Source organism: Phaseolus vulgaris, chromosome 4 (genome assembly GCF_051622355.1).
Source record: "Phaseolus vulgaris cultivar YP4 chromosome 4, ASM5162235v1, whole genome shotgun sequence".
Taxonomy (NCBI): Eukaryota; Viridiplantae; Streptophyta; class Magnoliopsida; order Fabales; family Fabaceae; genus Phaseolus; species Phaseolus vulgaris.
The window spans coordinates 36,468,025-36,540,113 of NC_143501.1; the positions used below are offsets into that span (position 1 = coordinate 36,468,025).

Genomic DNA, 72,089 nt, shown 5'->3' on the forward strand with positions numbered 1-72,089 from the left:
CTTTAGAAGATCAATGGTTGGAAGAAGTAATATAACTGTACATAAATAAGTTAATAAAAAATAATACTATTTTTGCGTCAAGTAATGTAATTATATAAATTTATGTAGTTTTTAACATTAATTTTATGAAAATGGAAGGTTTTTTTTTTAATAATTAGTTTTAAAGATATTTTGAGTAACTATAATATAAAATAGTTATAGTAATAATGTTACCAAATTAAATTTTTATTATTTATTAATTTATTCTATACAAATTACATATAGATTAAATTTTTTTTTTAAACTCTTATTAAACATCATTATCAATTTTAACATTGCTGACATGTTGAGAATAGATTAATTTTTTATATATAAAACTAATGTTAGATATCATTATCAATTTTAACACTGTTGATATGTTAAGAATAGATTCAATTTGGTTTAAGTTTGAGAGTATCAACTATTTAAAAATGAATTATTTATCTGGTTTTGAAATGGGATCGCGTTTCATCTTTTATTTGTAGGTTAATCATACTCATAGTATTTTATTTTATGCATTGTAATATATATTTTTTATTTTTATATCAATAGAAATCGCAGTAAATAAAACATTTTTAATGTATAAATTGTATTAAAATTAAAATTAAAATTAATAATGATTATATTATATTGTATATTCAGAATGAGCAATTAAAGTTCTTATATAGAACTATTTTAACTTGATTAGTAAAAGACTATTGAATTCAACACTGGGATAGAGAAAATAAAGTAGATTAAAAAATATGATTAAGAAGAGATCAATACAAATGAAAATAAAATAAAGAAACTTTGATATAATAGAAAGAAAAGCATTTTAAGTAGTTGTGAGTGTAACATGTGAAATACAATCTTTAAAGAAAAAAAAATGTTAAGAACATCTAACTAAAATAGTAAATAGAGTGAGATTTCACTCTCTAAATTATATACTTTAATTTATAATAAAATAATAATAATAATAAATTTATGTATAATATTTAGTACGAAGGTCATAATCAGGTTTTGTTTTTAATAAAAAAGAATGAGCATAGGAATATAAAATTCATAGTAGAAACACAAGGTTTAAAATATAGATAGAACGTGCAAGAAAAACAAAGAAGACACTTTGTGTTTGGCCTCTTCCCATGTGCATTATAAAAGCTACAATGACCGAAAGCACTTTTATAAATAATATATTTTGGGAATTTCAGCTTGGCTAAACTATATAATTTATTTTATAAATCATATAAAGAACTTTTTAACCATTCATTATGTAGTGCATGGACCATCCTACTAGCTACGTAAAGCTTGTGAACTATAATTTAATTTATCAAATATTCTATTATTGTTATTTATACAATGTTGGGAAGTAATAATTTGCTATAATTATATCAGAGGAAGTTGGTCAAACTAAATTTTTATTATTATCATATTATAATAATCATTCCCCCATTTAAAACCCCTTTATGGCTTAAAAAATAGCTATAAATTGCAGCAAGTATACGAGTTGAGGTTGACGTTAAAAAATAAATTTTATAAATTGAAATATATACTTTAACAAAAAAATATCATGATTTCCATGTATTATTTTAAACATTTGCTATGAAAGCGTGTGAGATATGGTGAGAGAGAGTGAAGTTTAAGTCTTTCTCAATTTAAAACAACAATAGGCATTGACTTAGGAAGATTATAAATTTCGTTGAAGTTTTGCCTTTCAAGTGTGTTTACCAAATTATCCAAATAGACTAAAACATTAAATATATTTTACTTCTTATGAAAATCGTGTTTTGATTTTTATTCTTATAACTTTTTTAAACTTTTAGTATCTTAAAAATTAACAATTTTTTACTTTTAGTTAATTTTTTATATTAATTTCTGTAAAATGTTTTTTATTTTGCTTTTTAAAAAAATTGAAATGAATAATTTTGATTCATAATCTATTATAGGATAGAGATATAAAATACATTTTATAATCTTATTTTTTTATAAAGGCATTATTATACACATTATGTTATGTAACATCTTAGAAAATATATAGTTATCTTTTATATATATATATATATATATATATATATATATATAAAAGTTTTCATGTTAGGCATCATTATGCAACTTGACATCTCAGCTACGTTGACACCTCAAGTAACAACAATCATCTGTCATCACATGAAAAAAGTATTATTAAAAAGAAAATAAAAAAAATACAAAAATATGGGGGGACTAGACCAAAACCCACATGTTAACAAAAACGATACATAGGTAGACTATACCTATTCAAAAAGAATTCTAAGAACAGACTAGATGGAAGTCTATTATACCAATGAAATGATTCTCTATGAATGAACCCTAAATTAGCCAACTTATCCGCACATGCATTCCCCTCACGCAAAATATGAGTAACCCTAAACCTGATTGTTCCACAGTAATTAAGACAAATATTACATCGATTACGAAGCATCCACGGAACATTAGTTCTAGCAGTAAACGCAACACAAACCAAGACAGAATCACATTCAAGCCAAACATTAGTAAGTCCCATCTTTTGAGCTTCCTCCATAGCATGTATAACTCCATAAAACTTAGCAACCAAAGTAGTCTGAACTTCAAGAAACCCTGAAAAAGCACCAATAAATTCTCACATACTCCCACGGAAAATATCTCCACAAGTAGCAAGATCAGGATACCCCCTAGCAGCCCCATCCGTGTTAATTTTAACCCAGCCTGGTGAAGGAAATTCTCATCTAACAGGAAGAGGACGAAGAACTTTCCCACTACGAGTCTTAATACCAAAAAACTTAATCACGTTGAAATCCAACATATCATTCTTCATTGAAGCTTTAGAAGAATTTCCCACTAGACAAGTTAAATCTTTGATTACCGAAATAGCCTTAGAAACCTCAATCTTATCCTGAAATCTAGCACAATTCCTCATACGCCATATCATCCATATAGAAAAGGTTGTCACAGCAAGCTTAATCAATTTAACCAAAGGACTACCATCGCTCTTAATAAAAGAAAGAAGATCATCCTTATTAGAGAAATGAGAAGTAAGAAAAATCTGTCGAACCCAACTCCAAATATGTAATGCATTAGAACATTCAAAAAATAGATGTTGAATAGATTCTTCATGCTTTTCACAAAGCGTACACATAGAACATATATGCAAACCATTATTCTGAATATAACTAACCATACAAGTCTTACAAATATAATTTTTAATATACTTAATAATATACATTAAGTACTTCAAAATAAATAGATAACTAAAATAATACTTTTAATGAAATGATTGTTTTCATTAAGTACTTCAAAATAAATAGATAACTAAAATAATACTTTTAATGAAATGATTGTTTTCATTTATAACATCATATATATATATATATATATATATATATATATATATATAAAAAGGTGAAGTAATGTAAACATATTTTATTAACAACTATATCATCTCACAATATTCTATATCATTTATATCACAACACATCTGGATACAAATGAATTCATAACAACTATAAATTATACTTAGATTTATAATTACAAAAATTCTCAATTGAATCCTCGTGGCATATTAGTTGTTATAATTTGATATTTTTTTAAAAAATAAAAATAAAAAAAAAAATAAAAAAAAATATATATATATATATATATATAGACTAATACTGACTTATCATAAACATTTTTCAATTCAATTCATCTCATCACATATCTCTACTAACTGCATTTATCATTCAATCTAATCATCACGTAAATGTAATAATCTCTAATAATAATTATAATATTGATAATAATAATAATAATATAATAAAAACATAACTTATATTTTAAAAATAACAAGTATTTTTGTAACCATAAACATGTTTCTGGAACGAAACACTTTTATTTGAGAAACATGTTTTCACAAAATAAGGAGAAAAGATTAGTGATTCTCCCTCGCTCAAGCTATGAACTCACCTTGTGAACGATACATTGTTTCACTTAAGTGAATTTGCATTACTTACTTGAGTAACACAAGATTTAAAAGAGAGATAATTGATTTTTGGTTATTTATTACATCAACTTATAACTTAATGCAATTATAGTGAATTGTTTTACCAAAACAAATATGGTGACCCAATAATTTATTTTAATAACACTTAACTTATTTTTATAAACTACTTTACTTAGTTTATAAGTTATAAATTAGTAACCTTTTTTTATTTTCTATTCATTTACTAATTTATTTGAAATCAATTTTTCTTATTTATGTTATTTTATATTTATGAATAAATTCATTGATTAATCCTATCAAATATTTTTTTTTACTTTATTGATTAATTTATAAATTTTCAATTTTTAACTCCTAACTTTTAACTTCAGATAGTTTATATGTTTTGACTAATATATCTTAGGTTTATCTAACACGTATTTACAATACTATTTTAATTAAAATTAAAAAAATAATTACTCCTTAATTTTTAATATCGATATTTCAGGTATAGTTTAGTGAGGTGAAATTTTAATTTTAATTAAAAATAATTTCACAGATAATTTGGTTTATTTATTAGAAGAAAAGGGAAACGTGGGAGATATTTAAATTTAGATAAAATAAAAGTTCTGATGACAATTTATATATTGATAAAATCGAAGAAAAATCCTTTAATATAAAAAATAATATTTAAAGGAGCATTGTGAAACGTGCAGTGAAGAAAATCCCTCAAGTGATAATGAATACTTTTGAATTTTTCGAAAAATCCACAGCACCCTTGTCTGACGTAAGGATCAATTATGTATGCATAATGCAGAATAATTATAACCAACAATCTAATTTTCTACCATTGTATTTACATTTTTTTTTTAGAAACTTATATAGTTGAAGCTATTATATATAATAGTTATATTATATGTTTATTCTTTAAATTTTAGTTTAATGTTTTATCTTTTAAAAAATATTTTTCACATTTATCTTTTAAATTTGTGTTTATTTTAAAATTTACATCAGACAAAATTTTAGTCATTTTAAAATAGCTATCGTTCTCAATTTTAAAACAAAATTTTGAATTATTTTTTAACTGATTCAAGACATCTATTAGATATATCAAGAAGAAAATTATGTAACTAATGTGATATTCGAACAGGGAGCAATCATAAATAGAGTGAAATTCATGTAAAGGTTGAGTCTCTCAAATAATCGAAACAAATATTATTATATTGGATTTTTAATTTGTCGGTTGTTAGTATACTCAATTTTGACAATGTTTATGAATTTTCTTGGATTTTTTAAGGTTCTTCATGTGCTTCTTGTACATGGTAATTGGCGGTGCAGTGAAAAAAAGGATAGGAACAGGGAGCGGTGTGCGGTGGTAAAGGGGCAAAGAGAGAATAACCACAGTAATTAATCACAGAAGAAAAAAACTTTATTAAACTTCAATTGATTGATTACAAGAGAAATGTGTATATGCTAAATACACCCTGACGATGCAATCGGGACGCAATTGGGCTTGACCCATACAAAACAGAAAAAAGGCCCAGAAAGATAAAACCCCCCCTCAAGCTAGTGGGTGAATGTTCTGTACACCAAGCTTGCTAAGAAGCCTATGAAAAACTTCACTGTGTAGTGGTTTTGTGAGAAGATCTGCAGGCTGGTTTTCGGTGCTTATAGGGAGTAAGTGAAATAAGCCTTGTTGCAGTTTCTCCCTTACCACATGACAATCGATATCAAGATGTTTAGTCCTTTCATGAAAACTGTTGTTATGTGCAATGTGCCTCGCAGATTGGCTATCACAGTAGAGGCTTGCTGTTTTGTTGTTATTGATGTTCAGGTCTTCAAGCAAATATTTGAGCCATTGAATTTCACAGCATGTGGATGCAAGTGCTCGATATTCTGCTTCAGAGGAAGACCTTGATATAGTGCTCTGCTTCTTTGTTTTCCATGATACAAGAGATTCTCCAAAAAAAATGCAGTATCCAGTAGTTGACCGTCGAGTAGAAATACAAGAGGCCCAGTCAGAATCACTAAAGGCTTGAATTTGAATGTTTGTGTCTCTAGGATAGAATATACCTTGTGCTGGTGATGATTTCACATATCTTAGAATTCTCTGAGCAGCTTGATGATGTAGCTTTGTTGGTGCTTGAACAAATTGACTGAGGAACTGAACAGAGAAACTGATGTCTGGTCTAGTGTGCACCAAATAAAGTAACCTTCCGATAATTCTTCGATATGCGGTAATGTCATGCACAGGGTGGTTCTGTTTGAAAAGCTTCTCATTCTTTTTAACCATAGGAGTTGTTGTTGGCTTAGCATTTAGCATACCTGCATCTGCCAAAATCTCAAGAGCATACTTCCTTTGACATATATGGATACCTTTCTTAGTTCTAGCTATTTCTAATCCTAAGAAGAATTTAAGATTACCGAGGTCTTTGATTTCAAAGGAAGCATTTAAAGAGCTTTTCACTTTATTGATCTCATTCATATTATTTCCAGCAATAAGAATATCATCAACATATATGAGGAGAGCCATAAAGGAGGTTTCAGTTTTTTTTATAAGCATAGAACTATCAGCTTTTGAATGTACAAAATTAATGGTAAGAAGAAAGGAAGTGAGTTTATCGTACCATTGTTTGCTAGCTTGTTTCAAGCTATATAAAGCCTTGGTTAGTTGACAAACCTGATGAGATTTTTTAGTGATGACTCCAGGAGGTAATTCCATGTATACTTCTTCTTGTAGATCACCGTGTAAGAAAGCATTGTTTACGTCCAGCTGTTCTAGGTGCCAGTCCATGATAGATGCAATAGCCATAATACTTCGTATGGTAGTAAGTCTAGCTACGGGTGAATATGTTTCCATATAATCAATACCTTCACGCTGCGTATATCCTTTCGCTACAAGCCTAGCCTTGTATCTCTCGATGTCTCCATTAGCTCTTCATTTGATTTTGTATACCCATTTGCAGCCAATGGGCATTTTGTTGGGAGGAAGATCCATGATTTCCCAGGTCTTATTGACTTCTAGCGCCTTAATTTCCATCTCCATAGCTTTTACCCATTCAGGGAACTCTTTAGCTTCTTCATAGCATCGTGGCTCAGTTTGTGTTGAAATAGACAAAGTATACTTTAGTTGTCTTTCTGACAGTTTTCTATAAGAAATAACAGAACTGAGTGGATAGAGTACCTTATCATTGTTTCTGAGAGTCTTGTTACATGGTGTTGTCATGATTTGATGATGATAATCTTCCAGATACGCAGGTGTTTTTCTTTCTCTTGTAGATCGTCTCAGAATTCCATGTTCATCTTGTTCTTGACTTTGTCTCTGTTCTTCTTGTTCTGTTAAGTTTTTGTCAATTCCAATCTGCTCAGGATCATCACAGTGATACCTCATTGGATCATTGGTCTCTTCTGCAATCACCTGCTCATTCCTTTCTTTTAAATCATAAAAATAAGTCTCATAAAAAATCACATTTCTGGATACAAAGGTTTCTCTAGAATGCACATCCATAACAATGTAACCTTTTGTTCCTTGTTTGTAACCGAGAAAGATGCACTTTCGTGCTTTAGGATCAAGTTTGCTTCTGTTTTGTTCAAGAGTTGAAGCAAAGCACAAACAACCAAACACTTTGATATCAGAAAGATCGGGCACACAATTATACAAAAGCTTATAAGGACAATTATTTTGAATAACAGGTGAGGGTAAACGGTTTATTAAATGGACAGCATGCACAACAGCAAAAGACCAAAAAGCTCTAGGAAAATTAGATTGAAACATTATGCAGCGAGTAACATTAAGAACATGTTGGTGTTTTCTTTCAACAGTAGAATTTTGTTGTGGCGTTTCATTACATGAAGTTTGATGCATTATGCCATGCTTATCGTAGAAATCCTTCCAACAAAATTCTTTTCCATTATCAGTCCTAACAGTTTTAATATCTTTATTAAATTGACTTTTAGCATAAGTGACAAAACGTTGCATATGCTCTCTAGTTTCACTTTTACTTTTCATTAAGTGTATCCAAGTATATCTGCTAAAATCGTCTACTATAGTTAAAAATACTTGTGTCCGTGTATGGAGGAAACACCTAGAGGACCCCATATGTCCATGAGCACAAGATCAAAAATGCATTGACTATTAGTTTTGCTAAGGGGAAAAGGGATCTTACGCTGTTTTGCAAGATGACAAGGAGCACAAACAGTTATGTCATTAGCATGTATACTAGCATGATTCTTGGCTAAATTTTCTAAAACTTTATTTGATGGATGACCCATTCTGCAATGCCAAACGTTCAAGTTTTCAACAGCTTTAAAAGTGTTATCATTCTGAAAGAAAAAAACAAGACTGTCTTCCTTATCTGCACACAGTTGATAAAGACCATTCTTGATCTCAGCTCGACCAATCATCTTCAAAGTAGTCTTCTCCTGTACCTGACAAGCATTTTGTGAGAAAAGAAGTTAGCATCCTAAAGAGTTTGTCAGTCGCTGAACAGAGATAATATTCAACATAAAATTTGGTATATATAGAACATTATACAAAATAATGTTTTTAGCCAATATAACAGTTCCAGCACATGCAACAGTAACAGTTTGATTATTTGGAAGCTTAACTTTTACAGGTTTAATTTTATAATAGCTAGTGAAATAAGAGAGGGAGCAGGCAACATGAGCTGTAGCCCCAGTGTCAATGATCCAAGAGTGCATACCTCTCTTACCTATGTTGTTTTTGATGGCAAAAGAATCTCCTATGGTGTTGTTTATCACCTTGTCTTTGTTCTTTGAATCTTGAATCATATTTATCAGTTGTTGAAGTTGCTCCGGTCCAAAGGCTTTAAAGATTTGCTCATTGAGAGTTTCATTGTGTGCTTGTTTTTCAGTCTCAGACACCAAATCACCCTCCTTCTCAAGAGCGTTTGCAGTGTAATTCATCTTCTGCTTCATCCAAGGTGGGAACCCGTGTTTTGAATAACACTCGTCAGCAGTGTGGTTCATCTTGTGGCAGTAAGAACACTGCTTTCCATAATTTTTTCCTCTTCCTCTTCCATAACTACGCCCACCTTGACTGGTGTTGTTGCGCTTGTTGATTTTCTGATTGGCACTGTTGAACATTATCTTTGTATCTACCCCCATGCCTTCATTCAAGTGACGTTCTTGTTGAAGAACCAAAGAGAAGACACGGTTGATTCCTGGTAGAGGTTCTGTCAAAAGAATTTGCGTTTTAACAGCATTATACATTTCTCCCAATCCTTTCAAGAAACACATTACCCGTTCGGAGTCCCTATAGCTGGACATGGTCTTCATCATGTTACAACCGCACTTCACCTTACAGACACAGGTAGGTAAGGGGCGCAAGGCATCAAGTTCTTCCCACAGCGTCTTAGAGTCAATGTAATATTCTGTAATGTTTCTCTCCCCTTGTTTGATGGAATTTATTTCTTGTAGAAGATCTGAAACACGAAAATGGTTGGTTTTTGAAAACCTTTCTCTGAGATCTTCCCACAGTTCTTTCGCATTGTCTATATACACCGTGCTTTGTGCGATTTGGGTCGTGATGCTCCGTGTTATCCAAGAGATGACCATGATGTTGCATCTCTCCCATGCTTCATATTGATTGTCGCTATGGGATGGCTCTGGTAGGTCTCCATTGACGAACTTGAATTTATTCTTGGAGAGCAAAGCCCTCTTCATCGCTCTGCTCCAGGAATGGTAATTCGAACCATCCAATTGTGGCGTGACCAAGACCATCCCAGGGTTTTCTCCCGGGTGTAGATAATACGCACTAGCAGGATTTTGTTGTTCATTCTTCGAAGGATTTTCCTGGGTTTCAGCCATGGAGACAAATGCGAGAAAAAGAAAACAAGAAAGAAAAGGATAAGTAGAGAAAGGAAAACAGAATCGTTGGCAGCGGAGAGCAGAGCGGGTTACACCCGCTCTGATACCATCTTGGATTTTTGAAGGTTCTTCATGTGCTCTTGTACATGGCAATTGGCGGTGCAGTGACAAAAAGGATAGGAACAGGGAGCGGTGTGCGGTGGTAAAGGGGCAGAGAGAGAATAACCACAGTAATTAATCACAGAAGAAAAAAACTTTATTAAACTTCAATTGATTGATTACAAGAGAAATGTGTATATGCTAAATACACCCTGACGATGCAATCGGGACGCAATTGGGCTTGGCCCATACAAAACAGAAAAAAGGCCCAGAAAGATAAAAAAAATTTCTTTTAACATTAATTGTTCTATATACTTTTCATGTATGATGTAACTTTAGATTAATTAGTATTTACCATAGTAAATGATAATAACATATAAATAAATAATTAAATTCCATTTATCTAATAGATACTTATATAACCAAAATATTTCAATAAATAAATATATATATATACTTATATAATAAAATTAACTAAGATGTTATATACTCATAACTTAATATTATTTCAATATCACAAAACCAATCTATTAAGAAGAGATTCAATAATGAATAATACAATAAATCTAAAAAATCTCATTAAGATATGTTCTTATAATTAGTTTTAATACAATCTTGAAAAGTGCACCCATGTTTGTATCCGTTTATATAAATTAATTCAACTACACATTTTGTTAATGTGAAATTTTTAATATATCAGATCACGATATCAAGCATGACAATAGAGGAGTTTTAATAATGGATGAGAAGATAGTCCTTACAAACCTCACTTGTGACCTTAGAAAGTGAATTTTAAGTCTAACTCAATCATCTTCAACACACTCAAATAGAGGAGAACTAATGACGAGTAGTAGAATATGCCCAACAAATTTTACTAAGATAAACTCTAATACTATCATAAAGTAGAATAATCTAACTTAATTTCATAAAATCATTTTAGAAAGATGAGAATTGCACATCACTTATATATTATATCTCTAGTCGATGTGCGATCTTCGACACATTATATTGTCAAATAATTACACACATACAAATTGATTAGTTAAACACAAAAATACATGAACTTCACTTTCAATCCATTCATTAAATCTCATTCAACCCATATATCAATTTCATTTATACATAAACACTTCAATTGGATACAAATTATATATATATATATATATATATAGATATATCAATTATAACGTATTAAATAAAGTAAATTCATTAAATACAATATAATTCAATTGATAAATCTAAATAACAAAATAATTCATTGTTCTGGGATGAGATTCGATAAGAGAATTGTCATATATTGGACGAGGTATGAAGAACCAACAAAAACAACAAAATTCACAATATCAAACAAACAACATAAAGAATATAGATTTAACATTTCCAAAAATTTCAATGAATCAAAACACTCAACAAGCTTAGATAAAATAACTATTAATTTCAAATAATTTGTTGAATGTTGAAAACCCTCATACTAAGTGAAACACATAATTTAATATGAACAAAATAAATCGCAAGTCACAGTTAAGTTATCAGATTCACACTCTTTCAATCTTATTTATTTGTCATCTAATATTGAATTATAACATTCAAATAATACTAAAACAAAATTAAAATAACAAAAAAATATTTTTTTTCTCTTATACATTAATCAAATTACTAATAATTTCAATTCCAAAAATTTACATAAATCCTATGTGTATTTCAAATTCCAACTATATAAATTTTAATTTTATCACCAAAAAATTTCTGCCAATAATATTTTTCATATTTAATAAAAAATAATTTAACATATCAATATAAAAACTTGACAATTTCAATATTAATAACATTCGACAGTCGTTTTATAGTTAAAACCAAATAATTTAAATTTAAAATACTGTGTTTTTACTTAAGGATTATTTGTTCCTTAAACAATAAGTAAACAGAGTTAATAATACACCAAATTTTCTAGAGACTAAATAAAATATCACAAAATAAATTGAAACATAAATAAAAAGATAAAAAATAATTAAGAAAACAACATTTCTTAATTATAAGAATCATAAGAGAAATTATTAAATATACCAATAAAATAAAAAATAAAACATAGAAAGATTTTAAAATTATATATAATGTTTGAAATTTTATTACATGTTGAGTCCGCGAGATAGGATTTCTTAACAAAATTTTGTGGACGTGATAATGCCACATATTTTTAAACACCAGTCAATAAGATTCCATCCAACGAAACACTAGCTCCCTTTGCAGCACCACTGTGACAGAACCTTAATTCCTTAACCAAGAAGCACTAACTCAAGCACACATTGAAGTTTTTGAGAAAGCCTTTCAAAAACTATAAAAATTTCAAACAAACACTTGAAAGCTCTTTAAACAGTCTCAACAAATGTTTAATATGGAATAAACCTATCCCTTTATAGCTTTCCGTTTTAAATCAGAATTTCAAAAACACTTAAAAGTTGTTATCAAAATAACATATTGAAGTCTAAATGAACAAATTGTTTTTTTGAAAATATTGCTGGTAGTTATATAACCACTTCCAGATCAGTTTATAATTGTAACAATGAGCCAATCTGATTTTGGTCCCAAAACATAATTTTGAAAAAGGTTTATCAGATTTGCACCAGTACAAAAAGAATATATTGTTTTATAAAATAACATATATAATGTTTTGCAAAAGACATATTTAAACAACCTCTAACCTAATAGGAACCATGAATACAATACACCATTCTTCAAAAAGATTTTTTTCATCAAACACACTCTTTTGTCAAGTTGAGTTGAGACTCCAGCTATCTTCAACAAAAACATGCAATTGAAAGTAATCAAAATAGTATAATTAAAACTAATGAAAGTGTACATATATGTAGAAAGTTACAAATCATGATATGTTTTGATTCCCAATTTGTAAAAAATATTTGGACCATTATTGACGGATTTGTTCAAGAGTTTGTGTGCTTAGTGGTTGATGACTTTTTACGGCAAGTGCACCGCTTTGTCAGAAGTAATAATTTGTCCTTAAGGATGAATATCGATCCCATAAGGAACAATTAACTATTCAAGTACAATATTGCGCTAAATATAAAATTGAACAATAAAAAGTTGGTTTGAAGATTTTTATAATGACAAAAATTAACAAGAAAACAAATCAAAGACTAATTGCTTCAATTGAAATGTTTCATCTGTCTCACTCTTATGTATTTTGATTAGCATGCCAATATTAAGTTCTTTGATTGAAATTGATGCTCGTAGAAAATTCATTTATATCGATTTCTCGCATATAAAATTCTTAAGAATGTTTTCTAAATATCAATTTCTCGCATACTTATAAAAAAAACTTAGAATCACACTTAAACGTTAATGGCAATTAACAATTGAAGTCTATTTCTAGCACTCAAAATGGGAATTATGTTTCATCTGTCTCACTCTTATTTATTTTGATTAGCATGTCAATATTAAGTTCTTTGATTGAAATTGATGCTCGTAGAAAATTCATTTATATCGATTTCTCGCATATAAAATTCTTAAGAATGTTTTCTAAATATCAATTTCTCGCATACTTATAAAAAAAACTTAGAATCACACTTAAACGTTAATGGCAATTAACAATTGAAGTCTATTTCTAGCACTCAAATTTTGTTTAGGTCAGAACCCTAAAAATACCTTTCGGTCAGATTTAAGATTATCAAACTGTCAGAACGATTTAGAAGTAAAACAACAATATTAATAATCAATCAAGAACAAAATATTAAATAATTAAATATCACCTCAATACATAAGAGTTCAAATAGATTATCAAGAGTAAAATTAGCCACGCACACAAATCAATTTTTTAACATGATTATTTTTTGGCTAATGTTAGGTAAGTTTTTTTATTGACAATAATGAAACTGTTTTTCAAACAATGTAGAAGTCAACTTTAATACGTATTATTTTTTGGTTGACACTATTAGGATTGTTATTAAGAGAAAATTATTTATTGATCAACATTAATCAATATTTTTCAGTCATGTCAACAAAGTTATTTTTCCATAAATGTTAGTTAGAAATTTTGCATTTACATCGTTTATGATTATATTTTTGTTGATCTATTATGATTATTTATCCATCAACATCACCAATTTTTTTTTTTCGAAGTTGGACATGTTTTCTTTTAAAATATCAATATGAGAAATTTTTTACCAAACATAATTATAATTGATTTGATCAATATGAATCGAAATATTTTTTAGTGACATTGATTGAAAAGTCATAAAATATTCTTAACCAACAATATCATAATTTTTTTATAAATATTAATTGAAATAATTATAATTAACATTTGAAAAATAATCTTAACCGCGAACGTTATTTGATAAAAAAACCTTGTCAATCTTATCTAAAAAAATCTTGCAAACTTAAAAATAACTTTAATTAACATTAACTGAAAATTACTATTAACTAATATTTTAAATTATTAAGTATTATTTAATATTAATATTTTTATATTTTGTGATGATTGAAATGATCCATTAAAATAAAATACTTTAAAATTTGAATAATTTGGAATGAAAAGAAAAATCAAATTCACTAAATTTAAATGCTTGAAGGTAATAAAACCCCTGTACAGACACGTCATTAAGCATTTGCTTCCTTGTTCATCTGAATTTTCAGGACCTGTGAGATAAACAGTAAGATTTTTTTTTTAATTCTATACAATATAACTTGAAAAAAAGTATATCCATAATTTGTTAAGCTTATATATTTTATTCCCCAACAATCTTTTGGTTGAAAATGAGGTGCTTAAGGCTTATCATTTGTGGAACATGGGTAGAAAATCAGGTGTTACACGTAGTGAGGATGAAAGTGTTATCTTAAAACGTGAGGAGTCTTGGGTGGTATCAAGGGGAAATCAAGTGAATAAATTTTTCAAAATAAGAAGATCTACTTCTTTGTCTTCAAGAAATGAAAAAGAAAAATAAAGAGGTAAGTTTTTGTCAATAATTATAGGCTGATCTTGTGGACGGCAAAGCATTCAAAAGTGAACTTTGTAGAGGGCTACTTTACACATGGGTAATGAGGTATGTGAGTTATCATTGGAACTTTTTTGGAGGTGGATATTTAGGTTTTGAAGGGACTTGGAAGAACAAAGGAAAAAAATGTTGTTATTGTATATCTTCATTTTGCCAATATGAAGAAAATGTGAGGATGTGACAGGAGCTGAAGGAAAAAAATGAGTGTAGCACTTTTAGTTTATCATGTGTTATTGGGAACTTTAACCATGGGAGAGAGAGAAAAGAAGTAATACAAAGGATTATGGAGAACACCTATGATGAATTTAATGAATTTATTAGTTATATGAGAATGGAAGATATGATGGGGGAGAACTTTAACTTAGTATAAAACCAATGGGAAAGTGAAAACTAAAATTGATAAGATGTTTGTATATATAGAATTGATGAATTTTCTAATGGAGGATGAATAATGAGGTTTGGGACTTAAACTTTTTAGGATATTATATTGTTTGTTAGAGAAAATTTTTTAAAAAATTATGAACAAAGGATGGGAAGGAACTGGGGACAACGATGTATGTGTTTTAAATTGAAAGGGTTAGACAAAAATAAAAGGGGATACAAAGTTTGAATGAGGAAGTATGAACTAAAAGGAATCTAAACAAGTAGTTATGGGATGTCACAAAATACAATAGTCTATTTGGAGGTAAAATGCTAGAATTAGAAGGCTTAAAGAAAGGAACAATAATACCAAATTCTTTCATTCAACTCTAAATTGGAAAATAAAATAAGAATATGTTGAGAGGAATATATGTACAAGGAAGGTTTGAACAAGAACCTTTAAAGGTAAAATAAAGAAGTTTTAAAATATTTCAAGGATAAATTTAACAAAGATTCTTAGAACATACAATGAAAGTAAGGAGGTAGTTTGAGAATGTGGATAAAGTAAAAATCCTAACCTAGATAACTACAACTTTCAGATTATAGAAGGATATTTTATGAGATTTTGGATAAAGATTTTAATAATGATTTTTTTTAAAGAGGAGGTACTCTTTCTTTCGTCACATTAGTGGCTAAGGTTGATAAATTTGTTACAAAGTATCTTAGCGAAAAATTTGCTAGTGGATGAGGGTATGATATTGAAGAAAGGTTATTTGGTATTCAAATCTTACCATGAAAAATCTTATGATTCTTTGAATTGGGAGTTTCCTTTCTATATGCTTAGAAAATGTTAGGTTCTATAAAAAAAAATGGATACATTGAATAAGAAGGGCCTTTAATGTAATTTTGTTTCCATTCTTATGAAAAAAAACTTTAAAATGACAAAATGATTGATACAAAGAGATTCACTATTGTCTTTCATATTTACAATTGTAGGTGAAAGATTAAATGAGCTTATGAAAGGAAAATACAAATAAATTATTTTCAGGGTATAAGGTGGAAAAGATGGTGAAAGTTAATATTCTTCAATTTGTTGATGAAACAATATTTTAGGAAAGATATAAGAGACAACATAAAGGTATTATGAGAAACTTTAAGCTGATATTGAACATAAGATGAATCACTTTAAAAGTAGGTTGAGAGATTTTGGGTTGGAGGAAAGAACAACAAAAACTTTTGTTGATATGTTGAACTTTTCTATCCCATTTTCCTTTGAATTATTTAGGGATACATATTAGGGTTAATCTTAGAAGATTGGAAATTTGGAAACTAGTGATCCATACTTTCAATACAAAACTAGCATCGTGGGAACATAAAATGATTTCATGTGTAGTAAACTCAATGCTGACATCTCTTACTCTTTTCTATGCGTCATTCTTTAAAATACTGAAAGAGGTAGTGAGAAATTTAACATACTTGCAAAATAGTTTTGTATCGTTGAGAGTGAATAAAAAAAAAGGAGAATTTATTAGGTGAGGTGGGATAAAGTATGTTGTCTAAATAAACATGGAGGATTAGATGGTTAAAGAAATAAGTACATTCAATGAGGATTTATTGGATAAATGAAGGTACACTCAAAGGAATTCTTTGTTGAATAAGATCATATCACTAGTGCAAATAACATTGTTTACAACGACATAATAGGTCGGTTAAATGAGAACCGATGTAAACAAAAATACGGTGACATTTTATAAATATTTGACACATATTACACCGGTTGGGCTATTCAATGTAATATGTCTTACTCAGAGCAAAAAAAAAAGTTTTAAAATTTTTTATATTTGGGATTACATATAACACCGATTGGATAGAGGAATTGGTGTTATATGTTACTCCTAGATTAAAAAAAAAATAAAAGTTTTTAAAAATGACTTATAACACTAGTTATATGCCATTCCAAAAGTTTTTAAAAAAATTTGAAAAATTTAACTCTTGGCACTACATATAACACTGGTTGGATAGAGGAATCGGTGTTATATGTAATTTCCAGATTAAAAAAAGTTTTATATGTTATTTCGAAGTAAAAAAAGGTTTAAGTTATGTTTTTACCATATTTTCTTGTCTCGTGCCCTCACTCTTCATTCACCCTATTATAAGTTTTCTTACTCTAGGGTTCATTTTTCTTCTACCAACATTGCTACCACCGTCGCTGCCTCCACCGCTCCCGTGCCACTTCTCTCTTATTTCGTTTTCTTCATCATGAGAGCATTCACATTGAACGAGATTCTTCCATTCACACTTTGCTATTTTGTTTCTACTCTTGTCGTCGCTCTTGTCGCCACTATCTCCGCCTCTATCGCCGTCACATTGCCGTCAAAGCTCCCTTCACGTTCATGCTCCAAGTTAGTTTTTTATTTTTAAATATTTTAATTTTAATTTTAATTATTATTTGGTTTATAATTATTTATATAGATAATTAGTTTTGGTATATTGTATTTGGAATATAATGTATTATGCTTTAAATTGGGTAATTGTTATATGTTGAACGTCTTTGTATTGGATCTGGGGGTCATCAACCCTCGGCAACGTTGAATGCTTTGGTATTGGGTTTGGGATTTAATATGTGACTCGGGAGCACATATAACACCGGTTGGGAGCCACAATCGGTGTTATATGTGCCTTTTGGATAACATATTTTTGAATAATTTATTCAGATTTTGGGATATATTACACCAGTTTTTACAATCAGTGTTATATGTAATTGACATTTTACATCGCTAAGATCTCTATCGGTGATGGAACCGGTGTTATATGACTCCTAGAACTGGTGTTATATGCCTTTTCTGCACTAGTGTAGGTTTGAAGTGTAAGAATTGAAGAAATATGACAATAAAGGGATGTATATAAAAATAACTTAGTTTGGTGGAAGAAGATGTAAAATGTGTGTGAAAATGATAATCAAATATGATACCATATTACGAAGTGGACTTTAAGCCTAACTCAACCCCATAAAATCGGCTCATAGGGTTGAGGTTTGCACCCACTTATATATAATGAAAGGCTCTAATCTCTAGTCAATGTGAAATTTCCAACAGATATGTCTAGGAAGCTAGAGGATGGAAACAAAGTGAAGATTTGGATTGATTTGGCTTTGGACAACAACAAAATATTGAATGAAGATATAATATGTTATATATTGTATTTGAACATAAAGAAGAAAAGAGGGGTAAGATGAGAACTTGGAATGGAGATACATAAGAATGAGTTTTTCAATGGAATTATTGTTTGAATGCAAAAAGAATTATTATTAAATCTGATGGAAAAATTAGAAAGGGATAAGATGGAGAGGTCTATCAAGCTAAATAAGTTTGGAAGGAGAAACATAATGATATATAGTCATTCAAATATGCATATAAAATCATTCATAAAATAAAAGGAGGCAACTAGCCTATCAATATGAAATTTTTTAGAGTTATGTGGTAGAAGAGAATCCCTTCAAAAGCAACTTTTGTCAATTGGAAACCATTTAATAAGAGATTGTCAACAGAATATCTACAAAGAAAGAGGAGCATGGTCAAAATAAATAATGATTTAAGATTTTTTATGGTAGAATTGAAATATACCCCATATTTTTTTCTCATATAGTAAAGTAGAATTGGTTTGGAAACAAGGTTATGGGTGAGTGAATCTCAGCACAAATACTATCAAAATGGCCATAAACACATTTTTCGTTAGGATGGATTATTCATGAAACAATTGTGGAATATTTTGTGATGCACGATAGTACGGAGATTAGGAAAAGAAAAAAAAACTGTGTTTTCAAAGGAAAAAAAGTTCATGAAGATGTTATACATGTCAAATTATTAAGTTGCCACATAAGAGAATAAATAATTTGAGTTGTTATTCTTTTGCTAAATGAAGATATTTTTAGATTTTAAATTTCTAAACAAGTAGTTTCAATCTTATAATTATAAATAGGTAGTTTCAATATTTGAGAAGACAAAAAGAATTGAAAAAAATAATAATAGCCAATTTTTTAGGCTCGGTGTCAATTCAGAGTTATATGCAACTACCCAAAAATAAAGAAAATTATTGATATTTAAAATAATTTTTATTAATAATAAAATTTATAAATAAATTTATAAATTAATATTTAATTAGATAATAAAGTTTTAGCTATCAACTTTAAAATTTAAAATAAGTAATTATTATGTAACTAATTAAATACTAATTTAAAAATTAACTTATAAATTTTATAAAAACTGTTTTAAATATCAATAATTTGTTTAATTTTTAAAATAGTATCTAATTTAGTCAATATAATAATTAACTATTTTTCTAAAAATTAATTTTTATTTAATGATTTTTTTTTAGAAATATTAAGATTCAAATAAAAATAATAATATTATTGATTGCTAGGGTGTAGAGAAAAATTGGATGTCACCTATCAAGATTCAAATAAAAGTCATTATTCATTTAAAATTTTCTACACAATGAAATGAAGATTTATGTGGAAGCATTAATTATGAAATATATAAACGATTATATTTTAATATAATTAATTATTATTAATAATTACATTTTCATTATAATAAAATTTGCAATTAAAATAATAAATAAAATAAAATAAAATAATTTAAATTTAAATTTTGTAAATTAATTTATTTAATATATTTTTATTTCAAAATATATCTTTTTTATTTAGTAAAACTTGTTTACTTCTAGTTTTTTAGAATTATTTTTATATCAAATTATTTTAAAAATTATTTTTTAAATATATTAATATACAAAATAAAGAAATTATTCAATTATGTTCATAAAATTAAATTATAAATTTTTCATTTATTTCTTTTCATTTTCAAGCTTTTATCCACTCCAAAACAAACCATAAACAATAACATAATAAGACAAAGAAATTAAGACATGAGGTGAATGAATGAATTGAGTTTGATAATTTATGCTTGATGAACACTATAGTATACATAACAATAAATGAAGGAACACTATTTTTAGATGCCATCAATGCAACGCGAATATCATATACGAAGATTGTGTAGGATGTGTTTTAGGGTTTATGAATATCATTATAGTTTTCATTACTTGTATAAAATGTGTACATTGAGTTCCTTCAAACATCCAACCATAGATTATTTTTTTCTCCCAAACAATATTATTTATTTATTTTACTTAAATAAATTTATTTCCACTTTAATTCTTAATCTGGACCTATTCTTCAAGTTGAAAATTTAGTATTCTTAAATTCTTAAAATTCTTATTAATAGGTATAATAGACTTCCATCTAATCTGTCTTAAAATTCTTTATTAATATGTATAGTCTACCTGTATCGTTTTTGTTAATGTACCGGTAGGCACCGGACGGACACACGTGGCCGACCGACTGAATTCATAATAAATGATATTTACGCGATAACCTAAAGCGGTTAAGATACACCTTCGAAAAATAAGGAGAACGTGATTAAAGAAGATATGTTCTCCGGGTATCCCAGTACATAACTGACAAGATTTACTCATAACTGACAAGATTTACTCATAACCACCCTAAGCCCAAGGAACAGAAAGTCCACTAGGCAATCCTATAAATACTGTGCTCAGGCCAAAGAAAGGTACGTTTTTCATCCACTTACTAAACCACACTTAGAATCTCTCACTTACTTGAGTGTCGGAGTGCCTTCGCAGGTACCCTCCCCCGCCCGACCGAAGGAGACACCAAGAAGGAACGACCGATCGAAGAAGAGGAAGATCGACACATCAACAATTATACTACATCAACCGACCGTGTCTGGGCCCCATCTCTCCACTCAGGTACAATTGGCGCCCACCGTGGGGCCGAGGCAAGATTTCAATTTTTGAGGCATAATGGTTGCAACGAGGAACAACAACGACGCTATGGCAGAACAGATGACTATGATTCAAACCCTCCAAGCTCAGATGGAGGAATTGCGACAGAAGGGGATTGAAAACCGCCGCCAACACGAAGAGAATAGACGCCGTCAAGAGGAAGAAATTGCCTTATTAAGAGAGCAAAATGCACGACTCCAGCAACAGGTTGATAATCCCGAACGAGAAGGCCAATCCCATACGGCCGGCCGAACCGCTTCTCGCATACCTACACCGACTGACCCCAATCCTAGTTCCAGAACTGAAACTATTGAAAGAAAGTTAAGTAAAAGGTGTCATCCTTTTACAGACAAAATTATCACTACACCACTTCCCGACAAGTGGAGAGGCCTCACCATTAAACTCTATGACGGCTCAACCGACCCAGACGAGCATTTAAATGTTTACAAAACGCAAATGACTATGTATACCACAGACAACAATGTGTGGTGTAAAGTATTCCCCACGTCGCTCCAAGAAGAACCTCTTACTTGGTTTACAGAGCTGCCTTCGAATTCCATAGATGACTTTAACGTCTTAGCCGTAAAGTTTTCTACTCAATATGCCACCAGCCGACCGCATCACATGTCCTCCATGTCTCTCCTAGCGGTACAACAAGAGAAAGGTGAATCTCTTAGAACTTTTTTAGATAGGTTCAACAAAGCATGTATGAATATCCGAGGGCTCAAACAGGAAGTTGCATTGCACCATTTGGTTTCGGCCATCCGGCCGAGTCGTTTTACTGAAAGTCTCATCAAGAAGCCACCTCAAGACATGGAAGATCTTCGCACTCGGGCAACCAAATTCATGCAAATTGAGGAACACATTGACTATCACCAACGGTTCAAAGCCGTCAGAACCGGAGTCCTCAAGGATCAAACCCCGAGCAAAGAAAGAGAAATCGAGACAGAACGGACCGTCCGGACCACTCCGAGGTCCAACCGGAACAGAGGAGCTCGAATTCCCAGGTTCAATAGTTACACCCCTTTAACTGTTCCCAGGGGGCGAGCCTTAGATGAAGCACTACAAACGAAGTTAATTCCGACACTAAAATGATATCAAACACCACCGAATGCAGATACTCCTAAACATTGCCAGTATCACCGTAATTTCGGTCACACGACCGAGGGATGTCAAGCGTTGAAGGACAAAATCGAAGAGCTCATCCAGGCTGGCCATTTGCGGCAGTTCATCAAGAAGACAAGAAATTCAAGATCCCCACCACGAAGCACCGATCGTTCGTCCCGTGGCGACGACCGGTCATACCGCAATGACTATAAACGCTGAACTGACCATGGCTAGGTTTCACGAAAACGCAGTGAAAGCCCCGTTCGGCGTACGGGCGCCCGCAGCACCAGTCCCGACCGAAACGCCCGACCTCGCCAACGAGTTTGCGAAGTTATCAATATGATTGCCGGACCAGTTACCTTGGGTGAACCAAACCACGAAATAAACTACATAGCAGGAGGCTTTGCCGGTGGCGGATGCTCTAATTCCGCCCGAAAGAAACATCTCCGGGCCATTTAGTCCGCTCATACTACTACGAGAAGGCGTCCACACATACCTCCGATCACTTTCACTGATGACGACTTCACAGCCATAGATCCAGCCCAGGACGACCCTATGGTGATTACTGTGGAGATTGACAAGTTCGCAATTGCCAAGACTTTGGTAGACCAAGGTAGCTCAGTCGACATACTTTACTGGGAAATCTTTCAGAAAATGCGCATCTCAGAAGCAGATATTCAACCCTACAATGAACAAATTGTAGGATTCTCAGGTGAACGGGTCGACACTAAGGGGTATATAGACTTATATACAACCTTTGGCGAGGAAGACGGTCTCCATAAAACAATAAACGTACGATATCTTCTAGTTAACGCCCAAACTTCCTACAACATCCTCCTCGGTCGTCCGTCCATCAACAGGTTAAAAGCCATTGTTTCCACCCCACACTTAGCCATGAAATTCCCCTCGACAAATGACGACATTGCAACAATCCATGTCGATCAAAAAACTGCTAGAGAATGTTATGTTGCGAGTTTGAAAAGTGAGCCAACTCGGCGGCTCTGCACGGTCAATCCGGACGACTGACTCCCACAAGAGGATGATCCCCGACTCGACATTCAGGAAGGCGTATGTCCCGTCGCCATATGATAGCCCTTGTTGACCTCGATCCTCGTATGGACAATCCCCGTATGGAAGCAGGAGAAGATTTACATCCATTCCCACTCTGTGATGATCGCCATGCTACACATATTGGCACCTCACTGAAGCCGGACGACCGAAAAGCCATCGGCATGACGCTTGCGAAAAATGCTGATCTTTTCGCATGGACGACAGCTGACATGCCTGGCGTAGACCCGAAGGTCATTACTCATCGATTATCACTATATAAAGAAGCTAGGCCAATAGCTCAAAAGAAAAGAAATCTAGGAGAGGAACGACGTCAAGCCGCACGTGACGAAGCTGATAAATTGTTACAAGCTGGATTCATTCGGAAAGCCCATTACACTACATGGCTAGTCAACGTAGTTATGGTAAAGAAAGCGAATGGAAAATGGTGAATGTGCGTTGATTACACGGACCTCAATAAGGCATGCCCAAAAGACTTTTATCCTCTACCTACCATTGATCGTCTAGTTGGCGGGGCGACCGGGCATCACATTCTTAGCTTCCTCGATGCCTATTCAGGTTATAATCAAATCCAAATGCACCCGGCCGACCGAAAGAAGACGGCCTTCATGACTGATTCCGACAACTTCTACTATGAAGTTATGCCCTTCGGACTCAAAAACGTCGGGGCCACTTATCAAAGGTTAATGGATCATGTGTTCCACGACATGATCGACCGGAATGTTGAAGTCTACGTCGATGACATTGTTGTCAAATCTGACTCATGTAAGCAACATGTTGCTGACCTAAAAGAAGTTTTCCAACCTCTCCAGCAGCACCGGATGCGACTCAATCCTGACAAATGCGCGTTTGGCGTCGAGGGAGGAAAGTTCTTAGGTTTTATGCTTACTCACCGTGGCATAGAAGCTAATCCAGAAAAATGTCAAGCCATTTCCGAAATGAGGAGCCCCAACTCCATTAAAGAAATTCAGAGACTCATCGGTCGGCTCACCGCCTTGTCCAGATTTGTTCCTAAGCTTGCAGAAAAAACAAGACCCATAGTCCAATTATTGAAAAAAGCATCTCGCTTTGAGTGGTCGGCTGAATGTTAGGAAATCTTCCTCCAATTGAAAACCTTTTTGTCCTCCCCACCGGTCATCCAGAAACCGGATACCCGAGAGCCGATTATAGTATATTTAGCTATTTCTAACGAAGCTGTTAGTTCAGTCTTGGTGCAAGAGATTAATTCTGAAGAGCGTCCGGTTTATTTCGTTAGTCGCGCCCTCCATGGCGCCGAGGTCCGATACCAAATGATCGAAAAGGTGGCTATGGCTCTCATCATTACCGCCCGACGGATGCGTATGTATTTTCAAAATCATCGTATTATTGTTCGGACAAATTACCCTATTGTAAAAATTCTCACTAAACCAGATTTAGTCGGACGAATGATTGGATGGACAATAGAATTATCAGAATTCCATATTCAGTACCAACCACGAGGGGCTATCAAGTCGCAAGCCCTTGCTGACTTTGCAGCCGAACTCACTCCTTCCTCGTCCGGGATTGCACACTCATCGTGGATTTTATACGTGGACGACTCTTCCAATAAGCGGTCGTGCGGCGCTGGAGTCGTTTTGGAAGGACCCGGCGAGATTGTTATCGAGCAAGCCTTAAAATTTGAATTCAAAACTTCGAACAATCAGGCCGAATATAAGGCCATTATAGCCGGTTTACGCCTCGCTCAAGAATTGGAAATCGCTAAGTTAATTTGTAAAAGTGATTATAGGCTCGTCATCGGTTAGCTTAATGACGAGTATGAAGTCCGAGAAAGCTTTCTGCAGCGATACTATCACTTAGTCAAACAGCTGATGAGCACATTTTCAGAGATATCCATGCAACACGTTCGACGCGATCACAATACTCGCGCGAACGTCTTGTCCCGGCTGGCAACCACGAAATGTAAAGGAATACACCGGTCGGTCATCCATGTTACGCTTGCACGCCCAAGCATCGACCTACAGGAATGTCTAACGACTGACTCGGAATCTACTTGGATTACCCCAATTAAGCAATATTTACTTGATGGTACATGTGGTCCTCAAGGTGAAAAAACCATGAAGCAACAGGCTGCTCGGTTCGTCTTAATCGACGACGATCTTTATCGTCGTGGTTATACCCGACCACTCCTTAAATGTTTGACACCCGATCAAGATTCCTATGTCGTCCGGGAATTGCATGAAGGTATTTGCGGCACTCACTCAGGCGCACGAACAATGGCCGCCAAAGTATTCCGAGCCGGATACTATTGGCCGACCATCCAAGGCGACTGCACCAATTTTGTCTAGAAATGCCTTAAATGTCAAGAGTTTGGTACTTTGTCCCACCAAAAACTTGAGGAACTTCATTTTATGTTATCACCTTGGTCGTTCGTCCAATGGGGTATGGACATCATTGGCCCTTTCGCCCCCGGTAAAGGCCAATGTAAATTCTTACTGGTCGGCATTGATTACTTTACCAAGTGGATTGAAGCCAAGCCTCTGACCGCGATCACCGCTCGCAATGTCCAAAATTTCATATGGAAAAATATTGTTTGTCGTTTCGGCCTTCCACAGATCATCATCACCGATAACAGTCGGCAGTTTACCGACCGGACGTTAGCTGAATTTTACGAGAAGCTCCACATCAAACACATCGCCAGTTCGGTCGAACATCCGCAAACAAACGGCCAAGCAGAAGCTGCAAACAAGGTCATTCTGAACGAGCTGAAGAAACGTCTCGGCCCAGCCAAGGGTAACTGGACTGAAGAACTCTTAGAAGTCTTATGGGCATATCGCTGTACCCCTCGGACGACTACACAAGAAACGCCGTACAGCCTAACGTATGGCACTGAAGCCATGATCCCCGTCGAAATTGGAGAACCTTCTCTCCGTCGGCAAGCCCTTGATCTTGATCTGAACAAGGAAAGTCTCTCAGTCGGCCTAGATCTCATCAACGAACTTCGGGACAAGTGTAAAATTCGAGAGGAAGCATGCAAAATCTGGGCAGTCAGACGATACAATTCCAAGGTCAAACCGAGACTGTTCCATAAAGGTGACTTAGTATGGCGAATGCGAGGTGACGCCCGGAAGGAAGGCGGCAAGTTCTCTAGCAATTGGGAAGGACCATTCCGCATAGCAGATACAGTGGCTGGTGGAGCTTATTACTTAGAACATTTATCTGGGAAGGACATACCGAGAACGTGGAATGCCACGCATCTCAAATTTTATTACAGTTGAATTAATGAGGGTGTACTCTTTCCTCGCTCGGTCGGTTTTTCCCTAAGGAGGGTTTACGACCGAGAAGGTTTTAACGAGGCACTATAAACCAGAATCCAAGTCTCTCCTATTTCTTTTATTACTCACAATCTATGCCTCGTTCAGCATCCGAATTATCAAATTATTACTTTAACGTAATCAGAATTATCTATGCCTCGTTCGACATCCGAATTATCAAATTATTACTTTAACGTAATTAGAATTGTCTATTCTTTGTTCGGCACTCATTATTGCTTCTTGTCATTGGAATAATCTATGCCTCGTTCGGCATCCGAATTATTAAATTATTACTTGTGTAATCTGAAACAACCTATGCCTCGTTCGGCATCCGAATTATCAAATTATTACTCGTGTCAACTGAACAATCTATGCCTCGTTCGGTATCCGCATTAATAAATCATTACTTGTATAAACTAAACCATCTATTACCCAGGTTCAGAAATTATAACCCCTTCGGCCTATGCACTTCTCCTCAAAAAGTAGTTACATATACTACCCGACTGATCATAAACATACCAACTAAAATTATAAATATTCAAAATACAAGTGTATATTGCCCACATGTCGGGTCCAACAATATTTTACTGAATATTGTTCATCAATTCATCAAACGAGGCGTCTGGTTGTGGCCCAGGGGTCTCCGCCTCGGCCTCCTCATTAGGATTGTCAATGGGGTTGGTCGGCACCAGCTCTCCATCCACCACCACCTTCTCTATATCATACCGGTCGTCCTCCGCCGGTATCCCATGCAAACAAGCCGCTTGTTGGATGCCCAACCAGAAGTACTCCTCACTAATGCGAAGCATGAAGTCTTGACACTTAGCCACTTCAGCTTTTAGAACCTCCTCCCGGTCGGCCCCCTCCTTTAGCTGCGCCTCGAGGCCCCTTTTCTGCTCCTCATGCACTTTTATGGCCGCCTGTTTCTCTTCTATCTGGCCCTTCAGCTTTTCGGCCATCTCGGTCGACACCTTCGAAGCTTGGTTGGCCTCGGTTACCTCCTTCTTTAAACGAGGAACAATGACGGTCGTCACTCTCTCGAGCTCCTCGACGACCGTTCGGCTCGCTATGAGCGCTCGACTTTGTAACTCCAACGTTTCCACCATCAACTTGGTTGTGGGGATGGTAGAAAAAACTTCATTCTCCTCCGCGGTCAGTTCCACCTGCAAATGGGCCGCTACTTCCATACCGGCCGATAGCAATGTTGGCTTAGAGGTCGCTCGGGAGGGCCCGGCTCGGCCTTCTTGATTCCCTTTAGAAGGTCGTCCCCTCTTCTTGGCAGCCGCCGCGGCCGAAACACCCACAGCAGGTACCGTCGTGGCCGGCCGAACTGCCAATGCCCCGCTCGCCTCAAGCGAACCCACCTACCGATTCCTTTGTCGGCGTAAGTCGTTCATGTAAGCGTTAAGGGATGCATCCGTCCGAGTCATTATCTCTGCAAAACATACATGAATTATACACTATTAATGAAACAATCCGACCAACCAAAATTGCAAAGTAACATACCAACAAAATCCGCCCAAGGGTCAGACGACGTATATAATGAAATATTATCTCCCTCGTGGGCAACTTGTGAGGGAGCTGGTCGAATACCGCCATTTCAGCCTTGCCCAACACCGACACGGCCGTTCGGGAATTAGTAGTAAGAGAGGTTGGATTCTGCGTCCAATGAAAGGGAAACTTGGTACCACCCTCGGCCAGGTAAAAATGTTCTCGGTCGTCCGGCTCCACAACACTTTGAAATATCTTTCCTTGAAGTTCTTGTATGACGTGGTGAAAGCCGCAAAACGCACACTCCTAGGACGACTCACCAACGAAACCCAACTCACTGGGTTGGACGGATACGTGTTGTAATAAAACAAGAAAACTTCCGCTCTAGGCGTCAGGTCAAAAAGTTGACACACCATTCGGAAGGCCTGTAAGCACGCCCATGAGTTCGGGTGAAGCTGAGTAGGTGCTAGGTTGAGAAACCTTAGCACATCCGCCGTAAACTCATCAAATGGCAAGGTCACTCTTAAATCAACAAACAAAGTGTTGTAAACAAAGAAAAAAATCTACCGGGGCGTTTTCCTCCCATGACACACGCGGTCGGTGTACCCACATATCTCGGCAACTACGATGTCCGACAGTAGACCCGAACGTACGAGGGGGGCCTTTGCTATCACTTTATCCAAGTCATCAGATTTCCTAAGCGTCGTAGCGGTATTTCTAATGGCACTCTCAACCCAGTCATTCGTCGGACCCATATACCCACTAGTACTTTCGCTACTACCGGACGATGACTCCCCACTCTCGCTCGACTCTCTACTTACTATTCTATTTCAAGAAAGTTGAGACGACATAACTAACCTTTCGTTCACGAATCGATGCTCGGTCAACAATTACAGATCGTAGAGCAACACAACTCGCAATATGGACTCGGCAATCGGAGCGACTCGGATGCCGAATTCAAGGAAACGTGGTATCCCTGCAAATGGGAGCGCTATTTATAGCATTTCCTTCTCACCCTCATCCGTTAGATATGAATTCATCCTAGGACCTCTATCAGCCGGAAGACGAATCGTCACTTAACCTACACCGTAAGATCCATCTCCGTCGCCTTCGACAAAAAGCGAACGTCCAATCATACCGTTATAATTAATGTCTGACACCTCGGAAACCCCAACAATCATTACGACTCTTCGGATTTTATTCACCTCGAGCCTGGGGGGAAAGTGTACCGGTAGGCACCGGACGGACACACGTGGCCGACCGACCAAATTCATAATAAATGATATTTACGCGATAACCTAAAGCGGTTAAGATACACCTCCGAAAAATAAGGAGAACGTGATTAAAGAAGATATGTTCTCCGGGTATCCCGGTACATAACTGACAAGATTTACTCATAACCACCCTAAGCCCAAGGAACAGAAAGTCCACTAGGCAATCCTATAAATACTGTGCTCAGGCCAAAGAAAGGTACGTTTTTCATCCACTTACTAAACCACACTTAGAATCTCTCACTTATTTGAGCGTCGGAGTGCCTTCGCAGGTACCCTCCCCCGCCCGACCGAAGGAGACACCAAGAAGGAACGACCGACCGAAGAAGAGGAAGATCGACACATCAGTAATTATACTACATCAACCGACCGTGTCTGGGCCCCATCTCTCCACTCAGGTACAGTTAATATATGAGTTTTGATCTAGTTCTCCCATATTTTTGTATTTTTTTTAATAATACATTTTTCATGTGATGAAAAATGATTGTTGTGTTTTTGTTAACATATGAGTTTTGCTCTGCTTTTCCATATTTTTGTATTTTTGTTTTTGTTTTTTAATAATATTTTTTTCATGTGATGACGAATGATTGTTGTTACGGAACTGTCAGCCTAGTTGAGATGTCAAGATGAAAGTTTTTTTAAAAAAATAAAAAATAAAAATATAAAAAATTCTCAACATGAAATAGCTCACATTTTTTTTTCATTTTTATAAAGAATTAGGTTCAAATTAGGGTATTCGAGAATCAAATTCAGATCAATTTTTAGTGTGGGAGTGACTAGATTGAGAATTCGATTTCTAGGAAATTAAATTCTCAATTTACACATATCTGTACTAAAAAATAATCAAAAATTTATTCTTGAAAAGCTAAAATATAATTTGATTTTTCAAATTTCTTTTTAAAATTAGAGAGGGAAAAAGAAAAAATATATAATGACACTATTCATGGTTAAAAATTGAGTAAAATTTAATTAATTAGAAATTGAATTCTCAATATGAATAAAAAACAAAATAAAATAAATTTGGAAATTAAAGCAGAAAAAAGTTTATTTGAGGAAATTTCTTTTGAATGGGTATATTTTGAAAAAAAATAAAAATCCCAACGATATAGAAAATGGGTTTAGTGAAAATGGCAAAGCCGCAAAGTTTTATTATGATATGACCTCTGTTAAGGTGCATAGGCTTTTACAAAAGGAACGACAATTGCATGTTTACGAATGAGTCTCTTTTGTGGTGCCACCAAAATGCACTTTAGAAATAAAAAAAAATGGAGTAATTGAAAATTAATTTAAACACGTAAAATTTTACATAGTGAATAAATCATAAATATTTTCAGCTACAATTTTTTAAAGTAGCTATTATAGAAGTAATTGATTTTTCATGTATTTATATTGTCCATTAGTATTTAATCAAATCACAAGGAATGAACAATGTTAATTTATACCATTGTAATTAAAAGAGAATGTAAAATCTTTTTACATTATTAAGTTACATATTTTTTTTTTTATAAAATCTGATAAAGTTATCCTTCATCTATGATTTGATAATAAAATTGGAATGAAGTAGTTTAAAAATACCTAATATATCAAGCACTGTTTAAAAATATTGGAGTTGAAGAAGGTTTTATTAATTTAAAATAATTTAACCAAGCTGAAAATGAAGTATATACATGTTAATTTGTTGACGTTATTAGATAATAAAAAAAAATCTCATATAATATTTTAGATTTTCAGTTATTACTAACTTTTCAATTGTAAATGTTTTTATTAATTGTGACTGTTTTATCAGTTATCAATGGAAACATAGTCCGTGCATTTTTTAGTTTTTTTTTAAAATAATTATATATATATATATATATAAATTTATGTGTATTTGTATGTATGAGAGATATGTTATTGAGTTTTAAGAGATTTGAGGAAGGAGAGAGATAAACTAAGAGAGAGAAAAAATAAAAAACTGCTCAACATTCAAAACTTCTTCTGATAATCAATCTCCTGCTAGTTAAGTGACCACACATAAAATAAAATAAACTACCAATCTCTCCAACTCTCCTGCTAGTTGAGTGAGAACAAATAAAATAAAATTTTAAAATTAAAAAAATTGTTTATTTAATAAAGAAGAATATCAGTTTAAAACAGAAAAATGACCAATTTCTCCACTCTCATGCTAGTTAGGTGACTACAAAATAAAATTAACGTTTCAATCTTTTCACTCTCCTCTCAGTTAAGTAGTTAAGTGAGAACAAATAAATTAAAAATTAAAAAACTGCTTTATTAAATTTTAAAATTATAAAATGTCTAAATAACCAAAATAAATTAATAAAATAAAATATTAAGTAAGGATAAAATAGAAAAACAATTTAGAGCAGTCAGAGTCCTTTATATATAGGTATAGATAACTCAGTTATAACTACTATAACTACTCTGAGTTATATACTCAATCAGTTATAACTGTTTTATCAGCTCAATGTAAGTAAGTATAACAATTTTTTTATTAATGAAATATATTATTATCTTTTCTTCCTTTTCTTTTCTTTTTTTCATATGAAATATAAAAAAACTAATACAATTTGTTACTTATAATAATCATGAACTATTGAAATATATTTTTCTTCAATTGAAAAATGTTAAAATAATTTTATAGTAAATCACTCTATATTATTGAAATAAAATAGTTATGGTATTTTCTGATAAGTTATGTGAATTGATTTCAAGATCAATGTCTAATCTCTCAGAAAATGTGGGAGATGAATCTGATCTAACTCTTGCAGAAATCACGATCCCTTCTTAGTAAAATATGCAAAATTAGAATGTATACCATGAAAGGGTAGGTATGCAACAATTTCTTTTTTTCTCGAAATCTTCATGAATGGTCCTGACTTTAACATGCTTTTATAGAAAACAAATAAGCCAGGCACCAACCATACCGTTTCATTGCCTTTACATTTATTTATTAAGAAGAAACCAAAATGACAATGCACCAAGCAAACCAGGGACAACAAGAAATTATTAGCCAAAGCCATGATATATTAAAAAAAGCCTTTAAAAAAAGGTTTCCAAGTGGACAAATAATAAAAAATAAAAACTAATAAAACATGACAGTCTAATCTAAGTAAGAGAGAGAACCAAGATTTGGTGTTACCACCACTCACCACTATGCCAAAAAAGAAGCATGGAAAAGTAAAAATCTCAACTTTTTTTTTTCTTTTTTGAAAATTGGGTTCATGGCAAGCAATGTGTTTTAACGTCCATTAGTTGTGGCATGCTATATATAGGCATTGAGGAGGGACACACACAGAGCGAGTCATTGCCTTGTCAAAATCCTTTAGACCAACGTTGTCTTCGGAGCCTCATTTTACATAGGTTGTTAAGTTATTATCTTTGTTGTTGTTGTTGTCATCCACAATATCCGGGGTACCCGTTTCTCAGAGTCATACTTTGCTTAAAAATCTTGATACCCTTTGGTGAAAAATCGCTTCTGGGGTCTTAAAGGACCAAGCTTGGATTGAGGGTCGTGATGGAACAGAAACACGTTCTGTTGTCAGCATTGAGTGTTGGGGTTGGGTTAGGTGTGGGGCTTGGGTTGAGTTCAGGGCAGAAATGGGTTGGCGGGAATCGTGACTCTGATGAGATTTCCATGGAGCAGATTGTGCAGGAGCTCAGGAGGCTGGTGGTAGAAGGAAGGGACGGAAAGTGTACATTTGAGGAGTTTCCATATTACTTAAGGTGATTTTGAGATTTTATTGGAATATAATAATGGTATAATATGACTCAAACTTGTGTTATTGATTTCTGTGTTTTTGTTACTATTTTGACCCTTCAGATTGATATTTAAGCATTGACAGCATTTTCTGAGGGTATGTTTGAATTTATGATATAGTTGTGTATTATGATAAACTTGGGTGTCAAAGGTGTTTTAGACATGGATCTCTCATCAGTTTGACTTATAAATTTCATGGCAATCTGCTATGAATCTTCTGGTAGATATGATTTTGATACTCAATATGGGGCTTCTATGGTGGGTTTGATCTTCTTATATCTTTGAGATTTTATTGATTGTTTGTTGTTGAGTTCATCTTTGCTTCTTTGTTAAACCCAAGCTTCAAGAGATTTTCTCTTGCCATAGGTTTCTGTGGTTTTTAAAAATAAAAATTGTTGCATTTTGAGTATATGTTGGGTTTGAAACAGGGAAGCTGCTGATATAGTGATGCATTTTTTCCTGATAAATGTGTGCAGTTTCACTGAAATAGATCGAAGAATGAATCGGATAGCGTACTTTTAATTTGTACTTTTTGTAATCAAAGGATAGCTTATTTGAATATTGTACTTGGTGCTTATTATGTGCACTTGCATTGATTGTAGATTTGTTATAGGTCATATTATTTTTCTGATTAAACATGTATACTTCAGATTAACTTCATCCTCTTCTTAGATTATGGGACAATTGTCTTTTAGACTTATCTGTTTCTTGTCTACTTAATATTGGTGGTTCCACTCTGCTTCAGAACATATAAATGGTGATCACAGTAAATCTGCACACCCTAATTCAAATTATTAATACTTTTTAACATTAAAAGATCACACTTGTGTGCTCAGAAAAGCTACAGTGATTGAGACTCTAATTCAAGTTGTGATAACAACCCCTTATGTGAAAAAGTGACCAACTGCACAAGACTCTCACCATTGTGTGGCTTAGGAGGGTCAGTTGTAAACAATTTTGGAGTGTGTTCTGAGGTTTTTCTGCATCTACAAGTTATGATCTCCATGATGCAAAGGCACAATCTAACAATACCTTGATGTACTAAAAATGAAAAAAAAAATGTTATGTAATTCTATAGTCTTTGAAAATTCCTGATACAAGATGCTCATACAGTCTTTACAACAGCAACTGGGATCTTCTATATTCCTTTTCTGCTTTAATATTTTCTAGTTCATAGGTCAGTAAGTTGGTATATAACTACTACTAAGGAAAGTTTAGATATGGGAATGTCGTATTGTTTGTTGTCTACTGCAAGAAAGAAATTGAATTCCTTCTATTGTTAATTGTGGATCTTGGACTTAACTGAATTCAAGTTCTAGCTTTTTGCCTTCTGATTTTATATTCCAAGAATTACATGCTACGTTAAATGAGCCATCATATGATTCCTGCCTCTAGTTTCTAAATTAGTTTTCTATTTAGGACAAAACAGGTTTTTGTAAAAGTATTGATTCCCTAGATATTGTCTATATTTATTGTGGAGCTCATGCCCTGTTCTTGTCCCAGGTGGATTTGATCTAATCATTGAGGAATTTGATATAGTAATACCCTCTTATAGCACCATATCTTACGCATGTTTTTAATGTGACCATGCAGTGAAAGAATTCGAATTTTGTTGACAAGTGCTGCATATATTCATTTGAAACATCTTCACTTTTCCAAGCACACCAGGAACCTCTCGCCAGGAAGCAGGGCTATTTTGCTATCTGGTCCAGCAGGTATAGTGTGGTAGAATTTAATCTTGTCCTGCAGAATTTTCTTTTTTGATTTCAAGTTGGTTTGACTAACGCTATTTATTTATAAATTTTGAAGAATCTTATCAGCAAGCCCTTGCCAGAGCTTTAGCTCATTACTTTGAATCAAAGCTGCTGTTGTTAGATATTACTGACTTCTCTGTGAAGGTAATTTTTCATTGCTTCTCATTTTATTTGCTTTAGCTGGTCATGTACATATATTCTTACCCTATATGTTTTTCCCTTGAACAGTTGCAGAACAAATTTGGATGTTCCAGAAAAGAAACAGTAAGTTTACCCTGCTCAGTTCTATGTCATTGTTGACATGATGAAATTGCAACTTGCTAGCTTCATTTTATATTTACTAAAAATAGAAACATTGAGATCATGTAATTTTTGGTTTGACTTATTTGCTTCTGTTACATAGTGTTTGAAAAGGTCAATCTCGGAGGCAACCTTGGAGACAATGTCTGCTTTGTTTGGTTCCTTTTCAATGCTTTCTTCAGCAGGAGAATCAAGAGGTACTATTGAAATAAAAGTCAATGTTTAAAGTATGACTTTTTTTATTCAATAATAAATGTCAATGTTTAAATGTTGAAGACTTGAAGATATGAAAGATTTTATAATTCATGTATTGCTTTGACATCTGGTAATAGGTTTTGTTTTTTGTTAGTATAATGAACAGTGCTCAGAGTTTTGACTTTGCAAATGGTTGTAGAGACTCCATATTATCCCTTCTCATTTTTCAAGATATTGTAATCATTGATACCTGTATTGGCTGTAATATTTATGTTGCTAACTTAATATATAGAGCTATTACTTCATTGATTTTGATTGATAATTTCTTTTGAAGGAATTGTGCGTCAACAAAGCAGTGCTACTGAAAGTTCCAATCCTCCAAAGCTTAAGAGGAATGCTTCTGCTGCATCTGATATAAGTAGCACTGCTTCCCAGTGTGGTCCAACATTTCCAGGTTATACTTTATAACTATAGGTTATCTTATTAAGCAAGTATTAAGTTGCTAATCCAATCAAAGATTAATGTGAACATCTGCTTTGAATTCAGTAGTGTACGATGAAGGGTGCAGATACTATTTCCAAGGATGTTTATAGAAGTTTTGAATTAGTGTTAACAAGAACTAATCTGATACACCAAAATCCATGTTATGAATTCATGATTATTCTGCAAACTCCAGCAGGAAAATAGTCTTATCTATAAATTTATTGTTCTTCTAAACAAAGAAAAATGTCATGCAGCTAAAGGCTTGATTCATTGTTTTGTTGTCGTCACTAATGCATGAAATATGAATTTTCTCCTCCCACATTTTGCTCACTTCATTGAATTATGATTTCAGCACGTTTCAAGCGCACAAGTAGCTTGTGTTTTGATGAGAAGCTCTTTGTGCAGGCACTTTACAAGGTAATTACTGAAAGTTCATTTTAAAATTGTGTCTAGACAACCTTTGTTGGCAACTTTTACATAAGACGAGTATAATAGATCATGAAATTTCATATGGCCATCATCACATAGAGTTTTCACTCTAATAACAAGATCGTTGTAATTGTTTCAGCTTTTGGTTTCTTTCTCAGAAACTAGTTCCATCATTTTATACATAAGGGATGTTGAGAAGCTCCTTCTTCAGTCAAGGTTATATAATTTACTACAAAAAATGATAAATAAACTATCAGGCTCGGTGTTGATACTTGGGTCCCAGATATTAGATTCAGATGACGATTGCAAAGAAGTTGATGAAAGGCTCACTGCGTTATTCCCCTACAACATTGAGATCAAAGCTCCTGAAGATGAAACTCATTCTGGCAATTGGAAAGGATCACTGGAAGAGGATATGAAAGCTATTCAGTTCCAAGACAACAGAAACCACATTGCTGAAGTACTAGCAGCAAATGACATTGACTGTGATGACTTGAACTCAGTCTGCTTTTCAGATACTATCTTACTCAGCAATTATATTGAAGAAATTGTAGTATCTGCAATATCTTACCATTTGATGAAAACCAAGGATCCAGAATACCGAAATGGAAAGCTAGTTATATCAGCCAATAGGTAAATATCTAGTCCGATGACTGTAAGCAATTGATTACATGAAAATATTTTGCAGTTACTGATTTTGTTTGTGGACAGTTTGTCCCATGGATTGAGTCTGTTCCAGGAAGGCAAGAGTAGTGGGAATCTGAAGACTAATGAATCTAACAAGGTATGCTTGTTTACAGTTTATTTATTACTGCAGGAGTATCAAGAAAATCTAAGGAAAAAATAATGATAAATAGTGAGTATCATTGTATGTGTTCAGTTTTTATTTATTGATGTATTTCTCTGTAACATTAGGAAAATGCTGGGGAAGATATTTCTGGTGCAAAGAATGAAGTTAAGTCTGACAATCAAGCACCCGAAAACAAGAATGAGACAGAGAAATCCATCCCGGTAACAAAGAAAGATGGCGAAAATCCTGCACCTTCCAAAGCGGTAAGATCATCTTTCTTAGCACCTTAGGCAGAAAAAAAAAACTTCTCACCTTGTCAAATTCTACCCATGTAATAGAAAAAAAGAACAACAAATGAATAGGATCCTTATATATACTTCAATCACATTACAAATTTGATGCTTTCAATTTTGGAAAATTGGTACACTATAATTAACAATTTACCAGTCATCTATCTAGACGGAGCTGGGTGATCTAACGTCTAAAGTAGTATCTTCTTCAAGTCTATTTTGTTTTACTCACTATCCCATTTTGTGTTCTTATAATTGCTTGTTTGCAGGAAGTTCCTGACAACGAGTTTGAGAAGCGCATAAGACCTGAGGTTATCCCTGCAAATGAGATAGGGGTTACATTTGCAGATATTGGTGCATTGGATGAGATCAAAGAGTCACTTCAAGAGCTGGTAATGCTTCCCCTTAGAAGGCCTGACCTCTTCAAAGGTGGGCTTCTAAAGCCGTGTAGAGGTATATTGCTTTTTGGGCCTCCTGGTACTGGAAAAACAATGCTAGCAAAAGCCATTGCAAATGAAGCTGGTGCAAGTTTCATTAATGTCTCAATGTCAACTATTACATCAAAATGGTTTGGAGAAGATGAAAAGAACGTCCGAGCTCTATTCACACTGGCAGCTAAGGTTTCCCCAACAATCATCTTTGTTGACGAGGTTGATAGCATGCTTGGACAGAGGACTAGAGTAGGAGAGCATGAAGCCATGAGAAAGATAAAAAATGAGTTCATGACACACTGGGATGGGCTATTAACAGGACCTAATGAGCAAATTTTGGTTCTCGCTGCAACCAACAGACCATTTGACCTTGATGAAGCTATCATCAGACGGTTTGAACGCAGGTAGGACCCCCCTTTTGCCTTATTGTGATATTCTTTGCTTTTCAGTTCAATTAGTATTGGCGTTGTAATATTTTAATGCAATGTCAATAACCTTTGTGTCATTGAGCAGGGTCCTGGTTGGTCTTCCATCTGCTGAGAACAGGGAAAAGATCTTGAAGACTCTTCTGGCTAAAGAAAAACATGAAAACTTAGACTTCAAAGACCTGGCAACCATGACAGAAGGATATACTGGAAGTGATCTTAAGGTGAGTTTTGGTAGTTATTACTGTTTTGGTTTTCTTTTGGGTTAAAATCTGTTGATGTTATTGTCTGTAAACAGAATTTGTGCATCACTGCGGCTTATCGACCTGTTAGAGAGCTGATACAGCGGGAGAGAATGAAGGAAATGGTAGTTATTAAACAACTTGGACTATTTTAAGATTAACATCTGTATGCAATTCAAGATGAAGATCTAACTAAATATCAATTGCATCATATTTTAGGAAAAGAAGAAAAGAGAGGCTGAAGGCCAAAACTCTGAAGATGCTTCAAACAATAAAGATAAGGAAGACCAAGAAATTACCCTCAGGCCTTTGAATATGGAAGACATGAAGCAGGCTAAGAGTCAGGTAGGGTGAACTCAATTTTTTTTCACTCAAATGGCTTGAGAGAGTACTAGACATGGGAATCTGTACAATACTACATGCAGTGTTTGAAATTGGATTTGTAAAATCTAGCATTTCAAAACAGTGGTTCAATTGAATATGATGATAGATATCTAGCACTACATGGTCATGTAGTCCATTTTTAAGACTTAAAATGGTAACTTGTACATGTAACTAAGGATATAATACTAACAATGTCACAGAAGTGGAAGAAGAAAACTGTGTTATATCATGTAGAATATAATTTTCCATGTACATGAACTTACAAATATCTGACTAAACACAGGTGGCTGCAAGTTTTGCATCAGAAGGATCCGTAATGAATGAGTTGAAGCAATGGAATGATTTATATGGAGAAGGAGGTTCAAGGAAGAAACAACAACTCACTTACTTCCTTTAGATTGGAGAATACTACTTATATTTTGGATTCGTTCACCATTCATCCTCAATGATACATTTCAACAAAGGAACGACTCTTACACCAGAGATGTTGAAATCAAAATGAAGCATGGCCAAATTTCTCAGTATACCCCAAATGTCACAGATCTTATAATTCCCAGAAAAGCACAAGTTGTGGCACATGTGTATTCTCTAAAGAATGTGTTGATCATCATGCATTGTGTGAATGAGAGGGTTCTTAGTTTTTGTTTGGATTTTTCTACAAACAAATGAAGACCTGTTTTAGGGGATTTATCTTCTGTCATGCACGATTTTGGAAGATGCAATGGCTTTGTAGGAATAGGAATGTTTTACACCAACCTCTTAGGTATGCTGTATTATATATGATCAGAATTTTCAAACATTAGAATTTTGTAAATTGGTTGTGTTACCGTACTACTCATATAGTTTGGTTCAATTATTTATGTGAATTGTCTCTTAATGAATGCTTTGACGAAGTCATAAAAATGATAGAAACTATATCTGTGAATTTTGGATTATATAAAATTAGCTAATGAAGATTTTACTCTTAGTATTATTGAATACGGTTCATCATATTTCAGAAAGTGAAAACAAACATTAGATATGGAGTGTAAAACTTGAAATACGTTAAAAGTCACTGGAACTGAAACATGATTTTTTGATTTGGATATATAGAATACAACAGAGGATATGAAAACTAATAACTAATGTGATGTGAGTAACTTGAAATTATATATATATATATATATATATATATATATATATATATATATATATATATATATATATAAAGAGTGGATCAAGTTACTAACAAGAATAAAACAGAAAACATAAAAAATTGGCCGTTAAAACAACCAGATACACTAGATCAAGTAATAAACGATCTTTGTAACGCATTAGACGCAATATCAGACGCACTTAAAAACGATAGAAGATCGTGTGAGTTATGTAGCACTATTGAGATACGTAAAATCTTTAAAATTAGGATACAGAGATACAAATCTATATATTATATAATTATAAATTATATAAATTGATAATAAAGATTTATGTGCACATATGTTTCAGATTATTTGTTGGAGCAGAAAAATGTTTTCCATGACTGTTTTCACAAGGATTTGTTTTTTATTTTTATAATCATAATAACAATTTATACAATAAAGTTTGAATTTTTAAAAAATTAATGTAAGTTTTCTTTTTAAAATTGTGTTAGAATCGTATTAGAATTGTCATAAATCTAACAAATACTTTTTGAATTGGACACTTCACGGATACGTGCCCTATAAGTGTCATACGAGTGTCGGTGTCCTACAGGTGTCATTCAAGTGTCGATGTCCGAGTATCGGACACGTCATTTAAGAGAAATGTCCAAGCTTCCGAGTGTGTGAAGTGTTTCAACAAGTACAGTGCATTAAAAATAGTTATCCTTCTTCCTAAATATTTGAAGGTATAAAGATAAACTCATAAAATTAGAGATATGGTAAAGTGGGTTATTTCGAGAGCTCCTTTCTTTCTAATTGGCATACATGTCATTTCCAACATTATGAAGATTCATTAAATCATTGTATGACTAACAATTTCAAAGGAAAGAGTAAGCAAATCTAAAGGCTAAGCTATGAACAAAATGCTTTTAGAAAAAGGAAAATGAAAAAATCACAATCACAATTGAATCCTCAAGTCCAAAGGAGTTCAACAACCCTTCCTCAGTTCCGTGGCTCTTTGGTCTGTTCTTTGATGTCCTTTCCACATGATACCCTCAGAACACTTTCAATCTTCCATAACAATTTCATTTCTCACATACACTACTTCACAACTCTTATCCAGATTTCCTCTCTGCCAAAAATGGAAATAATAAGAATAATGAAAAAAAAAACATAAATCCAAAGAAAACTCAAATATTAAAAGCAAAAGGAGTAGAAAACTCCTATCATTGAAGTGAATACTAATTAAATTATTTCAATTTATTATATACTTTTACAAAAGTCATTTGTCAAAAAAATAATTATCTTATATGATTATAAAAATAAATAAATAAATATTTGTAAAAGGAAAAATTGAGATTAGAAAATACTAAAACTTAGATTGAGAATTTTTTCTTGAATCACAACTCATTTACTATAAAAATAATTATATCTATCACCCATGACATAAAGATTGCAATGTTTAAACTAGGTTGACATACAGGTTGATTCGTCCCGCGTTTGACTCAGGGTTAAGGAATGCAGACTAATTTCACTGACCGTCTTGCATAAGAGGTAGTCCGCATAAAGAAAATTATTTTTTTTAAAAATTAAAATCTTATTAATTATAAAATAACATATTTTTTGCTGCTGAAAAATTTATCCTTGTTTCAATTAATTCAATTAAGATAAAAATATGAATTCAATTATAAGGGTTGGTAGAAAGTTTGATTAAAAATAATTAAAATTTTGTTTTGCATATCTTTTCCCTATATATATATGTGTAAATGTATCAAAGTATCTATCAAAGTTTTGTAATAAAATATTTTAATGAAAATGACTATTTTTTATGAGTATCTTATTGAAATCTCTTCTTTATATTATTTTTTTATTAATATATGATTAAAATAAAATATTGATTTTTTAGTATATTAAATTTATTTATTTTTAAATAATAAAATAAAGATCACGTTGCAATAATAAAAAGAATGAAGTATAATATTTTTTTTATAAAAAATAAAATAATTATTTTTTTATTTATGCACGTCGGATTAATAAATCCATCCCGCATTCTCAATAATAAGTTGCAGATCAGCCTGCACGACCCACACTACATTGTAATCCCAAATTTAAATATACAAAGGAGTAAACAACTTAGTATGCGAATGAGAAAACAATTTTGAGACATTACCGATACAGAGAAAGTAAAAATAATAATAATAATAATAATAAAAAGAAGGAAAAGTCAAGTTTGTAAGAACAAGAATAAATAACATTACCTCTTATGATCTCAACCACCATTTGAAAATTTTCATTGTTGTCATGATATAAAGAGTGTCTTCTAAATTACTCAAGAACTTGAAATATGTATGACGCCAAGAGCGTATTATTAAGATTGAGCCAAACACTCCCAAAAAACTTATAACAAATCCAATTGTCATACCTTTGTAAAATTCACTATAGAAAATAAAGTTGTCTTCCTTGTCAAATTTAACAATTGGTTCTTGTTTTGACAATCTATCAATGTACAATTTCTTTAGTGGCGGTCCCCATAGATCAACATTACCTTCATATTTTGATGTATCGAAACTCTGCAATTGTGTGCCAGTTGGAATTTTTCCAGATAAATAATTATGTGACAAATCTAATACAGTGAGTCGATCAATTTGAGCAAGACTCAAAGGAATTGAACCAACAAGTTGGTTTCTTGACAAATCAAGAAATTCAAGTGAGGTTAACTTTCCAATATTTGAAGGAATTTTCTCTGTCAAATGATTTCTTGATAAATTCAATGAAATCAATCCAAAAAGATTCTCTATTTCTTTTGGTATTTCTCCTGATAATTGATTGCTTGAGAGATCAATGCTTTTTAAAAGTGATAATCCAGTATTTGTGAACATTTGCTTTGATCCTTTCCACATCACGAATGCATTCAAATTGTATGAAACATTACCTTTGATATAGCTTGTGTTGGCCAAATACCAATGACCTTGATAATCTCTAGTCACTTGAGTCATTGAGGAGAAGTTTTTTATGCATTTAGGAATTTGTCCAGATAGGTTGTTTAGCGATAGATCCAAGAGTTGAATGCTTTTTAGATAACAAATTTGCAATGGTAAACTTCCATTAAAGTAATTGCTTCCCAAGCTTAAAAATTGTAACTCTAGCAGTTTGCTCCCAATCCAATCTGGAAAAGATCCTGATAACCTATTTCCTGTCATATCTAGCATCACTAACTTTGTGCAGTTTCTCAAGGAAGAAGAAGAGATTTCACCTGTTAACTTATTGTTTCTCAATAACAATACTTGAAGTTCAAGGAGTGATCCCATGGAAGTAGGAATTTTTCCAGAAAATTTGTTTTGACTCATGTCTAAATAAGCCAACGATTTGAAATGGGTCCAACAATCTGGAATTTGTCCAGAAAACTTATTGTTTGAAATGTCTAATTGGTATAAAGTTTCAGTTGCACTGCTAGAACATAAAAACCAAGAAGAATCTGTGAATTTATTGTCAGACAGATCAAGATACATTGAACCTCGTAAAAATGATGGAATATGACCTTCAAATTGATTTGATCTAAGATTAAGGTAATAGAAATGATTATCTAGTGACAAATCTGGAATTATGCCTCGTAATTTGTTTAATGAAATATTGATATTGATCCAGTTTGGCAATTCAGATTTAGTCCAAAACCATTTTGGAACAATGTCCGATATTCCGTTATTTGAAATGTCAAGACTGCTGAATTCATTTTGTTTCTCTAGCCATTTGGGAAATAATGGACCTAGCTTGCAAGATCTCAATCCAATATTAACCAATTGAAAAGATGGAGCCCAATTTTGACTAAATTCTATAGCCAACAAGTTATCAGATAACCCCAATTCCCTTAAGTTTGACATGTTATAAAAATGAGAGTCCGTTATCACACCTTCCAAAGAGTTTGATGATAAATAGAGTGCCTCAAGTTCAGTCGAAAATTGAAGATCTTCAGAAATTGTCCCATTTAGCTTATTACTATCAAGGTACAATCTTTTTAATGATGGAAACATTGACAGAGTATTGGGTACAGTGTCGCTAATTTGATTCATGCTCAAATCTAAATGCTGCAATGAGTATCTAGCATATCGAAATATGTGATGGATTATTGTGGGAAGATTTTCACTCAAACTGTTATTGGATAGGTCCAATATTCTCAAAATAGTAGCATTGTGAAGTGACTTTGGAACTCCATCCTTTAATTGATTCCCTGATACGTCTAGTGTTTCCAACTTGGAAAACATTGAAAAATCAGGCAGTCTGCCATTGAATTTATTTTGACCGAGATGTAGTTCTCGCAACGAGTGTCTAGAACATCCGGACAAATGATTAAATATGACTCTTAGATCTTCACTCAACTTATTATGAGACAAATCCAATGACTTCAAAGTACATGTGCTCCCAAATGATTTTGGAACACCGCCTTCTAATGAGTTTAACCTAATTGACAAATGCTCCAACTGAGATGGCAATCTGGTGCCTTCAGCTATTTTCCCACTCAATTGATTGTTAGAAAGATCCAATCTTTTTAAAGATGAGAAAACAGAAAGATCAGGTAGCGAGCCCGTGATTTGGTTGAATGCTAAACTCAATTCCTGTAGTGAGTATCTAGCACAACCACTAGACAAACTACCAAGAATTGATGGAAGGTCTTCGATCATATTGTTTCTTGTCATATCTAAAGAACGTAGGGTGCATATATTGCCATAATGATTTGATGTGGAGCCCTGCAAGAGGTTACCACTGAGGTCAAGCTCAACAAGGTTGGAAGTGGTGTTTGACAGCCATTGGAATATCATTGATTGTGTGAAGGAGTTCTGAGAAAGATGAAGAACAGAAAGGGAAGTAGAAAAATTGAAGTTGGAAGGCTTGAAGGAATGGAGAAAATGATTGGAAAGGCCACAATGAATTAGACTCAGTTCTCTTAGTTTTGGTAGCTTGGCAATCATTTGAAGCCAGTTAGGATAACTGTTCAAATTAGATATGGATTGAAAAGAAAGATGAGTTAAGGAAAGGAGATTTGAGAGCCACTGACCTCCATCTTCAATTTTGAGAGTATCATGATATCCTCCAAGATAGAGCTCTTGCAACTAGGAGAGGTTTCCTAGCTGGGAAGGAATGTTTCCTTCAAAAGAATTGTCTCTGAGATCAAGATGCTGCAATTGAGAGATATTTCCAAGCTGAGATGGTACAATTCCTTTCAAAGAATTGTCTCTTAGATCAAGATACTGCAACTGAGAGAGATTCCCAAGTTCAGGAGGGATTGAACCCTCCAGAGAATTTCCAACAAGATTTAAGTATTTCAAACGAGAAAGAGAGCCAAACTGAGTTGGAATTTCTCCACTAAAATGACATGACGAGAGATCAAGGTATTTCAAGTTTGTGAGAGAAGCAAGAAACTGTGGGATGTGAGTACCTCCAAAAAAATTATGATTGAGCTTCAGATACTCTAATTGTCTCAACTCCGTCAACGACTCGTGGATCTCTCCGCTCATATAAAGTAGAGAGGGTTGTGCATAGTGTCCAGGAAGGTGGAGGCCTAGAATATGGGCGGTGAGGTTGCTGCAGCGAATCCCCTCCCACTGGCAACAGTTGGGAGTGGTCCAAGAGGAGAGCATGCCGTTGTGATCGACAATGGCAGCCTTGAATTGGAGGAGTGCTTCCCTCTCCTTTGGAAGGCATCTTATTTGGTGTTCTCCATGAACAACCTGCAACACCACACACACCACAAACATCATCACTTTCAAATTCCTCATTATCATGTGAGAGAGAGAGAGAGACTGAATATTAGAAATATACTGATAGGTGTTCTGTATTTAAACTTTTTAGTCACACTATTTTATTCAATTCACAAAATAATATAACTTACTATTTCAATCAATTGACTTCGAAGACTTCTTAATTTTCATTTTAAACTTTTTAGTCATATTATATGAAAAAAAAATCACCACGTTCTTTTTTTTATTAGCAATAAAAATTAATAAATGGGCATCAAAACAACACATATACCTTTATTTTTCTATAAAATATAAATTAATTAATATTTAAGAAAACAAAAATTCGTATTTGCTTTATTCTATTTTAAATATGAAAATCTGAAAGCCTTTGTGAATTTGCATTGTAACAATGATTTAAAAGTGATATTAATAAACCTTAATGGTATATGAAGATATATGAGTTGGATCCTTTTTAGACATTTTCTATTTTATATTCACCATTTGTTTTGCATACAAAATTATTAAACTGGAAAGGCATAATTTGAATTTTAACTATTTTTAAATTGGATTTGAATTATTTTAGATATAAGTGCTCTATTTCTTGTTCGAATAATGGTAGTTTTTGTTTTATGGTCATTTAAATTTTGAGGGTCATTTCATACTTTTCAATGTTTGTCCTATCATATTTATGTGATGGTTTGAGTACACAATTTTCCAAGTGATCACCCAAATTTGACTCTACCTCCTAAATAATATTTAATTAGTTAAAATGGGTAAAATTTATTTTATATTTTAATGGATTTGATAAAATAAAATCCATTAATCTATTTTAATTTATTGAAAATTTAATTTAAACTTCGATTCAATGATGATTGATTTCATAAATATCCAATTCAATCCATTTATTAACAACTTTTATACAATTTATAAAAACAATAGTTTTAAAAACTTAAAAACATTTTAAAAAAATTAAAAATGAATTCTGTAAAAATAATAATTTTAAGAAATTGTAAAAAGTCATTAATCATCCATAAAATAAAATGGATTAATTTAATCGAATATATATTTTAGAATTTTATAATGAAAATGAGATGAATTTACTATGGATAAATTGATTGTGTCATATAGTATAAAAAAATCATTAAATAATAATTAATTTTGAAGATAAAAAATAATTATTAATTAAATTAAACTAAACATTATTTTATAAATTAAAATAATTATTAATATTTAAAATAATTTTTATTATTAATAAAAAAATTAAATTTTAAATTGTTATCTAATCTTAACATTACTTTATAACACCACACTCGACAATATTTATGTGGTGCGTTTAATGAATTTGCACCTACATCTTGGAAAATATTTATTATCCAACAACTAAAGATAATTGATTCCGTCTATAAACAAAAACTCACTTATTATTTAATTATATATATTATATACCAATTCAAAATATTATCAAAATTAACCATAATTACCTTTTTTTATATTTATCACCGTCTACAAATGGTCAAAAATCTATATCCTCAAATGTGCAGTATAATTTATTTTCAAGTAGATTTCCATTTATTTATATTTATATTTTATTAATATAGATTTATTCTCTTAAGAAAATCGAGAACTCAATTAAGAAAATTTAAAGTTTTATCTCATTAAGTATTTAGTTAGAGAATAATTGTAGGATTTGTGTAATAGATAAATAACTCTAAAAGTATAGATGATAATTTATTAGTTTTGGACAGCACAAGAAAGAAAGAGAAAGAGAGAATGGGAAAAGTCAGAAAAAGTAGTATTACATTGACTGAGAAGCTGAAAAAGTGTAAAACTAAACTACTACTATCTAAAATTATTCTATGTCATTCATATGCTCAGATGCACTGTATTTATAAAGTGCTGAAACAAAGAAAATTATGCACCTAAACAACTTCACAAAACTTGACCCACCTAACTCAACTAGTAAAACTACAAAAATATCCTTATAAACAAATCTACTAAAAACTACTTCTTTGCTGCAACCCAGCTCCAAAATTTATGTTCTGATATTCCAAATGAAATTATGAGTTGGAATTCCAACAAAAATCAGAGACATCTATAGAAAAAAAAAACATAAAGCAAACAATCAGCTTAATTCAGCGCAGGAAAATACAGTTTTTTAAGCTGTAAATTTATTAAGTTTTGTAAAAGTTCTAATTTCTCGCAGAAAATAAATCTAATTTAAAAATAGAAAATACAAATAAAATAAACATTTAAAAGATACAATTAATCTAAAAATTAAGACAAAATCAAGTTATATAAGAAAAACTATAAGTTAATAACACTCAAAAACATTAACAAGTGTATTAGATAGATAACACATAAAAGCATTAATAAGTATATCACAGACAAAAACAGATAATAGAGCATAGTTCTTCTTAAACATTCTTTTTCCAAAAACTTCTTGATGGCTGAGCTTTCAAAACCGCCAACTTATCAAAACATAAATTAGAGCTTTGGTCAGAAGGACAAGAAGATTGAGTTCCGGATGACTAGTCAACATTATTTTTTGGCCAAACTTTAACTTAAATAAATTGTATAAAGTTTATTCAGGATTTCATGGGCCATGTATTGGGTCTAGTAGAATAAAATAATTGGACCAAATGTTTGGGCCAAGTAGCATAGGTTTTTGGGCTTGTATTTGGGCCAATACTAGAATAAGTCTAGTTAGGGTAAAAATTAAACTTTTTTTTAGCCCAATGTGATCCTAGAACGTCTAGGGTATAATATAGGACGAAAATTAACTTTAGTAAAGAGCACATAGACGTCCACATGACAACCTAGGAGTGGAGAGGATTTAGCATGGAAGGTGTGAACTAAACATGGAAAGCACGAGTCTACAAAACACCTTCTCATTAGAGAGTTTTATTTTGAATTTTTAAATTTTGGCTCCAAAATGTTTAGCCCTTTCTCCAATAAATTGAGGTGCTTGGCTCATGAAAACATAGATCAATATATGAGTGTTATGTTTCCAAATTGCAAGCCTAAGCACTCTCTTGTCTAGCCTCGCTAGAATAGACACCTTTGGTCTCCTTCTCCACCTCTTCCAAGTGATATGTCCGAACCAATCACTCTCCCTACTCTTCATGCAACTCCAAGGAATCCATAGCTCTAATGGAGCCATCCTTGACATATTCCTTCCATTAAGCTTCCGTCAATTTCCTTCAAATTTCAAGAAAAACTCAATTCGGATGAGATGATGCTATCATTTGGTATCTAGAGCTTTGATTCTTCAAAGCCAACTGTCTTCTCTCCTAATTTTCTTCTCTTTAAATCCGTGTTGTTCCTATGGTGTTCTATTATATGGTACGAACCTTCCATACTCTGCTATATGGTTTTCTGTTATGAACCTTCCATACTCTTCTATATGGTATTTTGAACCATATTTTTGAAGCAATCATTTGTTACACTTTTGTTCATATTTTTCCTTTTGCATAAAGCTTATTGTAATCAATCTTCTGACCAAGAGGCTCTTCTAAGAAGTTATCACCATATAGCTTTTGTACAATTGTGTCAATTCCATAGTAAATCGCTTCCCTCTTAGGATAAAAGCAATTAGGAACCCTTTCCTAGTGATTGCATTAAAGATACTGACTAAATTGATGGACACTTCTTTACTAACCTAACATAGTTCCAAAATATCCTAACCAATTATGGGTAGATGGTTTGATTCAAGAAGGAAACCTTGAATACAACGTTCAAGATCCACACTAAATTCCAAAACCTCTTTCATTAAGTTGTTCTAGATCATAATACAAAAGGATTTTTAGGTTATACGAAAGGGTTAAAAATAGTAACTGAGCAATGGTAATATTAAAAAGATTACAACTCATATTTTTCTTTCTAAAATTAGAGAAATTAAAACCCTCAAGAATGTAAATAATCACATGCTCAAACAATTTTCAATCAAATATTCAATCAAAACATAATCTAGTATTCACGAAATCAACCAATATTCATTAATATAAATAAACTATTTAGGAAATTCAAATCAAATGTACAACAAGATTTGTGGTCATTCCCAATACATGAAGTTTGGCTTACAAAAAAAAGGATATTTAATCATCTATCACTTTTATCGCCTAGACTATCTAAATGCACACATAACTTAGACCATCTAATACTTCAAAATACTATATTATCTACAAGTAGACACAATATAATTGCAAATTAATCAAATGCATTACGAAGTATGCAGTATTTTTAGATACATTTAACTCATACAAATATGATTATATTGATAGAATACGTGGCTTGAAACAAGAGGGAGGGGGAATTGTTTTCACAATATTTTCTAAAAAACTGGAGTTAGACCGAAAAACTCAATAAAATTAAATAATTGATTTACATGTTCAACTGATTATAAAAAGCACAACAAGCATTTAATCAAAATATAAACCTGTTGTTTCAAGAATTCAATCAATTGATTTAAACGCAAAACACTGTAAAAAATATTATATAATAGATATTAGAGTAAGAGAGAGAGAGATAATGCACATGAGATTTATACTGATTCACTTTTAACAAAAAGCTACATCCAGTCCTTAGCACACCACTAAGAATTCACTAAAAACAATCAAACAAGATTACACAAGAACAACCAAGAGTGTTGATCTTGAACCCTACAAGAATACACAACACTCTTAACCATCCACATAATTTAGAAACTCTATTTGAGTTTGTTTACAGTACAAAACAGTGAAAAGAATGAAGTTCGAATACACCTGGGTTTAATACAAATGAAGAACAACAAAATTGATATCCCAAAAACCTTCTTCACATCACAACAATGATCCAAGATCCAAATGTAATCTCCAAGAATGATTTAAAGCTTTATGTTTTTCTGTCTATGAAAAGTGTTATGTTAAATGATAAAAAAACATCTGTATATAAGCTAAGAAAGATTGTTAAAACAGTTTGATCATTTAATGAAATTAGTTGTATCAATTAAAAACAATTCGATTAACATAACAAAATTATGTTAAAAAACATTTCATTGATTTATGAAAATAACTGACTATTTTCTTTAACAAAATTACCAGATTAAAAACTGGTTCATTTATCGAAATAACTGGTTGATTTCACTTAATAGAAAAGACATAAAAGAAAACAAATCATTTTTAAATCCTTTAAAAACCATAAGTGTTTTAAACTGATTGATATGATAAACCAATCTGTTAAAATACTTATTATAGTCAACAAACTTGAATAGAAGTAATTTCAACTGATTAATATATGAATCAACTAATTAAAATAAACACAGATTTGGAAAGCAAAACATTTAAAGGAGATTTCAAATCAGGTTTACTTGGATCATATTGATATGCAAATTTACATAACAAAATCTACCGAACTAAACACACATACACACGCTATAGTAGGTTTTCAAGACAAATTTGGAATCATAAAAGTTTCTTTGTTCAACATATCTAAACATAAGTGTTTAATGCATACAAGATAACATCATTTGATACACCAAATTTTATACCATCTATATATATGCAAAGAAACTTTAGATCGTCTAATCATATGCAACACCTAGATCATCCAATGCAAAGTACTGAGACATATAAGTTAGAAATACTTATCTCGTAGACCTTGTGAAAAAAAATCGTCTATATGAAGATGTTGAACAAAATGCTTTGATGTCTCCAAATCCAAGTGGAAAGCTTGAAGACCTTGGTGATGTGTGTGTGTTGTTTAGCTTTTTGAAACTTGTTAATTCACTCCTTAAGATGATCCAAGCTCAATTGAATCTTTACCTTTTTGAAAAGATGGGTTTTCTAAAAGGGTGTGAAAATTCAACTTGTTGAAATGTCGAAACAACCTATTGTTTGACACTTAATGGTTTTGAAAATGGTTTGGAAAAGCTTAGCTTTGTTTTGACTTTGTTGTTAAACAAAATCAACTGGTTGTTTCGATAAATCAACTGTTTTTTTGTGTGAAAACCTTAACAAAATTTTGTGCAAACATATGCTAATTATTAAAGAAACCAGGAGGAAGAACATTAAATGCTCTGGTCTTTGTCCATTTCTCCCTCTGGTGAGGTCTTTGTTTGCATGTTGAGATGACTTCTCATAGTTTGAATGGTCATTTGCATCCTTGGTCATCTTCTTGTTGGCTTGGCTTGCATCATGCCCCCAGGTTTGAGAGAATTCGACCTCGAATTTAGAACTCTTGCAGATAACACAGTCAATGGGCTCACATATAAGATAGTGCAAGGAATGGGATGTGAACTAGACTTATGTTCCTTAAGCTTGGGGAGTTCAAAAGATGGGCCTCTATATACATACCATGTTTGGAAAGATTGTTTGGGAATGACAAATATTTTGGAAGAAAATCCTCTTAGAAGGTGGAAACCTTGAGGAGGTGTTTGAAAATCATTCCTAACAGTCTTTAACAAAGATGGTGTGTAGGTAGAAACCTTTGGTAATGAAAAAGATAAGGAAGGACACCTTGGAGGTGCAATTTGTAGCATGGCTCGAGTCAACATGATTGATTTAGTGGTGGAAGATGATATGTTGCGACTCAATTTATCTTTTCTTTCTTTCTCTTTTTCATTCTCTCTTTTTGTTTTCATTTTTAATTGGTCCTCATGAACCTCCTTGGGAGAGAGAGGTTTTAAGATAAACTTGTGCCCTTGGAAGGTAAAAGTCATTTTGTTGGTTAGGCCATCATGTAGAACTTTTCTATCATATTGTCATGGCCTTCCCAAAAGAATATGTGTTGCTTCCATTGACACAACATCACATAAAACTTCATCTTTATACTTTCCTATAGGAAAAGTTATGAGGACTTGTTTATTAACCATGATTTCTCCTTCGGCACTAAGCCATTGTAGTTTATAGGGTTTTGTATGAGAGATAGTGGGTAAACCAAGCTTCTACACTACTCTTGTACTTGCAACATTAGCACAACTACCCCCATCTATTATCATGGAACATAACTTTTTGGTGATAAGGCAGTGGGTGTGGAAAATATTTTCTCTTTGGGTGTCATCCAAAGGTTTTAGAATGGTCCCAAGCATTCACCTTATTACCAATAAGTCACCTTCACAAGGTATCTCACATTCATTATCACTAGGGGTTTTTGAAGGGGAAGGGGAGTTAGACCTAGAAGATTGATCACTATGTTCACTGATTACTTGCCCCCCCTTAACCATCATGGTTCATTTTATTGGACAATCGGCCGCTATGTGCCCAAAACCTAAACATTTAAAACACTTTTTACTTGAGGATTTGGTAGGGGATTTAGGTGTGATAGTGGAGAGTTTAGAATCCCTAGGGTTGTAACTGGACTCCTTTACAAAGTTGGAGGGAAAAGTTTTAAAAGAAGACTTGTTTTGATTTTTCCAATAGGAGTGGTAGTGGCCATCATTATGAGTATTTTTGGAAAATGTTTTCTTTGAAAGTTGTGATTCAACCTCGATGGTAAGGTGAACCAATTTTTCTAAAGATGAGTACTCATATAATTCTACCACATCTTGAATTTTCCTTCTCAAGCCACTTACAAACCTAGCCATTTTGGACTCCTCACTTTCATGCATGTCAACTTTAGTTAAGGTTATTTCAAGTTCTTTAAAATAATCATCCACACTTTGTGTTCCTTGTTGAAGCCGTTGGAGCTTCAACAAGAGCTATTTCCTATAGTGTGGAGGAACAAATCTAGCACACATGCATAACTTTAAATCCTCCCAAGAGACCACGACTGGCCTCTTGTTTAGTCCAATGTACATTACAGATTTATGTCACCACTGCATGGCATAGTCTAAAAATTCTAAGGAGGCTAACTTAAAATTTTGGTCATCTTGGACATCATGTACATTAAAGATTTGTTCTACTTTAGCCTCCCTTCCTAGGTAAATATTGGGGTCACCTTCCCCACTAAAACTAGGTATTTTTACAAATGGTAAAAAAGGCTTTCCCACATGTTGGCTCCTATCATCAAAATGATGCATTCTCCATTCGTCCTCTTCTTCATGCCTACCATAGTTTTGGTAACTTCTTGACTCACGCCTTGGATTATATCTTCTTCCTCTTTGGGGTCTATCATAGGTCGCTTCTAGCCTTTGGAGTCTCTCCTCCATTTGCCTCATCTTTTCGTCCTTTTGTGCCAAAGATCTCTTGGTCGCCGCCAATTCTCCCATAAGGAAAGCCTTTTGAGGAGATTGAGGTTTAGAAGATTCCCCACTTGAAATATGAGCCATAATAACAAACAAAACACACAAGTGACAAACAATTAGAAAAAGAAGTTAGTAATAGTTCACTATCAAGGTTGCGCCCTTGTATAAGGTTCACTCCAAACACTCAACAAAACTTTTTCCTCCCTTAGCAAAGGTCTTTCTTGTGGTTTGAAAAACTCTCAAATGAAAAAGGTCAAAGCCTTCAAACTTGATCTCAAAGGCAAAATCACCACAAAACATTGAAGGAAATGAAAATAAAAGACAAACAAGAAAAGCTCAAACAAGAAAGGCTAAACCAAATTGGAAAAAGAGAATATGAAAAAACTTGAAAAGGAAGACAAACAAGAAAAGGCACAAAAGAAGACTCTAAGAAACTTACTAAACTTTTAAATATGAAACTTTTTCTTTAGAACTTGTTAAAGCAAAATAATAAAAAATTCCACAAGGTTGAAAACAATTTGCCAATCAATTTGAATCCATATTTTGGAAAATGATTTTCTTTGCTAAGTGATAGCCAAAGATGCGTTTTCAATATCTCTTTGCTGTTTTTTTTTTTGTTTATACAAGTTTTGTTTTATGGAAAGAAATGTCCATAGGTTGCATCATGCATATTTTTCAAGAACTTTCAATTTTTCACAAAAAAATTTGGTTGAATTCAATATAATTGAACACTTGAAATCATTTGTTTGGAACTTTAAATCTACTTCTACTAAAAACAAGTTTCTAATTACTTTGAAAACTTCAAAATTAAAAACAAGTAAGTAGAATCAAAACAATGACTCCTAGAACACTAATGAACATAAGACTCAAAGTAACAGGCAAGATCAATAAAAGACATAACAAGAAACATATTCAAAACGAAAAATGCTATGAATATTAAAAATAGCCGAAAAAAATTCTGCAAGAATTAAAGGGGTGGAAAATAAAAAGAAAGAAAATAAAGACAAGAATGTAAAGGTACTTGAATTTAAAGACAAGAAAGTAAAGGTACTTGAATTTAAAGACAAGAAGTAAAGGTGTTAGAATGTAAAGAAATTCTAAAGTGCCAAATCAACCCAAGCAAATTAAGCAGAAGAATCTAAGCTCTGATAACCACATGATGTGAGTTGATTTTAGGATTGTTCATTTTATGGCGTGACACTTTACTTATATTGAGATTTTAGGAATTTAAGAGTGAAGACCTTAGGAAAATCCCCACTGGACATTAACATAACCAAGTGGTTAAGTAGATCTGAAGGTTCATTTCACAGAGGCAAAAGGAAAAGACAATTATAAGGTGAAAATGATGCTAGAAGGTGCGAAATTAAAGAACAAGGAAAAGAAACCAAAATAGAATTGCCAAATGGAAACAAGGAAAACCAAACAAGAACATGATACAAAGAGTAAAAATGGAATGACAATGGAAGAATAGATGAAGGAAGGAGAAAGCTTATGTGATGGGTTTGAGAAGTGGAACACGCCACTTGGAGTGTGATTGGCCTCCAAGTTAAGTGAAGATAGCCGCCACTTGAGAGTTCTCAATACTCACAAGATAAGGCCTAAATGCTAAGAGGTATTCAAACCTCACTAACACCTCACACACTTTGTTCAGAGTAACTCATCTTCTATTATTTTCAACTTGTCAAATACACTAGGTAGACCTCCTATTTATCGGTTAAGGATCCTTGGAGAACAAGCTAAAGGGGTAGGATGGGAAAAGGGAAAAAATGGGCAGCCTTAGGGTTTGACTAAGTCAAACCCGCATCCTAGGCTTGTCCTTCTAGAAACTAGGTCAAAATGCCTTCAAAAAGGGCTAGGAACAAGCTAAAATGTTACCTACACACCCTATTATGCTAAAGGTACCTTATTCTAGCCTATATTTGCTATTTGGACCCCCAAAGTAAGCCTAAATTATTTACAACATATGCTAATTATTAAAAAGACCAGCAGGAAGAACATTAAATGTTCCGATCTTTGTCCATTTCTCCCTCTGGTGAGGTCTTCACTTGCATGTTGAGATGACTTCTCATAGTGTGAATGGTTATTTGAATTTGTTTTAAATGATTCCAACAACTTATGGTTTTTGATTTAACTGCTTTGACAACTTTGTTGAGGTCATATAAAGGTTGTTTAACACACCCTAACATTAACTAAGAAAGAGAGTTTATCAAAAAATAATTTCAAGATTTAAAAAGCTTTTGGATCATCTCAAGTCTGTGAAATATGATTGGGTTTTGTACTTCTGAACTTTAAGCTTTGATTTACCCAGGTGTATTCTATTCTCTTCTTTCTTGAACATTGTATTTTTGTGTGTTCTTGTGTAAGACAGTTTCAGAAGGTGGTTCTGGAAACTGTGTTGTTTGTCATAGAGTGGTGTGTGTTCTTGAAGGGTTCAAGATCATCACTCTTGGTGTGTGTTTTGTAATCTAGGGTTGATTACATAGTGAATTATCAGTGGTTAGCGGAGGATTGGATGTAGCTCTTGGTTAAAAGTGAGTCAGTATAAACATCTTGTGTGATTCTCTCTATTGCTACACTCATAAATTTTTTTAACATTGTTTTTCAATTCTTTTGGTATAAACAACCGGTTGTTTCGTGAAAACAACTGGTTGATTTTCTGGAATCAAACCTAAATCAATTTTTTATTGGTTGAATTTTTTTTTTCAATTGATAGATTCTTCATAGCCTTTCACTCTACCTTAAATCCTTGTGAAAATCTTTAAAAAATAATTCACCCCTCTTGTTTAGGCCTCTAATTCTAACAATTGGCATCAGGAGTTCTTGAAAGTTACTCAAGTTTTGATCCTAAAACCTTTTTAAAATGGCTGAAAAACTACCCTTTGGGGAGGGTGCTTCTACAAACAGGCCACCTTTGTTTTGTGACTGAACTATCAATTTTGGAAGGTTAGAATGAAAATCTTTGTTGAATCAATTGATAGATAAATCCGGGATGCTATTGTAAATGGGCCTTTTCTACCTAAGTTTGAAAAGGATGATGTTTTCATTGAAAAACCTTGGTCTCAATGGACTGAGACTGAAAGTAAAAGAGCTAAATATGATTGCATTGCAAAGAACATCATCAATACCGCTTTTAATTCTGATGAGTTTTTCAGGGTCTCACAATGTGCTTCTGCATAGGAGATTTGGGACATCCTTGAGGTTACCCATGAAGTGATGTGATTTGAATTTTAGATGTCTTCATTTAAGGTGACACTTTACTTTAAGATTGAGATTTTAGGAATTAATGGTGATGACCTTAGGAAAATTCTCACTGGACACTAACTTAACCAAGTGGTTAAGTAGGTGTGAAGGTGCATTTCACAAAGGCAAATATAAAATCATTGTAAGGTAAGAATGTATGCAATTGCAGAAAAGAAGAAGGAGGCTAGGAAACACCAATGGTGGTCAAGGCCAACCAAATGATGAACCCTACTCAATTAAGAATGCCAAAACCGAGAGCAAACCCAAGGGAACAAGCAAGGAGATTAACATAAATGGAAAGGGAACATGAAGGAAAATGGAAGAAGAAACTTACGGAGGTGGTGGTGGATGATCACGCCACTTGGTGTGTGGAAACCACCAAGATAGCTGTTAGGCCGCCACTTGAGAGCTTCATTCTCTTCAAGATATGACCAAAAGGAAAAGGAGATAACACTCACTCAAGCTCACACAATATTTATGCAAAGTAACTTTACTTCAATTTCAACTTGAAAAATACAATGGGTGGGCCTCTTATTTATAGGTGACGGAGCCTTGGAAAACAAGCAAGAAGGGTATGATGGGAAAAGGGAAAAAAGGGACAACCTTAGGGTTTGACTAAGTCAAACCCGTACCCTAGGCTTGTCCTTCTAGAAACTAGGTCAAAACTCCTTCCAAATGGGCTAGGAACAAGCTAAAATGATAACTACACCCCATATGATGCTAAATACACCTTATTATAGCCTATATTTGCTATTTGGACCCCCAAATTGAGCCCAAATTATTTACAACTTATTTTATTCTTAAGAAGACCAGCAGGAAGAACTTGAGATGCTCAGGTCTTTGTCCATTTCTCCCTCTAGTGAGGTCTTCACTTGAATGTTGAGATGACCTTTCATAGTGTGCATCCTTGGTCATCTTCTTGTTGTCTTGGTTTGTATTATGAAGGCACAACTGATGTGAAGAGAGAAAGGAAGCATGCTTTGATCCAAGAATATGAAATGTTTAGGATGCTTAAAGGGGAAACCATCTTGAATGTGCAGAAAAGATTCACCCACATAGTGAATCATCTCATCAGCCTTGGCAAGATCTTTGAAAGGGAGAAGCTGAACATCAAGATCCTCAAATGCTTGGATAGATCATGGCAACCAAAGGTCACTGCAATTTCTGAATCCAAAGATTTGACAATATTGACCACAACCTTCGTGTTTGGTAAGCTAAGGGAGCATGAACTTGAAATGAACCGGCTTAATGACCAAGAAAATGAAGAAAAGCATGTGAGGAACATTGCTTTAAGAACTACTGGTCACAAAGATGGTAAAGACTCAAGTGAGTGCAGTGATGGTGAAACTCTCAATTTGCTCACAAGGAAGTTTAACAAGTTCTTGAAAAAGAAAAACCAGGACAAGAATCAACCATCAAACAAGTATAATAGTAAGAAAATGAATGAATTCAATTCTACAAACTATACTTGTTTTGGATGTGGTAAATAAGGTCACATCAAGGCCGATTGTTCAAATAATGAGAGCAAGGAGAGAGGGGCAAGCAAGAAGATTGAAAAGAAGGGCAACGCAAGAAGACCCTACAAAGCTTGGCAAGATAATGATGATTCATCCTCTAGTTCATCATCAAAGGAAGATGAAGAAGCCAATCTATGTTTGATGGCAAAGGAAGAATAAAAAACAAGTAGTGTAAGTTCCAACACTTCCATTAACTTTGAAAATTATAGCAAACTTCTTGATGCTTTAAAGAAACTCATGAGGAAGCTAATTGGCTGGCCCTTTCGAATAACCAGTTGAAGGGATTGAATAATTGGTTGGAAATAAGTCAAGACCCTAGAAGAAGAGTTGAACAATTCTAAAACTGATTTTGAAACCTGGAAATGATTTACAAAAATTCTTCTTGTAAGTGTGTTCATTCAAATTTTTGTGAAAATTGTGAATCTCTTCAAAAAAGAACGTTCACTATCTTTTAAAGATTGTGAACAAGTTTTCCAAAGTCCAATCCAATCTTGAAACTGTTTTTGTTTCTCAAAACTATGTGTTTGGTAAAGCTAGGTTGGGGTTTAATCCAAATAGCAAGAACAAACTCTTTTCAAAACCCTTTACCAGTTTTTTTGAAAAACAACAGATTGTTTTGTCGAAACAACTGGTTGAAACATGCTTTTACTGCATGAAAAAGGGTCATACTGTTAGATTCTGCAGAGTGAAGAGGTTTTTTTTGTTTCCAGAGTTGTTTTAAAGTGGGTTCCTAAGAATTCTAAGGTTCCTAATGTTCTAGTTAATGCCCATGGACCAAAATTTGTAGGGGGAGCAAACCTTGCTTCTTGATCTTATTTATTGCAGGGACTTTGATGGCAAATCAACTCTTGTGGTACCTGCACTGTGGTTGTTCTAAGCACATGACAAGAGAGAAAAGCAAGTTTGTCAAATCTACTCCTTAAGCAAGAAAGTCATGGGGACAACAACAAAGGTATTCCAGGGAGTCAAGAAAACCTTGGGTCAAAGAAGAATTGATATGGTGAAAACTAATCAAAGTAATGTTTGTTCCTATGGTTCAGAAGTATACACCTTACTCAGATTCTTGACAAGTGAAAAATTCATGTTTTATTTTTGTGTATTTTGTTTAAGTTGTGTGTTATGTGGTGAAAGCAAGTTTGATGACCACAGAACATTTCAAATTGTATGTTGCATGACCTGGGGACCAGTATTACTTTTTTGGAGGGGTAGGTCCAGCAGATGAAGCAAGGTCATTTACAACTGTAAATGAGAATTTTAAAACATTGTTGGATGAGTTGCTAAGAAGAGAAGATTGAGCATAAAACATGTTTTTATCTTTCTAGTTATTTCTTCTCAGTTTGTTTAATTTGCTTATTTTTTTATTGTTTAATTTGCTTATATTTTTAGTTTTATTTTATTTGTTGAGTTATTTTTCTAGTTTTATTTTGTTCTTAAATAATATTATTAGAACTAGAATATTAATTTGAATTGTGGGGAAATTATTAATTAGATTTTGTGTTTAAAGATTAGACTAGTGAAATGATATAGACACCGGTTGGAAAAAAAATATGTTGATTTTATATTCAAATTTAATTGAGATTGTGGTACATGAAAATTAAATAGGATGATTAGTTGGAATAGAGAATTGTACTGGACCAGAGCGCTGGGCTCAGTGCTTGGTGATCGAACATCGGCATCTATGTCAAGTAGGTCAGCTTGGTGGTCTGGTCGAGTTAATTGGCCACGTAAGTGGGCCTCAGGTATGTGTGCGTTGAGGTTCATTCATATTCTAAACGTGTATAAGGCCTGGTCAGCGAAAAAGTGCGAGTGGTGTGTTTAGTACATTCGGGTCTACAAGTAAAATATTCTCTAAAGACGCCTAAAGCCCAAGAGCGCTAGGGTTTTGGGGAATAAGCTGCATGCATCATACGTAAAGGCTTGTACGCCTACAGTGGACAAATGGCCCCTGATGCTGGTACATGAGTTGGTATCCTGGCAGCCACGCTGTTAAAATTATGCACTCCAAGGAGAAAAATTATGCGCGGTTGTCGTACTAAGATTGTGCACATTGTAACAAACTTTCATCCCATGAAACCTACTTTCACTCAAGATAAGGTTCTCGTGAGAGAAGGGTTGTTACAAGAAGTAACCTAAAAGCAGTCTATAAAAGGGACTTGAGATCCCTGGTAAAGGTACACTGTTTCTAAGACTGAAACTACTTGCTTACTTATTGTTTCTATAAGCCCTGTACTGACTTAATCGTCGGAGTACAATCAACAGGTAGGGCCCCCTCTGTTTCAAACGGAGCCGCGTTCCAACATCCAAAGAAAATAGCAAATTCTAGCAGAGGCAGACGAAGTCACAATCTGTTCCCAAAGTCAACCGACGACCAGGTCAACCGACAAGAACAAATAAGCTATAAGGAATTAAACTAATTAAGCCTAGGAATTAAATTAATTGTTGCATTGCAACCCACTTCTAATTCCACAGTGTTTTGTTCCTTCAATCTTCTCTTCTTTGTGAACATCATTCATAAATCTGGCATAAGTGGGCATCTGTTCCAAAGGTCCAGTAAAAGAAATATTGATCTATAATTGCTTAAGAATTTCACAAAATCTAATAAATTGTCGCTCTATATTCTTCCTCGAGGGAACATGTGGGTAAGATAAATCTAGAATTGGAGCACTTTGCTTTACATTCTCTATTTTTTTTCTTTTTTTCTTTTCTATATGTACACTCTCTTTTTCTTTTTTCTCCTTTTCTTCTCCTTCACACTCAATTTTTCTTTCTTCATTTTTTCTCTCCTCACAAACAATCAAATTGTCTTCAATCCTGATGTGAGTTGATTTTAGAATTGCACATATTATGGGTTGCACTTGGTTATGAGTTTTTTTTTAAATTTTAGTAGAATATGGTGAGAAACCCAAAAAAGATCCCCAAAGGACACGAACTTAACCAAGTGGTTAAGTGTGAAGGTTCACTTATAGAAGGTAAAGAGAAAAACACAATATGGTGATTATGATCATGAACATAAATGGTGGAAATGGAAAGAACATAAGATGAGGAATGACAAGTAATAACCAAAATTAAAAGACAAACATGGAATCGTAAAGAGAAATGGAAATGGAAGACACAAAAAGGAAGATAAAATGAGGAAGGGATGAAGAAAAATTATGGAAGAGAAGGGATGTCATGCCACCTGGAAAAGGAGGTACTCCAAGATGAGTGGTGAAAGAGCCGCCACTTGAAGTACTCACACACTCAAGATAAGACCCACTATGAGAACTCTCAAGATTTTCTTTACTATATTCAAATTCAATGTGACAATACATTGAGGAAGGCACCCATTATACAGGAAGGAGTGACTTGGAGGGCAAGATGAGTAAGGGGTAGAAAAGGAAGCGGGAGAGGGGCTGCCTAGGGTGTTTGACCATGGTCAAAAATTTCCCTTAGGCATAGCTTCTAGAAGTTAGGTTAAAAATCGTAATTCTAGGTGCTTGTGTCATGAAAAGTGGCTTGGCACAAGCCAATTTTGCTAAGTACACTCCTATTTATGCTATGTAAACCTACTCTAGCTTATTCTTATATTTTGACCCCTAAAGTGAACCCAATTTATTTGCAAACATCTTATCTTGTAAGAAGAGTAGAAGAAAGAACATCTGATGCTCTGGTTCATGCCCAGTTCTTCTTCTATTAAAGTTCTTCCGACATTTGGTGGGACCTTGTCTTGGATGCTGAGATGACTTATCAAAGTGTGAAGTGTCTCTTGTGTCCTTGGTCATCTTCTTGGCTATTTGGGTTGTATCATGCCCCCAAGTTGGAAAGAATTCGTCTTCAAATTTAGAACTCCTGTAAAGAACATAGTTAGTTTGTTCACTGATAACATATTGCGAGATGTGGGTTGTGAAGTAAACTTATGTTCATCAAGCTTTGGGAGTTCATAGGGTTGAGTTTCTATACACAGGCCATGTTTGGAAAGAATATTTGGGGATGAAATGACTTCTTGGTTTCTCTTAGAAGGTAGGAACCTTTAGGAGGTGTTTGAATATCATCCCTAAAATTCTTTAGCAAAGATGTCAAGTATTTAGAAGCATTAGGTAATGAAAAAGATAAGGAAGAAGAACATTGGAGGTACAATTTGCATTTCTGTACGGGTCAACATGATTATTTTTTTCAGTGTGAGGTGAGGTATTGTTACCTGGTTTATCTTTTCTTTCTTTATCTTTTTCATTTTCTCTTTTTGTTTTCATTTTTATTTGATCTTTATTTACCTATTTTGGAGATAGAGGTTTCAAAATGATCTTATGCCCTTGGAAGGTAAAAGATATTATATTAGTAAGGCCATCATGTAAAATTTTTCTATCAAATTTCCATGGCATTCTTAATAGAATGTGGGTTGCTTCTATAGACACAACATCACACAAGACCTCATCTTTATATTTTCCAATGGAGAAGGCTATGAGGACTTGTTTATTGACAAAGATTTCTGATATGATTCCAATAGCAAGATAGAGATGATTCTTTGACATTTTATGGAATCAACTTGAGTTGGAGAATGAATAGGCACTTTTAATAGAAATGAATCAATGTTCTATGTTTCAAGAACTCACCGAAACTTGCACCAAACACCAAACTCACATGGAAGACCCATTTCTTGCCAATTGAACCGTTTAAATTGCTTAGAAATTGAAAAACACCGAACAAATCAGTAAAAAATTAAGAAGAAGCAACTGAATCCAGCAAAAGAGAATAAGAACCGAACACTATATGAAATTAAACTCAAAACACCAAATAAAAGGAACCTAGACATGTTTTTGAATTCGTATGAACTTGGAAATGAAATGAAAAGATGGACAAGAGAGGAACTTATGAGGATGAAGAGCTTGGTTGATGGTCACGCCACTTGAAGTGTGATAGCTCCAAGATAAGTGTGCAATGCCGCCACTTGAGAGAACCAAGGCACTCAATATGAGACTAGGAAGAGGAGAAGACAAGTTCTCACACACTCAATCACCAATTTGGGAGAGTTTTGCTACTTCAATTATCAAATCTCAATTATGAAGGACCTAAGCCCTCCTTTTATAGGAGAAGGATCGGTCAAAGTGTACACAAAGCTTACATAAGAAGCTAACCAAAGGTCCTTTGCCTTTTACCTATTCTAGCGCCTATTTAGTGAAGACATGAAGAGTTACCTTCTAGAAAATTATAAACTAATGCCTAAAGATGCTTTACAAAAGAGGTATCTTAAGGTTTCCCTCTAAGCACCTTCCTAAACACTATTCTATATTATTTATAATTTAAAAGAAACTATAAAGAGAGATATTTAATTGAAGCCCATTCTTGAAAGCTTGTAGACTTCTTTGGCTTTAGGCTTAATCCTCTCTTTATTTTATGTCTTCTTTTAATTTTGAGAAGACTAGAAGGAAGAACTTCAAATGTGTGGGTGAATGACCTCTTCCTCCATTGGTAAAAGCCTCTGTTATCTTTTCTTCATCATACTCCTCGAGTTGGAGAGAATTCGACCGCAAATTCTGAATCCCTGCATATAACAAAGTCAGTTTACTTTTACAATGAAAAGTTGAAGAAAAAGGCAAACATGACTTAGAAGTTGGAAGCAGTGGGAGTTCAGAAAAGGAAGTCCTATAAACAGACCAAGTTGGAAAAATTTGTTTGGGAATGATGATATTTGTTGGAAAAAGTCCTCTTAAATGGTGAAAACCATTAGGAGGTATGAAATCATCCCTAACATTCTTTAACCAAGTTGGTGTTGAAATAGGAACCTTGGGTAATGAAAAAGATAAAGAAGGAAAACACCTTGGATGTGAAAGGATAAGACCCATGTCAACTTGGCCTTCTTTGGCTTTTTCATTTTTACTTGTGGTAGGTGGGTGAGTTAGGTCTTGTTTTACCTTGTTTTTCATTAAGGTTTACTTTTGTGGACAATGAAGAGCTATGTGCCCAAAACCTAAACATTTAAAACATTTTATATTTGAAGTTTTGGTAGGTGACTTAGGAGTAGAAGGATTTGTAGTAGAAACTTTTTTTAGAGAAGTGGTTTGTTTGGAAAAATTGGAAGGAGAAATTCGAGTAGAAATTTTGTTTGCATCCTTCCTAGAAGAGTTGTAGACACCATCATCATGAGTATTTTTGAAAGTTGTTTTCAAAAGATATGATTCCACCTTGATGGCTATGCGAAACACTCTCTTTAAAGAAGAGTATTCATTTAATTCTACAAGGTCTCTAATATCTCTTCTCAAACCACGTACAAACCACTTTATCTTTGATTCTTCATTAGCATGCATATTCATTTTAGTCAAAGTTGTTTCAAAATCTTTAAAGTATTCATCTACCATCCTATGTCCTTGACGAAGCCTTTGGAACTTCAACAAGTGTTCCTTCCTAGAAGGAGGAACAAACCTCGCACACATACACTCTTTCAAATCATTCCAAGAAACCACGGGAGGTCTCTTGCGATATATAATGTCCATTACAATGCTATGCCACCATTCTTTGGCATAGTTCAAAAAAGATAAAGAAACTAGCCTAAGTTTATGGTCATCTTGGACCTTATACACATGAAAATAATGGTCAACCTTAGCTTCCCAATCTAAATACACATTAGGATCACTATCACCACTAAAGCTAGGTACTTGTATAAAAGAAAATTGGGACTTGGCTTCTTGGTGATATCTTTGGTCACGGTGATGGCTTTTCCCATGGGAATAATGATCATGCCTCCTTCTATGTTCCTCTTCACGGCCATGATCATTGGAAGAACCTCTAGATGAAGGTCTATGAGAATGACGCTCTCCATTGATAGAATTAGAGGACCTAGTTTGCTTCATTTCAACTCTTTGTAATCTTTCCTCCAACTTTCTTATAGCTTCATCGTTGAGATTAATGGTTCATTTTGTTTTTTTTAATTCATCAAGAGCAGAAGCTTTGCTAGAAGAATGCTGTTTGGAAGAATCACTGTTGGAATATGAAGCCATTTATAAAAGAAAACAGCAAACAAAATAGCAAACAATGTTAAGAAAATTAGCAACAATTTATATCAAAATGCCGAAGTGAAGTGTCACTTAAAAACACTCCAAAGAAAGAATACTCCCCTTTACCAATTTGATTTTGAGGCCTTTAGTAACCTCAAGTAAAATATGTCAAAGAAAGAGCACACAATCTCAAAGCTAATCACCACAAAACCAAAGAAACAATGAAGGACAAACAAGAAAAGGTATAAGCAATAAAAGGCTATAACAAAAGGAATACAAGATGTATGACAAACTCAAAGAGTAATGAAGAAAATACAAGCAAGAAAATAAGGTACTCAATGAAAAAGAAGGCACATAAAAGAGACCTAGAGAAAAGTACTAGAGTAGATGAAGAAAACCAAAAAAGAACTACTGAAAATAAAAATAAAAATTGTGCAAACTGTGCTTGATGTTTACAGATTTAGCTGGAATGATATAAAGCGAACTGGATTATGAAATTGTAACCACAGAAAATTCAAGATCTTAAATCAACAATGGCATGGAATTACTCAAAAACAGTAAGCCAATTAATTGAGATAAAATTTTCAAAATCACTGCTAGATTACCGTATTTTTTTTGGCAGAATTACACACTGTTTGTATTTTATTTATCATTTTTTTTGTACTTTGAATTTTGAAGTACTTATTTTTCTACTTTTTTATAACACTTTGACGAACACAAATCCAGAATTTCAGAAATTTCCAGTAAGTAAATCAATTGCTATAAGGCAAAACAGTTAGCACGTTTTCTGGAAAACAGAGGAATCCTAATAGGAATGAAAAACAGAATTAAGAACTAGCAAAGACATAATAGAAATGATGTATAAGAACTTGTATAGATATAAAATACAAGTATGAACTCAAAACTAAACATAAAATGCATCAAAGGATCAAGAAACAAGTTCAGAAAAACTGTATTACACAAAAGCAAGAAACAAAAATGACAATAAAAGGATCACAAAGAATTGATAACAATCTTGGAAAAACATGACTATGACAAAAATTAAAAGGATTCAAAAAGGAAAAGACACAAAAACATGATAGGCACAATTAAGAAAACAACAAGAAAACTCAAAAAATATCCTGAAAACAGAAATGAAACAACAAGAATATAGAGTTCTTGAATTAAAAGTGCAAAACAACTCAAAATTAAACAAGAACAAACCTAAGACTCATGATACCACATGATATGATTCCAATAGCAAGATAGAGATGATTCTTTGACATTTTATGGAATCAACTTGAGTTGGAGAATGAATAGGCACTTTTAATAGAAATGGATCAATGTTCTATGTTTCAAGAACTCACCAAAACTTGCACCAAACACCAAACTCACATGGAAGACCCATTTCTTGCCAATTGAACCGTTTAAATTGCTTAGAAATTGAAAAGCACCGAACAAATCAGTAAAAAATTAAGAAGAAACAACTGAATCCAGCAAAAGAGAATAAGAACCGAACACTATATGAAATTAAACTCAAAACACCAAATAAAAGGAACCTAGACATGTTTTTGAATTCGTATGAACTTAGAAATGAAATGAAAAGATGGACAAGAGAGGAACTTATGAGGATGAAGAGCTTGGTTGATGGTCACGCCACTTGAAGTGTGATAGCTCCACGCCACTTGAAGTGTGATAGCTCCAAGATAAGTGTGCAATGCCGCCACTTGAGAGAACCAAGGCACTCAATATGAGACTAGGAAGAGGAGAAGACAAGTTCTCACACACTCAATCACCAATTTGGGAGAGTTTTGCTACTTCAATTATCAAATCTCAATTATGAAGGACCTAAGCCCTCCTTTAATAGGAGAAGGACCGGTCAAAGTGTACACAAAGCTTACATAAGAAGCTAACCAAAGGTCCTTTCACCTTTACCTATTCTAGCGCCTATTTAGTGAAGACATGAAGAGTTACCTTCTAGAAAATTCTAAACTAATGCCTAAAGATGCTTTACAAAAGAGATATCTTAAGGTTTCCCTCTAAGCACCTTCCTAAACACTATTCTATATTATTTACAATTTAAAAGAAACTATAAAGAGAGATATTTAATTGAAGCCCATTCTTGAAAGGTTGTAGACATCTTTGGCTTTAGGCTTGATCCTCTCTTTATTTGATGTCTTCTTTTAATTTTGAGAAGACTAGAAGGAAGAACTTCAAATGTGTGGGTGAATGACCTCTTCCTCCATTGGTAAAGGCCTCTCTTATCTTTTCTTCATCAATTTCTCCCTTTTCACTAAGCCATTCTAATTTGTAGGGCTTTGTATGAGAAATGATGGTTAATCCAAGTTTATCCACCACTCTTGTACTTGCCACATTTGTACAACTACCCCCATCTACAATTAGTGAACATAGTTTGTTATTAATAACGCATCTTGTTTGAAAAATATTTTCCCTTTGACTTTAATAAAAAATGTTTTTGATTTTGTCCAAGCATGCGCCTTACTACTAATAAATCACCTTCACAAGGTAACTCATAATCATCCTCACTTTGGCTTTTGGAAGAGGTAGAGGAGCTAGACCTTGAGGATTGGGAACTACGGTCACTCACTACAACCCCCTCTTTTACCATCATTGTTCTTTTGAAAGGACAATTTGCAGCTATGTGCCCAAAACCTAAACATTTAAAACATTTTGTACTTGAAGTTTTGGTGGGTGACTTAGGGTAGAAGTGGAAGGTTTGTGTTTAGAAACTCTATGGTTAGAAGTGGTTTCTTTTGAAAAATTGGAAGGAAAAGTTTTTGTAGAAATTTTGTTTCTGTCTTTCGATGAAGATTTGTAGAAGCCATCATTATGAGTATTTTTGAAAGTTGTTTTCTTCCAAAGTTGTGATTCTACCTCGATGACTAGGTAAACCAATTTTTCAAAAGAAGAGTATTCATATTATTCTACAATATCTTTGACTCCTCACTATCATGCATATTAATTTTGGTCAAAGTAGTTTCTAAGTCTTTGAAATATTCATCTACACTTCTAGGTCCTTGTTGAAGCCGTTGGAGCTTCAACAAGAGTTCCTTCCTATAATGAGGAGGAACAAACCTCGCGCGCATTCATAACCTTAAATCGTCCCAAGAGACCACAATTGGCCTCTTGTTTAGCCCAATTTCCATTATAGTTTGATGCCACCACTGCATGGCATAATCTAAAAACTCTAGGGAAGCTAACTTAACCTTTTGGTCCTCATCGACCTCATACACATTGAAAATTTGTTCTACCTTAGCTTCCCATCCTAAGTATACATTAGGATCACTTTCCCCATTAAAATTAGGTAACTTTAAAAAAGGAAAAGAATTCTTTGGTGTTTGGTGTTGATGGCGCCTGTCTTCAAAATTGAGCACTCTCTAATATTGTTTTTCTTCTTGACTTCCATAGTGCATGTAATTTCTAGGAGCTCTTCTAGGCTCCCATCTCCTTTCTCTAGCTTGTCTCTCTTGAGTCTCTTCTAATCTTTGCATCCTTTCCACTAATTGCCTCATTTCCTCTTCTTTGTGGGTCAATCTTCTTTTGGCATCCGCAAGATATCCCAAAAGATGTGCCTTTTGAGGAGATTGTGGCTTTGAAGATTCTCCTAAAGACAAATGAGCCATAATTTTTCACAAAAGGAAACAAAAAAATTAGTTAAAATAACAATTTTTCTCACTTCTCACTTGTATCACTCGGCTATTTAGTAAAGGAGGGAAGAAATGTAATGCACTCAAGAAAGATTTGCACTCTAAAAACAACAAAGCTCTTACACTTACTTACTAAAGATCCCCACAACAAAACTTAAGAAAGATTTGAAAGACAAGCAAGAAAATATTAAAAGAAAGAAAGCTAAACCAAAGTGGGCAAAAAGATAGTGATATAACTTTAGAGAAGACAAACAAGAAAAGCACTTAAAAAAAGACTTAAAGAAACTTACTTAAACTTTATGTATGAAGGTTTAATGTTCTTAGAAATTGTGAAAGAAAGAAGGATTAAACTCCACAAGTATGAACACAATTTGCCATACACTTAGAATTCTCTTTAGTAATTTGAAATTTGAAAGTTGAACCTTGAATGCTCTCAAGTTCTTTTTATCTTGTTTTTATGGACTCAAAAGTTCCATATCTTTTTTTTTTTTGCATGCATATTCTTTTGTTATCATTTCACTTTTCACTTTTCGCAAAAAGATGTTGACTTTGGATTCAAATCATATGAACACTTGCATTCTATGTTTGGAATTAAATCAACCACTACTCAAAAAACTTCTTTTTAACTCTTTACAATAAAAATAAAAATAAGTAGAATAGAGTTAAGACTCCTAGAACACTAAGAACACAAGACTCAAGCAAAAGATGTAAGGAAAAAAAAATTGACAGAAAATATTCAAAAGCGGAATTTAAAGTGCTTAATGAATAAAAACGCGGAATTGTAAATGATAAGAATTAAAAGGCGGAATAGAAATTGCTTGAAGGTAAAAGCAAGAATTTAAATGTGCTACAACTTTAAAGATAGAAATCAACTCAAAAGAAATTAAGCACAAAATAACCATGCTCTGAATACCACATGATGTGAGTTGATTATAGAGTTGTACATTTTATGGTGGCACTTTGTTTATGATTTTTATTTTTTAAGCAATGCAAGGTGAGAACCCAAATAAGATCCCCACTGGACATGAAGTTAACCAAGTGGTTAAGTAAGTGTGAAGGTTCGCTTTTAAAGGGCAAAGGGAAAAACACAATATGGTGATTATGATGATGAAGATAAATGGCAGAAATGCAAAGAATATAAGATGAAGAATGACAAGTAATAACCAAAATTAAAAGACAAAGATGGAATCATAAAGAGGAATGGAAATGGAAGACATAAAAAGGAAGATAAAAGGAGGAAGGGATGAAGAAAGCTTATGGAAGAGAAGGGATGTCATGCCACTTGGAGAAGGAGGTACTCCAAGATGAGTGGTGAAAGAGCCGCCACTTAAAGTGCTCAGACACTCAAGATAAGACCCACCATGAGAACTCCCAAGTCTAAAAAAATCACTCCTGCAGAGTTTTGTTTACTATATTCAAATTCAATGTGTCAATACATGGAGGAAGATACCCTTTATATAGGAAGGAGTGACTAGAAGGGCAAGATGAGTGAGGGGTAGAAAAGGAAGGGGGAGAGGGGATACCTAGTTTGTTTGACCATGATAAAAAATGTCCCTTAGGCATAGCTTCAAGAAGTTAGGTTAAAAACCGTAATTTTAGGTGCATGTGTTATGAAAAGTGGGCTTGGCACAAGCCCATTTTGCTAAGTACACTCCTATTTATGATATGTAAACCTACTCTAGCTTATTCTTCTATTTGGACCCCTAAAGTGAAACCAATTTATTTACAAACATTTTGTCTTGTAAGAAGAGTAGAAGAAAGAACATCTAATGCTTTGGTTTATGCCCAGTTCTTCTTCTGTTGAGGTTCTTCCGACATTTGGTGGGGCCTTGTCTTGGATGCTGAGATGACATATCAAAGTGTGAAGTGTCTTTTGTGTCCTTGGTCATCTTCTTGGCTATTTGGGTTTTATCAAATCCCCTCTCCAATAGCTATTCCACTTCTAGTAGTAATTGACTTACATTGCTCCTTGAGCTTTATCTGTGTGTTGGATGTAAATTGTTTATTCTAGGGGTTCTCCAATTGCTTTCCAATCTATCCCACTTGTGTCTCCAAACTTCTAATAGAAGTGTCAATATTCTTTTAGTTGTACGGTGATGCTTAGTGGTTATTGTTGTTGAAAGGGGTCTTGCTTAAAACTTTGATTTTGATTGTTTCTCCAGCCTTGAAGATAAAATTATTATTATTGGAGAATCTACCTTGCGTTCCTTGATTTCCCATATAATGAACCTCTTATTCAGATGAATTATTTTCAAAAGAGAAGTGACCATTTGGATGATTACCTCCACAAAAATCATACTTCATTAATTGAATTGGGCTTTGATAAGAATGCATAACTTCTAATTGTTGTGGCAGATTAGATATTTGCTTCATTAATACTTCCATCTACTGTGTCAAAATTTTGTTATGAGCCAAAAGTGCATTTAAAGTATTATTATCCATCATCCCCTACTACAAGAAAATTTGATATTACATACAACATCAATCCGTATGTAAGAGACCAAATTTGCATGTAGATCATAGTTACATACGGATACAAATTCTATATGTAATAACATACGAGTAAATCTATATTTATGTAATTCACTATAAGAAATTAGGTAAATAGTGTAGGTTATAAACGGACACAAGCAACCAAAAGCTGACACAAAATTATTGTTAGCGTAGGTTTAACGTCACAAACAAATTGGAAGCTAATACCTTGGATGCTAACACTTTAGCGTGGGCTTCAACAGGAGACGCAATTTGAGTAGACTAAACCTTCGCAATTTGGACACAAGGTAGACACACTAGCATCACCTAGGCCGCAACAAAATTAAAATTTTTATTTTATAAATTTAGGCTAGCGTGGGTGTAACCTATAACTTCTTGGATGCTAATTA

The 72,089-nt window shown here is 33.4% G+C and overlaps 4 protein-coding genes across 4 annotated transcripts; 2 read left to right on the forward strand and 2 right to left on the reverse strand.

Annotated features, from left to right (window-relative positions):
* The first annotated feature begins 22,782 nt into the window (after positions 1-22,782).
* Positions 22,783-23,253, forward strand: LOC137838700 (uncharacterized). The gene has a single exon (XM_068647931.1). It carries the CDS (start codon positions 22,783-22,785, stop codon positions 23,251-23,253), a length of 471 nt encoding a protein of 156 aa, XP_068504032.1.
* Positions 23,254-32,462: 9,209 nt separating this feature from the next.
* LOC137837545 (uncharacterized) lies at positions 32,463-39,687 on the forward strand. The gene is made up of 15 exons (XM_068646563.1): positions 32,463-33,070; positions 34,698-34,819; positions 34,914-35,002; positions 35,087-35,122; positions 35,262-35,355; positions 35,688-35,807; positions 36,189-36,253; positions 36,405-36,898; positions 36,977-37,049; positions 37,181-37,318; positions 37,615-38,180; positions 38,290-38,425; positions 38,500-38,568; positions 38,663-38,788; positions 39,111-39,687. Exons 1-15 carry the CDS (start codon positions 32,862-32,864, stop codon positions 39,222-39,224), a joined length of 2,451 nt encoding a protein of 816 aa, XP_068502664.1. The 5' UTR covers positions 32,463-32,861; the 3' UTR covers positions 39,225-39,687.
* A 1,252-nt stretch (positions 39,688-40,939) lies between these two features.
* Positions 40,940-44,914, reverse strand: LOC137837544 (receptor-like protein EIX2). Its single transcript, XM_068646561.2, has 2 exons — positions 42,204-44,914; positions 40,940-41,077 (listed from the first exon to the last, which is right to left on the reverse strand). The coding sequence occupies exon 1, from the start codon at positions 44,907-44,909 to the stop codon at positions 42,207-42,209; it is 2,703 nt and encodes a 900-aa protein (XP_068502662.1). The 5' UTR covers positions 44,910-44,914; the 3' UTR covers positions 40,940-41,077; positions 42,204-42,206.
* A 134-nt stretch (positions 44,915-45,048) lies between these two features.
* LOC150028033 (receptor-like protein EIX2) lies at positions 45,049-45,722 on the reverse strand. Its single transcript, XM_090301253.1, has one exon. It carries the CDS (start codon positions 45,720-45,722, stop codon positions 45,051-45,053), a length of 672 nt encoding a protein of 223 aa, XP_090157379.1. The 3' UTR covers positions 45,049-45,050.
* Positions 45,723-72,089: the final 26,367 nt, after the last annotated feature.

What these genes read in the sequence shown, in the direction of transcription:
- LOC150028033 (XM_090301253.1), bottom strand. Translation starts at nt 45,722, where the DNA reads ATGATAATGAGGAATTTGAAAGTGATGATGTTTGTGGTGTGTGTGGTG.
- LOC137837544 (XM_068646561.2), bottom strand. Translation starts at nt 44,909, where the DNA reads ATGATTGCCAAGCTACCAAAACTAAGAGAACTGAGTCTAATTCATTGT.
- LOC137838700 (XM_068647931.1), top strand. Translation starts at nt 22,783, where the DNA reads ATGGTGATTACTGTGGAGATTGACAAGTTCGCAATTGCCAAGACTTTG.
- LOC137837545 (XM_068646563.1), top strand. Translation starts at nt 32,862, where the DNA reads ATGGAACAGAAACACGTTCTGTTGTCAGCATTGAGTGTTGGGGTTGGG. An exon ending in TTTGCTATCTGGTCCAGCAG is followed by an intron (nt 34,820 to 34,913) that starts GTATAGTGTGGT and finishes TAAATTTTGAAG; the next exon opens with AATCTTATCAGCAAGCCCTT. An exon ending in AGACTAATGAATCTAACAAG is followed by an intron (nt 37,050 to 37,180) that starts GTATGCTTGTTT and finishes CTGTAACATTAG; the next exon opens with GAAAATGCTGGGGAAGATAT.